Source organism: Eretmochelys imbricata, chromosome 28, assembly GCF_965152235.1.
Source record: "Eretmochelys imbricata isolate rEreImb1 chromosome 28, rEreImb1.hap1, whole genome shotgun sequence".
NCBI lineage: Eukaryota > Metazoa > Chordata > Testudines > Cheloniidae > Eretmochelys > Eretmochelys imbricata.
In genome coordinates this window covers 1,789,851-1,861,256 of record NC_135599.1, presented here as the reverse complement: position 1 = coordinate 1,861,256, position 71,406 = coordinate 1,789,851, and the positions used below count along the sequence as shown (strand labels likewise).

General features: G+C 48.6%; 1 protein-coding gene and 1 non-coding gene across 2 annotated transcripts; one reads left to right on the top strand and one right to left on the bottom strand.

The window, feature by feature from the left end:
• Window positions 1-10,344: 10,344 nt before the first annotated feature.
• On the top strand, window positions 10,345-10,426 carry TRNAL-AAG (transfer RNA leucine (anticodon AAG)). Its single transcript has one exon. It is a non-coding gene; the product is annotated as a tRNA-Leu (tRNA).
• A 20,168-nt stretch (window positions 10,427-30,594) lies between these two features.
• LOC144258312 (uncharacterized) lies at window positions 30,595-58,654 on the bottom strand. The gene is made up of 7 exons (XM_077806797.1): window positions 58,474-58,654; window positions 57,686-57,772; window positions 55,296-55,517; window positions 54,667-54,680; window positions 53,751-53,866; window positions 52,878-52,910; window positions 30,595-32,016 (listed from the first exon to the last, which is right to left on the bottom strand). Exons 1-7 carry the CDS (start codon window positions 58,534-58,536, stop codon window positions 31,265-31,267), a joined length of 1,287 nt encoding a protein of 428 aa, XP_077662923.1. The 5' UTR covers window positions 58,537-58,654; the 3' UTR covers window positions 30,595-31,264.
• Window positions 58,655-71,406: the final 12,752 nt, after the last annotated feature.

Here is a 71,406-nt window from a genome sequence, read left to right as displayed (position 1 = left end):
TGAGGGCCAATCGTGCTCTCCTGGATTAAAACATCTGAAGGGCTGGATGTGGCCCCCAGACTATAGTTTGCCCACCCCTGAAATAGCCCCATGGTGGGACAATATCCTCATGATTAAGAGCAAAGGACTCAGGCTGAGAACCGATTTAACTCCCCTTATCTGGGATTTAACAAATTGTCTTCCATGGAGACACTGGGAACTTGTGACATTGATCCAGACTCGGGGGGTTCAGGCTGCTTTAATCTTGGTAAAAATATGAACTTGATTCCAAGAAGGGAAAGAGGAGAAGCTGACTTTGGTCCCAGGCTGGGGTCTCCTGGATGGTGGGAAACATTCTTTGTTGCTGCCAGGGGACAGCAGGGAACTGGCGACATCCCAGGGCTGGGATGAAAGGGGAATGCTGCATGGACTTTATTATACAGGCCCCAGCCTGCTTCTCAGAGCCCACAGGAGACAGTCTAGGGAAGGATGAGTCATTTCACCCTGCATTCTCAGGAGAAGCCAGTGGCCATCCTTGAACAGACACACAGGAGAGTAACCACGGCAGTTCTGTGGAGAGCTCTGGCTCCCAGGGGATCCAGCTAGAAGAGGGAGTGCTGGGGGCCAGACCAGTGGGGCTGTCACAGGTGGCTTTGCCAGGGGAGAGGCTCTAGGTCACATGTGGGAGGGGAGGGGGGGGCAGTAGGGGCTACAGGATGTGGCGGGGAAAGGTTAAAATGAAACTGTACAAAAAAACCTCCCCCTTTGCTCCAGCTAAAGGCCCTACTTTGGCCTCTCCCCCTTTCATGAAAACCTCCATCTCTACCCTGGCTCTCAGAAATCCCCCTCTCTCCCATGGGTATTTTCACGGTTTCTTCCTTTTTTCATGGTCTTGTACAAATATTTTTGCCATGGAAATGATCAAGTACATTTAAAATGAGAAAAACAATCAAACAGCACATCTGTATCTCCTTCACCAGGCATGGTGTCATGTCTGAATTTTTCTACTGAAAAGTCTCGGCAGGCAGAGTCACCCCTACATTTACTGCAAATCAGGCCCAGGACTTGCACCCAGCAGTTCTTGGGGCTGGGGGACAGAACTGAGCTTCACTGGCATGAATGAGGGAAATGGGTGGGAGTGAGCTATCTGGGGAATATTTTAATCCTCTATGTATATATTTTTTGTGGGATTAAATCAATGCAGCTTCCAATCCTCGCACTCTCCCAAGGAAATAACGTTTCTGTGCAAAGTACCCAAAACTTTTAACAATAAGAAGTGAAAATAAATCGGCCACACGATGGCACCAGAACCTAAGAAATAAGAAGCCATACGTTTCTTCAATGTGCATTGATGCTGAAAAGGGACGTGTTTTTTCTTTAACTCCCAGCCCCCCCTACTCTAACCTACTAGGCCCCACTCTCCTCCCACTGCCAGGAATAAAACCCAGGAGTCCTGAATCCCATCTCCCCTGCTCTAGCCCACGAGACCCACTCCATGTGACAAAGGAGGGGCTCAGAGACTCCTGTGCTGTCCCCTTGTCTCCCTGTCTGCGTTGTACTTGAAACCCAATGGGGTTTCCTTGGGCAGTTTTGAATCTCGCACCCAGGAAGGAGGTGATTTTAGGTGCAGGTTCCAAACAGCGCAATGAACCAGCCGGATGGGGCAGCAGGTATCGTGTCAGAGTCATTTAAATAATCAGCAACGTACTTCAGGGAAACCATTATTGATGAAGTGTCAATGGAAGGTTGGAATCTGGTCGTGTCAGTGTCACATTAGAGGGTGCTGTGATGGCTTTAAATTTGTCATCCAAACCTAGCCGCCCCCTAGCACAGGTTTTAACTTCTTCTTCTCTTACCGTTGCTCAGTATCAGAGAAGGGGAGAGAGAGTGAGCGATAGAAACAGAGACCTAGTGACTGAAGCAAACATTTCTTTGCTCCTTGCTTGGCTCTGTCAGCTGCTTGGGTACAAACTCACCCACCACCCACTGTCTCTCCAGGCTTCAATGGGCAGGAAGAGCTCAGCTGTGAATGGGACTTGGGGAGCTTGGGACGTTACTGTGAGCTGGGACCCCAGACTCACTCCCCATCCAGCTCCATCCTGTCCTGTGCACCCCAAACTCTTCCCCTGTGTGATTCCTGCTTCAGCTCAAATTCCCCAAGACCTCCAGTTCAGTTGAAGACGAGCCGCCAGAGGGGAAGGACATCTCCCATCCGTGACTGGGGCTTGGACCTGACAGCGCCTGAGACCTGGAGGGACTGCCAGAGCTGCCAGTCACACCAAGGAATTGCTGGGGCTGCCCTTGACTGTTTACACTGGCGAGACAAACAACGACCCTGGGATCCACGTAACCCCCTCCCCCCGAACAGGAGAGTAGGAAGTAGCACAGGGGAGCCAAATAAAGCTCAGCTGTGTTGGTGACTGATGGCTGGCCAGCATGTTGTGCCCGGATTTCCCCACTGACCCAGTGGTGGAATACTCCACTATTGTTAAGGCCCAGGGCTGGGACATGGTGTAGTCGGGTGGCCCCGCATCCCCTGCCATCCCACCCCTGGGGTGGCAATCTCCCCAGCATAGGCCAAGAGACCTGTGTTTGTCAGCAGTCCGCCAGAGCCAGGTCCTCCATCTGTTTGCTGCTCTGCCCTGTTTGAGTGTCTGGGCATATAAACTCATTACTGCACTGTCCTGACTACAGACCAGAACCTCCTAACTGCTTGTTGCCCTGCCCTGCGTGAGGGCTGGGGCTTATGGACACTGGTGCCCTACTCTGATTGTAGGCCAGAGCCCTCTAACTGTTTGGTACCCCACCCTGTCAGAGGGCCAGGGTCCCCTACCCTCAGTATTGTGCTACCCCGCAGAGTGGCAGAGACCCCAGCTGTGATGGGTTGGATCACAGAAATCCCCTTGGGAACTGCCACCTTATGTGCTTTGGCTACCTCTGAGCCTGTTTTCCCTCCCAGCTTAGGACTTCAGTGCCCTGCCTGATCTGAGCCAGACCCGCTAGCCTGTTACAAACCCAGACCCATGGGTTTAACCATGTCCCCTAAAAGCCGCACGCTTAACTGAAAACAGTTTAAGCAGTGTTCCTGTCTTTAACACTCAGATGCCCAGCTCCCAATGGGTCCAAACCCCAAATAAATCCATTTTACCCTGTATAAAGCACATACAGGGTAAACTCATAAATTGTTCACCCTCTGTAACACTGATAGAGAGAGATGCACAGCTGTTCCCCCCGTCCCCCAGGTATTAATACATACTCTGGATTAATTAATAAGTAAAAGGTGATTTTATTAACTATGAAAAGTAGAATTTAAGTGGTTCCAAGTAATAACAGACAGAACAAAGTGAATTACCAAGTAAAATAAAATAAAACACACAAGTTTAAACTTAATAAAGTAAGAAAACTTAATACAGATAAAATCTCACCCTCAGAGACATTTCAATAAGCTTCTATCACAGACTGGATGCCTTCCTAGTCTGGGCCCAATCCTTTCCCCTGCTCCAGTCTTTGTTCCAGCTCAGGTGGCAGCTAGGGGATGTCTCATGACTCCAGCCCCTGTTGTTCTCTTCCACCCCCTTATATATCTTTTGCATAAGGCAGGAATCCTTTGTCCCACTCTGGGTTCCCACCCCTCCTTGTAAATGGAGAAGCACCAGGTTAAAGACTGATCCCAGTTCCGGTGACATGATCACATGGCACTGTAAGACCCCAAGCCTTCATTCCTCCCAGCCTGACCCACAGGAAGGCCTGCCTGCAAACAGAGCCATCCACAGTCAATTGTCCTGGTTGATGGGAGCCATCAAGATTCCAAACCACCATTAATGGCCCACACTTTACATAACTACAACAGGACCTCAGAGTTATATTTCATATTTCTAATTTCAGATACAAGAGAGATACATTAATAGAAATAGGATGACCACACTCAGTAGATTACAAGCTTTGTAATGATACCTTACAAGAGACCTTTTGCATGAGGCATATTCCAGTTACATTATATTCACACTCATTAGCATATTTTCATAAAGTCATAGAGTGCAACATCACACCAGTGCTAATTCCCACCTGAACTGTGCCCTTCCAGAGGACTTGTAGCAAGGGGGCATGGCTTCCCTCCCAGACAGATGGAGGGACAGCTGCAAACACCTTACAGCGTACCATGGATTGATATAGAAGCAATCGGATCTTTTCTGTCTTCTTATCTATCCCTCTCCTGATGGGGTCAGCATCCTGTTATCTTCCTAGCAACCTGACCTGTCTTCCCAGGTCCATCTCCCCAGGGTCTTGGAAGCATCACCTTCTCTGCTGCATCTTTGTGAGCAAGAAATTTTTTCTATTATGAGAAACCCCCCTGTGACGATATGACGCAGCAGGGAGGGGGGGAGTGTTGACCTGGGAATGTGCCCTGGGGATGGGAGACCTGAGAGCCTGTCACCTGAGCCGGGAGGGGGAGGGGGAGGTAACACCTCTGCCCAGGAATGTGGACAGAGGCTGCAGGAGAAGCCTGCTGGGTGGCTTTAGTTTCAGTTTGGTGCTGAGTGGAGGAACGCAAGGAACCCCAGGGCTGGGGTCTAAGCTCCCTGCTCCCACAGAAGGACTTGACTGAGGGGTCCTGGTTGTACCCACAAGCTCTGTTTGAGACGGTTTTCCTGTGGTCCAATAAACCTTCCATTTTACTGGCTGACTGAGAGTCTCAGTGAATCCCAGGAAGAGGGGTGCAGGGCCTGGACTCCCCTACACTCCGTGACAACTGGTGGCAGAGGTGGGATGTACTGCACCCCGTGAATGGCGCTTCCTGCAGTAAGTGACTGGAGAGCAGTAAAACGAAGGGGGATTGATGGGGACCAGGCGTGCTGAAGATTCAGAGAGAGAGACGGTTTCAGGGGGCGGTTAACCCCTGGGAGTGTGTGACCAGAAAGAAGGACTTTTGCAGTAACAGGGTCTCCCGGGGGAAGCAATGAGCGGTCCCAGGGGTGGAGGAGTCTGCAGCTTGACCCTGGCAAAGAGGTGGTGACCTCAAGAAGGACCGGCACATTAGGGGGTTTTCCTGGAAACCATGGAAAGCTGCCCGGCCTGCAAGTGGCCAGCAGGGAGATGTACACTAAACGCCTTAAGAGCGAGCTGGTGGAGCTGTGCAGGCAGAGGGCGCTGCGCATTGGGAGGTCCACCAAGGAACAGCTGATTGCCCAGCTGGAGGAGAGGGATTGCTTGGATGACCCGATCCCTGTCCCTGAGGGAAGCCGCCTGGCGGACGCAGCGTGGGCCCAGGGGCCTGACCGGGCTGGGAGAGGTCAGACTGCTGCCGAGGACATCCCGAGACCCTTCCTACCTATGCCTGGGGGAGGGGTTGGGGGAAGCCCAGCGAATACTGAGGGCACCCTGACCCCGGCAGCCAGCAGGGGATCCTCCCAGCGGAGCTCCCCATCCCTGGAGCGGATGCGGCTGGAATGGGAGAGGGAGATGAAAATGAGGGAGCTGGAGGACCATGAAAAACAATGTCAACATGAGGAGAAACAACGTCAACATGAGCAGGAGAAGAAGGAGAGGGAACGTCAGGAGAAGGAGAAACAAAGACAGCATGAACTGGAGCTGGCCAGGCTGAGGAGCAGTGGGGCCCCGGCTGCGGTGAGTGAGGGGGGACCCAAGACTGCAAGGAGCTTTGATAAGTGCTTCCTGGCCCAGCGGAAGGAGGGGGAGGACATAGATAGCTTCCTGACGGCCTTTGAGAATGCCTGCGAGATGCACAGGGTTGACCCTGCAGACAGGCTCCAGTTTCTCACCCCCTTACTGGACCCCAAATCCGTGGAGGTGTACAGCCGAATGACAGGGGCGGAGGAAGGGGACTATGAACTGTTCAAACAGGCCCTGCTCCGTGAGTTTGGGCTGACCCCCGAGGTGTACCGGAGAAGGTTCCGGAGTCAGCGTAAAACGCCTGAGGTCACCTACTTACAACTGGTCAACCAGATGCAGGGATATGCCCGCAAGTGGACAGCTAGGACCCAAGTTAAAGAGGACCTGCTTGACCTAATCGTACTGGAGCAGCTGTATGAACAGTGCCCTTCTGACCTGAGGCTGTGGTTGGTGGACAAAAAGCGAGAGAACCCCCAGCACGCAGGGCAGCTGGCCGACGAGTTTGTCAACAGTCGGTCAGGGGGTAGCAGGGAGGAGTCCCAAAAGAACAGGCCCCCCCGATGCAGAGAGAGAGTCACCATGGGACCTCCCAGCGGGGAAATAGGGAGAACCCCCTCCAAAGGGGAACACCTGGCGTCGGGCCCCTCCGACCCGCTCGAGGGGACCAACATGACCTGAGCTGCTATCACTGTGGCCAGAGAGGCCACGTACAGACCCAGTGCTCCAGGCTCAGGGACAGACTGAGCAGACCCAACCTAGGGTTAACTGGGTAGGGACCCAGCTGGACGAGGGGCAGACGACCCAGGCAAGGGGGGCTGCCAGTTTACCACCTGCTCAGGAGGGAAGAGTACCCCAGGCCAGCTCCGCCAGAGGGCTGGATTCTCTGGACTCAGGGTGCTCGGTTTACAGGGTGGGCGCAGGACTGTCCCTCCAGAGAGAGTGCCTTGTTCCCCTGGAGGTGGATGGGAGGAAGGTCAACGGATACTGGGATACGGGTGCGGAGGTGATGCTGGCCCAGCCCGAGGTGGTGGCCCCAGGTCAGCTGGTGCCCAACACCTACCTGACCCTGACAGGGGTGGGCGGGACCCCATTTAAGGTGCCCGTAGCAAGGGTACACCTGAAATGGGGGGCCAAGGAGGGCCCCAAGGATGTGGGGGTGCACCACCATTTGCCCACCGAGGTTTTGATGGGGGGAGACCTAGAGGACTGGCCAAGCAAGCCCCAGACCGCCCTGGTGGTGACCCGTAGCCAGAGCCGGCGAGGTGCACTGCACCCTGACCTCGGGGAGGGTACCACACTGGAGGCACAGGACCGTACCCTGGTGGGGAGGGAGCGCCGAGGGGCATGGCTCAGAGAGGCTGTGGCCTCAGACCCGGCCAATGAGAGGGAACCGGTCCCCATCCCTTCCCCAGCTGCTGAGTTCCAGGCCGAGTTGCAGAAAGATCCCTCCTTGCGGAAGCTCAGGGACCTGGCCGACCTCAGTGTGGGACGGACCTTGAGAAGAGGTTGCCGGGAGAGGTTCTTGTGGGAGAAGGGGTTCCTGTACCGAGAATGGGCTCCCACAAGGGAAGTAGAGTCCTGTGGGATCAGGAGGCAGCTGGTGGTCCCCCAGAAATATCACCGCAAGCTACTGTACCTGGCCCATGACATCCCCCTCGCAGGGCACCAGGGAATCCGGCGCACCCGGCAGAGGTTGCTACAGAACTTTTACTGGCCCGGGGTCTTTACCACCGTCCGGCAGTATTGCCGATCCTGTAACCCTTGTCAGATGGTGGGGAAGACCCAGGACAAGGGGAAAGTGGCTTTGAGACCTTTGCCCATCATAGAGGAGCCTTTCCAGAAGGTGGCCATGGACATAGTGGGCCCTCTCAGCAAGACAACCCGGTCGGGGAAGAAATACATTCTGGTGGTGGTAGATTTTGCCACCCGCTACCCCGAGGCAGTGCCCTTAGCTTCCATTGAAGCAGACACCATGGCAGATGTGCTCCTGACCATTTTCAGCCGAGTGGGGTTCCCCAAGGAAGTCTTGACAGACCAAGGGTCCAACTTCATGTCGGCCCTGCTCCGGTGCTTGTGGGAGAATTGTGAGGTCTGGCACAACTGGGCCTCAGCTTATCACTCCCCAGTCCAATGGACTGGTGGAGAGGTTCAATGGGACACTAAAGATGAGCTGAAAACCGTTATGAACCAGCACCCGCAGGATTGGGACAAGTACTTACCTCACCTGCTGTTCGCGTACAGCGAGGTGCCCCAGGAGTCTACCGGATTTTTGCCTTTCGAACTGTTATATGGCAGGAGGGTGAGGGGCCCCCTGGACCTGATGAGAGACGAGTGGGAGGGGAAGGCCACTCCCAATGGAGAGTCAGTGGTGGAGTATGTCCTGATCTTCCGAGAGAGACTTGCTGAACTCATGGGCCTGGCCAGGGAGAATCTGGCCAGAGCCCAGAAGAAGCAGAAGGTCTGGTACGACCGCACGGCGCAGGCCCGTGCCTATGCCACCGGGGATCAGGTGATGGTTCTCATCCCAGTGAGAGAGAACAAACTACAGGCCGCCTGGGAGGGCCCTTTCAAGCTCGTCAAGCAGCTCAATGAGTTAAACTATGTGGTGGAGCTGTCGAACCGGGCGCACCACCGCCGGGTGTACCATGTGAATATGATGAAGCCATATTATGCCAGGGGGAATGTGGGTTGGCCGTGTGTGGACATTGGGAGGAGCAGGGAGATGACCCTTTAGTAGATCTATTCCCTGGGACAAGAGCTGGTTCCCCCCGGAAACAATTCCCCTCTCGGATCAGCTAACCCCTGCCCAGCAAGCTGAGGTCGGGGGGAGTGCTGTATCCGTACCGACAGCTGTTTTCCAACCAGCCTGGACTCACTAATCTGACTGTCCACCGGGTGCAGACAGGATCGCACCCGCTGATAAGATGCTCCCCCTTCCGAGTCACAGGGAAAACTGCTCAGGACCTGGAAAGAGAGGTCAGGGACATGCTGGCTTTGGGGGTGATCCAGCCATCTGCCAGCCCTTGGGCCTCGCCGGTGGTGCTGGTCCCCAAAAAGGACGGGTCGATCCGGTTCTGTGTGGACTATCGGAAGCTCAATGCCATCACTGTATCTGATGCCTACCCCATGCCCAGGTCTGACGAGCTCCTAGACAAACTGGGAGGAGCTCGGTATCTTACCACCATGGATCTTACAAAGGTCTACTGGCAAGTGCCGCTGGATGCAGAAGCCCAGCTGAAATTGGCCTTTATCACCCCTCTGGGGCTTTATGAGTTCCTGACCCTGCCTTTCGGCCTCAAGGGAGCGCCGGCCACCTTCCAGCACCTGGTGGACCAGCTACTGAGGGGGATGGAGAGTTTTGCCATGGCATATATTGATGATATCTGTGTCTTTAGCCAGACCTGGGAGGACCATGTGTCCCAGGTTAGACAAGTGCTGGACCGACTCCAGTGGGCTGAGCTGACTGTAAAAGCGGAGAAGTGCAAGGTGGGGATGGCTGAAGTATCTTACCTGGGCCATCGGGTGGGGAGTGGCTGCCTAAAGCCGGAACCAGCTAAGGTGGGGGTGATCAGAGACTGGCTCGCTCCCCACACCAAAAAGCAGGTCCAAGCCTTTATTGGGATGGCAGGATACTACCGAAGATTTGTGCCCCACTTTAGCGCCATAGCTACGCCCATCACTGAGCTATGCAAGAAGGGGAAGCCAGACAAGGTGGTCTGGACCGAGCAGTGCCAGGAGGCTTTCTGGGCGCTGAAGGAGGCTCTGGTCAGTGGCCCACTTCTGGCAAACCCAGACTTTGACAAGCCCTTTGTGGTGTTCACCGACGCCTCAGACACAGGACTGGGGGCGGTGTTAATGCAGGAGGATGAAAAGGGGGAGAGACACCCCATCGTGTATCTGAGCAAGAAGTTGCTACCCCGGGAGCAACACTTCGCGGCCATCGAGAAGGAGTGCCTGGCCATGGTGTGGGCCCTCAAGAAACTAGAGCCCTATCTCTTCGGGCGACACTTCACCGTGTACACCGACCACTCTCCCCTGACCTGGCTGCACCAGATGAAAGGAGCCAACACCAAGCTCCTGAGATGGAGCCTGCCCCTGCAGGATTATGACATGGACGTGGTCCATGTGAAGGGAAGTGCCAACCTGATAGCGGATGCACTGTCCTGGAGAGGGGGCCCTGAACTTCCCCAGGTCACTGGTCACAGTGACCCCGCTCAGTTCAGTCTCGAAGGGGGGAGAGATGTGAGGATGTGACGCAGCAGGGAGGGGGGAGTGTTGACCTGGGAATGTTCCCTGGGGATGGGAGACCTGAAAGCCTGTCACCTGAGCCGGGAGGGGGAGGGGGAGGTAACACCTCTGCCCAGGAATGTGGACAGAGGCTGCAGGAGAGAGCCTGCTGGGTGGCTTTAGTTTCAGTTTGGTGCTGGGTAGAGGAATGCAGGGAACCCCAGGGCTGGGGTCTAAGCTCCCTGCTCCCCCAGAAGGACTTGACTGAGGGGTCCTGGTTATACCCACAAGCTCTGTTTGAGACGGTTTTCCTGTGGTCCAATAAACCTTCCATTTTACTGGCTGGCTGAGAGTCTCAGTGAATCCCAGGAAGAGGGGTGCAGGGCCTGGACTCCCCCACACTCCGTGACACCCCCTGAGCTGCTGGGGGGTCCCTCCTCCACTCTACTGTAGTGACCTAAGTAGACAAGCCCTCACAGAGGACAAAACAGTCATCTTTTTAGAGATGGTAGTGTAGCCAAGCGGTCTAAGGCACTGGATTAAGGTTCCAGTGTCTTTGGACGCGTGAGTTCAAATCTCACCACTGCCATCTCTTTAGCCACTCTGAACCTGCCATGAATGCAGAATGGAGCTTCAGTCCTGATTTTGGGGGCTTCCTTGATCTTTTGAACTGAGACCTTCTTCACCAATTCTCTTGTCCTCTCCTCCACCTCCCATCTGTGCTTCCATCTAGTTTAAAACTGAAAGCCAGTAGCACCCTAGTACTGGGAGCGCCTTTCACATCACCAGCAAAGTCCAGCACTGGAGTTCGTGGAGACTGTCTGGCCCCACAATAACTGGGCTGGAAAGGGAGTTAGATTTTTGGGGGGAGGGGGAAACAGGAAGGAAATAGAGAGTGAGATGGGGAGAAAAGGTCATTTCAGTTACTGACACTGTTAGGATATAGATATTCAGGCCTGTCTGTAAAGGCCTATACTCTAAGAATGTAGGTATATGTTTGTCATTTAGCTAGTAATACAGGTATACAAGAAAGAATCTGTGTAAGGGCCTTCTCTCACTGTGACAGTCTGAGGCCCTGTTCTTAGGCCAAGGCCTTTGGCTAAGCAGCAGAGGCAGCCATAAACTGGGAAGCGACCGGTCATCTCCTCCGATTCCAAACTAGTCAATCTGGGGCTGTGAGCAAGGTGATCCGATCTATCACCTCCAGAGAAAGGGAAGAGCCTAGGAGATGTAAAAGGAAATTTAGGTTGATAGTTTTCTGTCTGGTAAGAACTCACTTATCAATAGACCCAGCTGGGAAACCCTTAAGTCTTTAAAGATGTAGTTGTGAAATCCTCACTTCTGTATTGTTTTGTCATTATAGTTCCCACTTTGCTATTGTTTATTTGCATGGTCTATGTCTGGTTCTGTGATTGTTTCTGTCGGCTGTATAATTAATTTTGCTGGGTGTAAACTAATTAAGGTGGTGGGATATAATTGGTTAGCTAATCATGTTACAATATGTTAGGATTGTTTAGTTAAATTTCAGTAGAATGATTGGTTAAGGTATAGCTAAGAATATTACTATATAAATTAGGGGCAAACAGGAAGTAAGGTGGGATTCGAAAATAAGGAAAAAGGAACTTGGATTTAAGCTTGCTGGAAGTTCACCCCAATAAACATCCAATTATTTGCACCTTCGGACTTCGGGTATTGTTGCTCTCTGTTCATGCGAGAAGGACCAGGGAAGTGGAGAGTGAAGGAATAAGCTCTCTAACAGACACTACAGTCGTTCACCCTCACTGCTAATCTGTGCTCCTTGCTGTGTGAGACTTATTATGCAAAATGGACCAGTATGTGTCCAGTTGGGTTTAAGTGAGTTCAGCCTATTCCCGCTTCAGCACTGACCTCAGCTCTTCCATTTCAGGCACCCGCGTGGTTCCATTTCTCTTCATTCCTGTGTTTTCCCAAGACATTTCTCCACTGGGCATTTATTTTCACTGAAAAGGCCCTGCTTGCTGGTGCCATGGGGCATTTAGGCCTGGGTGTGTCGTCCCCCCTCCCCCCCGCTTCTCTCAGGTCCGTTTAAAAACTTTGGTGCCGTTTAGATGTTTAAGAAACGCAGGCGTGAGTGGCACTCCCAGCTGCCAAGATTTTGCACGCGCACAAATCTGCTTTGCCATGCATAAAACTGGCATTGGAGACACACACACACACACGTGCGCGCATTACTGAGCGTTTTCAGTATCCCTTGACCGAAGGCTTTATAGGAATCTTTAGGGGATAAACCATCGGAAAATAAAATTAATAGAATTCCCTTCCCAAAACAGTCTTGGGGAGATTGATATCCTGGGTGTCTGAAAACAGATGTCCCAGTACCTGGTAGCTGATTGTGGTATAAACACCTTAGATTTCACTGTCGAGATAAGATCTCAGCTTTATAACATCACAGAATCGTAGGACTGGATGGGATTTCAAGAGGTCACCTAGTCCAGTCCCCTGCACTCATGGCAGGACTAAATACTAACAAGACCATCCCTGACAGGTGTTTGTCCAACCTGCTCTTAAATATCTCCGGTGATGGAGATTCCACAGCCTCACTAGGCAATTTATTCCAGTGCTTCACCACCCTGACCGTTGGGATGTTTTTCCTAATGTCCAACCTAAACCACCCTTGCAGCAATTTAAACCCATTGTCAATGCCAGGAAGCCCTGATCTGCCCCAAGACATTTACAGTCTGAGGATATGTCTACATCTCTGCCTTGGCCCATTGGAAATGAATTAACAGGCTGTCACGGCGTGTGGGGGAGTCCGGGCCCTGCACCCCGCTTCCTGGGAATCACTGTGACTCTCAGCCAGCCAGTAAAGCGGAAGATTTATTGGACCATAGGAACAAAGTCTAAAACAGAGCTTGTGGGTACAACCAGGACCCCTCAGTCAAGTCCTTCTGGGGGGCAGGGAACTTAGACCCCAGCCCTGGGGTTCCCTGGGTTCCACCACCCAGCCCAAAACTGAAACCAAAACCACCCCAGCAGGCTCCCTCCTGCAGCCTCTGTTCACATTCCTGGGCAGAGGTGTTACCTCCCCCTCCCCGTCCTGGCTCAGGTTACAGGCTCTCAGGTCTCCCATCCCCAGTGAAACTCCCCTGCCACATTCCCAGGTCAACACTCCCCGCTCCCTACTGCGTCGCATCTCTCCCCCCTTCGAGACTGAGCTGAGCGGGGTCACTCTGACCAGTGACCTGGGGAAGTTCAGGGCCCCCCCTCAGGACAGCGCTTCCGCTATCAGGTTGGCACTTCCCTTCACGTGGACCACGTCCATGTCGTAATCCTGCAGGAGCAGGCTCCATCTCAGGAGTTTGGCGTTGGCTTCTTTCATCTCGTGCAGCCAGGTCAGGGGAGAGTGGTCAGTGTACACGGTGAAGTGTCGCCTGAAGAGATAGGGCTCTAGTTTCTTGAGGGCCCACACCATGGCCAGGAACTCCTTCTCGATGGCCGCGTAGTGTTGCTCCCGGGGTAGCAACTTCTTGCTCAGGTACATGATGGGGTGTCTCTCCCCCTTTTCATCCTCCTGCATTAACACCGCTCCCTGTCCCATGTCTGAGGCGTCGATGAACACCACAAAGGGCTTGTCAAAGTCTGGGTTTGCCAGAAGTGGGCCACTGACCAGAGCCTCCTTCAGCGCCCAGAAAGCCTCCTGGCACTGCTCGGTCCAGACCACCTTGTCTGGCTTCCCCTTCTTGCATAGCTCGGTGATGGGGGAAGCTATGGTGCTAAAGCAAGGCACAAACCTTCGATAGTCTCCTGCCACCCCAGTAAAGGCTTGGACCTGCTTTTTGGTGTGGGGAGCGAGCCAGTCTCTAATCACCCCCACCTTAGCTGGTTCCGGCTTTAGGCGGCCACTCCCCACCCGATGGCCCAGGTAAGATACTTCAGCCATCTCCACCTTGCACTTCTCAGCTTTTATGGTCAGCCCAGCCCCTGGAGTCGGTCCAGCACTTGTCTAACCCGGGACACATGGTCCTCCCAGGTCTGGCTAAAGACACAGATGTCATCAATATACTTCACGGCAAAACTCTCCATCCCCCTCAGTAGCTAATCCACCAGGTGCTGGAAGGTGGCCGGCACTCCCTTGAGGCCAAAAGGCAGGGTCAGGAACTCATAAAGCCCCAGAGGGGTGATAAAAGCCGATTTCAGCCGGGCAGCTGCATCCAGCGGCACTTGCCAGTAGACCTTTGTAAGATCCATGGTGGTAAGGTATCGAGCTCCTCCCAGTTTGTCTAGGAGCTCATCAGGCCTAGGCATGGGGTAGGCATCAGATATAGTGATGGCATTGAGCTTCCGATAGTCCACACAGAACCGGATCGACCCGTCCTTTTTGGGGACCAGCACCACCGGCGAGGCCCAAAGGGCTGGCAGATGGCTGGATCACCCCCAAAGCCAGCATGTCCCTGACCTCTTTTTCCAGGTCCTGAGCAGTTTTCCCCGTGACTCGGAAGGGGGAACATCTTATCAGCGGGTGCGACCCTGTCTGCACCCGGTGGACAGTCAGATTAGTGAGTCCAGGCTGGTTGGAAAACAGCTGTCGGTACGGATACAGCACTCCCCCCGACCTCAGCTTGCTGGGCAGGGGTTAGCTGATCCGAGAGGGGAATTGTTTCCAGGGGGAACCAGCTCTTGTCCCAGGGAATAGATCTACTAAAGGGTCATGTCCTTGCTCCTCCCAATGTCCACACACGGCCAACACCACATTCCCCCTGGCATAATATGGCTTCATCATATTCACATGGTACACCCGGCGGTGGTGTGCCCGGTTCGACAGCTCCACCACATAGTTTACGTCATTGAGCTGCTTGACAACCTTGAAAGGGCCCTCCCAGGCGGCCTGTAGTTTGTTCCTTCTCATGGGGATGAGAACCATCACCTGATCCCCGGTGGCGTAGGCATGGCCCACACCGTGCGGTCGTACCAGACCAGCTTCCTCCGGGCTCTGGCCAGATTCTCCCTGGCCAGGCCCATGAGTTCAGCAAGTCTCTCTCGGAAGATCAGGACATACTCCACCACTGACTCTCCATTGGGAGTGGCCTTCCCCTCCCACTCGTCTCTCATCAGGTCCAGGGGGCCCCTCACCCTCCTGCCATATAACAGTTCGAAAGACAAAAATCCGGTAGACTCCTGGGGCACCTCCCTGTACGCGAACAGCAGGTGAGGTAAGTACTTGTTCCAGTCCTGTGGGTGCTGGTTCATAAAGGTTTTCATCTTTATGTGTCAATCTTTAGTGTCCCATTGAACCTCTCCACCAGCCCATTGGACTGGGGAGTGATAAGCTGAGGCCCAGTTGTGCCAGACCCCACAATTCTCCCACAAGCACCGGAGCAGGGCCGACATGAAGTTGGACCCTTGGTCTGTCAAGACTTCCTTGGGGAACCCCACTCGGCTGAAAATGGTCAGGAGCACATCTGCCATGGTGTCTGCTTCAATGGAAGCTAAGGGCACTGCCTCGGGGTAGCGGGTGGCAAAATCTACCACCACCAGAATGTATTTCTTCCCTGACAGGGTCGTCTTGCTGAGAGGCCCCACGATGTCCATGGCCACCTTCTGGAAAGGCTCCTCTATGATGGGCAAAGGTTTCAAAGCCGCTTTCCCCTTGTCCTGGGCCTTCCCCACCCTCTGACAGGGGTCACAGGATCGGCAATACTGCCGGACGGTGGTAAAGACCCCGGGCCAGTAAAAGTTCTGTAGCAACCTCTGCTGGGTGCGCCGGATTCTCTGGTGCCCTGCAAGGGGGATGTCATGGGCCAGATACAGGAGCTTGCGACGATACTTCTGGGGGACCACCAGCTGCCTCCTGATCCCACAGGACTCTACTTCCCTTGTGGGAGCCCATTCTCGGTACAGGAACCCCTTCTCCCACAAGAACCTCTCCTGGCAACCTCTCCTCATGGTCTGTCCCACACTGAGGTCGGCCAGGTCCCTGAGCTTCCACAAGGAGGGATCTTTCTGCAACTCGGCCTGGAACTCAGCAGCTAGGGAAGGGATGGGGACCGGTTCCCTCTCATTGGCCGGGTCTGAGGCCACAGCCTCTCTGAGCCATGCCCCTCGGCGCTCCCTCCCCACCAGGGTACGGTCCTGCGCCTCCAGTGTGGTACCCTCCCCGAGGTCAGGGTGCAGTGCACCTCGCCGGCTCTGGCTACGGGTCACCACCAGGGCGGTCTGGGGCTTGCTTGGCCAGTCCTCTAGGTCTCCCCCCATCAAAACCTCGGTGGGCAAATGGTGGTGCACCCCCACATCCTTGGGGCCCTCCTTGGCCCCCCATTTCAGGTGTACCCTTTTGTGGTCTTGCCCACCCCTGTCAGGGTCAGGTTGGTGTTGGTACCACCCGATCTGGGGCCACCACCATGGGCCAGGCCAGCGTTACCTTCGCACCCGTACCCCAGTATCCATTGACCTTCCACTCATCCACCTCCAGGGTAACAAGGCACTCTCTCCGGAGGGACAGCCAGCTGCCAGTCACCTGCCCAACCCTGCTGCTACTGCCGCCCTGCTGCAAAGTAAACTTGGGGCTTCCTCACCCCTCCTTTCCCAGGGCTCCCTGCTGCCCATGTGAATGGCAGGGCAGCAGGGAAACCATCCCTTTCTCTCTATTTACTGATCATTCCTATACACTCTCCTCAGACTTTTTGACTTTTCCCTCTTATTGGCTAATCCTACACAATCCCCACAGCTATTGTGGATTGCTGTCAGATATTTAGTGTGGCCCCTTTTCTTCCCAATTCTCACAGACTGATGTAAAGTACCCTAAAAATTCACTCCATTGTTCTCTTTTGTTATCTATTGCTGTTTTAATATCCCCTGTGATTTCCGCATCCCTCTGACTATCCGGCATCAACAAAATCAACTCAGATTTCAATCTTCTGGCAGAGCTCCCCATCCCTGGAGAGGAGGCAGCTGGAATGGGAGAGGGAGATGAAAATGATGGAGCTGGAGGATCATGAAAAGCAACGTCAGCATGAGCAGGAGGAGAAGGAGAGGCAACGTGAGTATGAGCTGGAGCTGGCCAAGCTGAGGAGCAGTGGGGCCCCGGCGGCAAATTCCAATAATGATAGAAAATTCTGGCCAATTTTGTCCCTCTCTAATGCTCGAATACTGCTATGAACTCCACTCTGAGTTGATCACTTTACCTATCAACTACTGATATAAATTCCTTCCGATATTTCCACTTTCCTCTCTTTCAAACTGCAGGAAGTTCAGGTTTTGGGGTGGAGAACAGTTCTGTATCGGTGGGAAGTGGTTTCATTAGCTGCCATCACCAGAGGGCTTTGATTATTTTCAAGGGAATGGAGACTTCTCAATCTCTCTGCCTCTGTCTAGGTGTTTGAGTTTCCAATGTCATGCTGATAAATTGCATCGCTGATGCTTGACCACGCTTTCGTTCAGTATGAAATATATGCAAGAGACCCAATAGCCAATGTCAGTCATGTGGATTAATATGGTACAGGAGGTTCTGTATGATACCAGTGTCTGAAGAGCCATCCCGTACAGTGATGTTACACACAGCGGCGCGTGAACTGCCTGTTCAGGGAGGCTAGCCCCCAGCCCCGCCCCTTCTGCCCCATTCCCCTTTCCTGCCGAAGCTCAGAGCAACCCCAGCATCCCCAGCCCCAGAGCACCAGGAAGTGCAAGCACTGGCCCCAGCCACCCTGAGACCCAAGCCACAGGCCAGCCTGCCCCAGTCCGGGCCATGGGGGAAGAGTGGGATGCAGGAGGGGGCCTGGGGGTGGAGCGTTGGCAGGGCCACGCATGGCTATTTAGGGAGGCTCAACCTCCCCTGGCCTGTGATACCCACCGCCCATATTGTTACATTCACCTTATGCCAAAGTTACATCCTTAAAGCTATCTTTTTATACCCTACTGGTTTACCAGTAAAAGGTCCCATATAAGTCATTTCAGACTAGATTATGTTTTATCTTAATTATCTGGTACCATGGTGTACCCTTTCTCTTTTTTCTGAACCCACCATTCATCCCAGGTCATGGTGCACCCTTATCTTAGCTCTGGGCACATACATTCCAGTAACTAAGGGGTACGAAGACACTCCTGGGCTGTCCCTGTACCTGTATAAATAGGTTTGTGAGGGTAACTGCTTTCCTGTTGCTATAAGGCGGGGTGGCCAAAGTGTGGTTCTTTTACAGTTAAAATCTGGCTTGCGGATCCCCCCCCCCATGTCCTCCCCCCATCCTCTGCCTACCAGTCTTGGGGGTGCAGGGGGGAGGCTCAGGGCTTCTGCCCTGCAGTGGGGTGGTGGGGCTAGAGGCTTTTCTCAGAGATGACTGGTGCATGTTGAGAGTGTGGGGGCACAATTTAAAGATTCAGCCCCCCAACAGCTTGAATCACCCGCAGCCCAGGCACACCCCTCTCTTATCCTCAGTGGCTCTCCCTGCAGCCCTCAGCTGTTTGTCGCTGCCTTTCCCCAGGGCTGCAGCTCCCAGCTTGCAGGCTCCAGCACCAGACATGCAAAGAGGGGGCCTGGCAGTACCATGAGACCAAGCGGGGCCAGTAAACCGTGGCAAAAATATGGGGGAGGAGCACTTGAGCCCTCTTGCCCCCTTCCGCCTGTCATTTCTGTCTTCTGCCCGGGGAAGGGGCGCTTGGGACTTGAGCCCCATGGGGAGGTCCTGCTGGGGCTCAGGGCTTCTGCAGGAGCAGGGCTGAAGCCCCAAGCCCTGGCAGGCACACCCTGGCTCTCGAACTTCTGAAGATTGTCATCTGTGGCTTGGATGGTCACCCCTGGTATAAGGAAACAATTATATATCCTGATACTAACAGTTTTCCCAGCTACTTAAGCCAAAGTTTACCTCAGCTCATGCCAGATGTTACAGGATGAATGAACAGGATTATAACAAAGGTACTGGCTAGTCTGGTCTATATAACTGCTCTATTAATGCTTAATGTGTGTACTTAATGCCTAATATATCTGTAGGCTAGCCAGCATATATTAGTCAACAGTCAGATGCTGCTTCCATTGAGATGTGGGATCCGGGACTGAACAGCTGCTGTTCCCCCAGTGGGAATGCTACGAGAGACCTTCATTAAAGCTCCCTCTGTGCCCAGCCAGGGTGGGGGCTTTCACCTGCAAGGACTAGCCCCTAGCGCAACTGACATCAGCTCCTGAGCCGGAGACTCCAGGTGATTGCGGGAGACCTTGGGGAAAGTGCTGGACACAGGTCATTCTCTGCCCCTCAGGTGTCTTCAGCTCCCAGAGCTGCTGCCGTCACTGATGCACACAGGGTCTTGCTCCCGTTAGAACTTGCGTCAGCTAACCCAGTTGCAGATCGAATGCCCCTGGAAATGGCAAGTCTCCCAGCCAGAGTGGAGAGAGGGAAAGAGGAGAGAGACACTGAAAGAGGCAGCAGGAGAAATAAGTGGGGAGAGAGATGCCCAGCTCTCAAACGAGCCTAGACACACACATTGCAACATCATGTTCTTGTGAACAAGGTGAGGGGTAGATGGAGGAAAAGCCAGTTCCTGCCTCGGCCCCATCCCCACGCCACTGCGGGAGAGTGCTATCCCAAGGACTTATGTCTGAGGGAGCCCCTCAAAGCAGCTCCTTTGGTTCTGCTCCTTTCTAGTGTTTGGTTCAGACTCTCTTCCTGGGAGGGTTTAAAAAAGTCTCCATGGGTTTAGCCCATGTGCAAAGGGTTGGGTCTGTGTTGCAAAAAAGCAACTGTGTGTTTGCCCAGCAAGGTGGAGTCTAGAAAGTCCGTCTGCCAGGAAAGAGACTGGGGGGAAATCAGGTGTCAAAAGCTCCTGCTGAAACCTCTTCAGTTGCCACTCTGTCCTTGAGGGGCTGCAGAACACCACCCACATTTTGGGTCAGATTGTCCCATCCTCTCCATCACCAGGGACGAGAATCCCTGCCTGAAGTAGGTCCACTGTTATCAGGAAGTTTTTGGGGGGGTTGCTGCTGGGGGGGGGGGGGTAAATAGATAGGAGGTGGACGCTGGTGGGGAGGGGGCAGAAAATACACTGGCTAGAGAAAGGGAGGGAGATAAAGTATAACAAACATGCTGAGACTTGTTTAACCTGGCGCCTAAATTCTAGGAAAAGACTCAGGGGGGTGAGAAGTGGAAGTTCCTCTCTTTTTATGGAACAGGAAACAACCCACCTAGGTGGGGTAGGAACACGGACCAGGTTCCCAGTGCTGGAGCCTGACCCAACTAACCAACAGCTGCTGTGAGATATGAAGAAGGCGACCATTACTCAGGCTTAGGGTACACATGCCCCTTGCCTTATATCCAGCTCCTCACAATGAGGAGGGTGTTGGGCTTCCTACCAGGGAGCTCTCCCTGGACCGTGCTAGGGGCTCCATCTCCTCTATCAGTCTGTGGCTAGTAGGTATGTGATGAATATGAAGACCCTGCCCCCTCTATCTGTTGGGAGAGACAAGGAGCTCTCTCCTTATCCCCTCACCCTGATGCCTCCTTGGATGCTCTGAGCAGGGTGGAGGTGGGACTCTGTTGACTGCAAGTCTCCCAGAGCTTCCTTTGATTGTCCCTGCTCCCCCATGAATGGTGGGGCTGTGAGTGGGGCAGCAGACACTGAGTGTGGGGCTCTTGCTCTTTCAGGGGCCGGTGACCTTCGAGGAGGTGGCTGTGTATTTCACCAGGGAAGAGGGGGCTCTGCTGGACCCCGCTCAGAGAGCCCTCTGCAGAGACGTCATGCGGGAGAACTCTGAGAATGTGACCTCGCTGGGTAAGGCGTCCCGTCCCCTCCGTTCTTAGAAGTGGAAATGCAGAGTTAAGGATCACACCCCCCCACGATGCCACCTCTCCTCTGCCCTGTTTCAGCATCACCCCGACATGCCAATGACACACCCACTAGCTCTCTCCCCTCCCCTGCTGCAGAACGCTCTGGGAACGGAGCAGTTCAGCACAAAGTCTAATGTCTTCTCTTGGCTAAGGCAAAACTTGTATTTAGGTCCAGCATAACGAACAGAAGCTGCCTACCCTGGGCTGACACTCAAACACTGAGCCACATAAACCACCTGAGACTTGTAAAATGTTACCACTCCTGTACTCTTGTGCTGAATTTTCCTTCTGAGTCATTGCCTTCACTTGCCCCTCACTAAGCCCGGCAGACCACTTGCATGTAGGCCACCAGACTGCTGACAATCCTCATGGCAAGAGCATAACCTTTTGCACCATTACTGAGAACACTCAGCGCTGAAACGAGGCATAGTTGCTCTTTCAGATTTCACATGCACCTGACTTCATATCACAACCACAGCTCTGCCAAACTATTTCAACTAATCCCTCCCCCATTCAGTGACAGCTACACCTGACCCAGTGCACACAGCTGGAGGGCATGCAGACAAATGCTGGCATTCCGATCTGTGAACACAACATAATGGCATATTCTTAGACCTTCCTCATATCTATTATGGATTTTTTGTTTGTTTGTTTTGGGGGGGGGGGTGAAAGGCCAGGAGAGACTATTAAATCATCTAGTCTGACCTCTTGTATAACAGAGGCCACAGAATTTCATCCAATTACTGCTGTACCGAGCTGAATACCTTGTGTTTGACTAAATCCTCCTCCAGAAAGGCATCCAGTCTTGACCTGAAAACTTCAAGAGATGGAGAATCCTCCACTTCCTTTGGTAGTTTTAAACCTTTGCTCCACCCGGACTGACACATTCCCAGTGGCTCCTGCCAGCTCCAGGATTAGGGAGTGGGGCAAAGTTAAAGTTGCATTGAAGAGGTGTTGTGTACCTTCACTCTTCATTTCCTAGCTTTCAGAGATTTAAGCTAAGCCACCATCCATGTGGTGTAAGACTGTGGTTCTCAGCCAGGGGTACGTGTACACCTGGGGGTACACAGAGGTCTTCTGGGGGTGCATCAACTCATCTAGAGATTCCCTAGTTTTACAACCAGATACATAAAAAGCACTTGTGAAGTCAGTACAATCTAAAATGTCACACGACTTGTTTAGACTGCTCTATATACAGTAGACTGCTCTAACTATACACTGAAATGTAAGTACAAGATTTATATCCCACTTGATTTATTTTATAATGATATGGTGAAAATGAGAAAGTCAGACATTTTTTCAGTACTAGTGTGCTATGACACTTTTGTATTTTTATGTCTGATTTTGTAAGCAAGTAGTTTAAGAGAGGTGAAATTTGAGGCTACGCAAGAGAAATCAGACTCCTGAAAGGGGGACAGTAGTCTGGAAAGATTTAGAGCCACTGTTCTAGACCTCGAATAATTTTTGTTGCTCTTCTCTGGACTTTCTCCAATTTGTCTACCTCTTTCCTGAAATGTGGTGCCCAGAACTGGACACAACACCCCAGTTGAGGCCTAATCAGCGCGGAGTAGAGCGGAAGAATTACTTCTCACGTCTTGCTTACGACACTCCTGCTAATACAGCCCAGAATGATGTTTGCTTTTTTTGAAGCAGTGTTACGCTGTTGACTCATATTTAGCTAATCCACTGTGACCCCCCAGATCCCTGTCTGCAGCGCTCCTTCCTACGCAGTCATTTTTTTTCCCAAATATTATTTTCACTTTTTTATCTCACCACTGCTCAATTCCTACTCCTCCCACCTCATGTTCCCTTCCCACTGGGACCTGAGCTACTATCTCTGAGCCCTTTATGTTCCTCCCAACCACAAGATGATCCCTCCTAGTCATGACAATAATTCTGCTGCTACTTCTGATTTCCTTTCCATCTTCCCTGTGATTTCATTGTCCTGAGATTTCAAGGTCCTGGGCTGGAACTCAGAGAGGGTGGGCCTGGGTGTCCCCTACCACTTCCCTGGACCACGAGGGGGAAGAGTGGGTGACAAAGATAAAAGAAGCTACATACAAGATAGAGTCAGGGGACAGGCTTGGAAGCTGTTAGAAAAGTCCTAAAAAAAAGGAAGTCTATCAACCCAAGAAGGGGAATGAACTGAACAGGGACCTGGCTGCACAGCTAGGCCACACAGAAGACCAGGTGGTTGTAGCCCCAAGAATGGTAAAATGTACCACTAGCCAGGTACAATCTTTGCAGTGCTGAATCTGGACACAAAGAGGTGCTCTGGAGAGGAGAGACTTGACGACAAGTGTACTAACAGGAGCATCCTATGTAAGACGTGGTCGTTAATTGTTGCGCTCTACTTTGGCACAGGTGAGACCTCAGATCATAGAATCATAGAATATCAGGGTTGGAAGGGACCTCAGGAGGTCATCTAGTCCAACCCCCTGCTCAAAGCAGGACCAATCCTCAATTAAATCATCCCAGCCAGGGCTTTGTCAAGCCTGACCTTAAAAACTTCTAAGGAAGGAGATTCCACCACCTCCCTAGGTAACGCATTCCAGTGTTTCACCACCCTCCTAGTGAAAAAGTTTTTCCTAATATCCAACCTAAATCTCCCCCACTGCCACTTGAGACCATTACTCCTTGTTCTGTCATCTGCTACCACTGAGAAGTCTAGATCCATCCTCTTTGGAACCCCCTTTCAGGTAGTTGAAAGCAGCTACCAAATCCCCCTTCATTCTTCTCTTCCACAGACTAAACAATCCCAGTTCCCTCAGCCTCTCCTCGTAAGTCATGTGTTCCAATCCCCTAATCATTTTTGTTGCCCTCTGCTGGACTCTTTCCAATTTTTCCACATCCTTCTTGTAGTGTGGGGCCCAAAACTGGAGACAGTACTCCAGATGAGGCCTCACCAATGTCAAATAGAGGGGAACGATCACATCCCTCAATCTGCTGGCAATGCCTCTACCTATACATCCCAAAATGCCATTGGCCTTCTTGGCAACAAGGGCCCACTGTTGACTCATATCCAGCTTCTCGTGCACTGTAACCCCTAGGTCCTTTTCTGCAGAACTGCTGCCGAGCCATTCGGTCCCTAGTCTGTAGCGGTGCATGGGATTCTTCCATCCTAAGTGCAGGACTCTGCACTTGTCCTTGTTGAACCTCACCAGATTTCTTTTGGCCCAATCCTCTAATTTCTCTAAGTCCCTCTGTATCCTATCCCTACCCTCCAGTGTATCTACCTCTCCTCCCAGTTCAGTGTCATCTGCAAACTTGCTGAGGGTGCAATCCACACCATCCTCCAGATCATTTATGAAGATATTGAACAAAACTGGCCCAAGGACCAACCCTTGGGGCACTCCACTTGATACCGGCTGCCAACTAGACATGAAGCCATTGATCACTACCTGTTGAGCCCGACAATCTAGCCAACTTTCTATCCACCTTATAGTCCATTCATCCAGCCCATACTTCTTTAACTTGCTGACAAGAATACTGTGGGAGACCATGTCAAAAGCTTTGCTAAAGTCAAGGAACAACATGTCCACTGCTTCCCCTCATCCACAGAGCCAGTTATCTCGTCATAGAAGGCAATTAGATTAGTCAGGCATGACTTGCCCTTGGTGAATCCATGCTGACTGTTCCTGATCACTTTCCTCTCCTCTAAGTGCTTCAGAATTGATTTCTTGAGGACCTGCTCCATGATTTTTCCAGGGACTAAGGTGAGGTGAGGGTGGAGTATTGCATCCAATTCTGCGCACCGCATGTTAAAAAAAAGAAGAGGTGGAAATTGGAGAGAGTCCAGAAGAGAGCAACAAAGACAATGGAAGGGTTAAAAAAACCTGACTGATGAGGACGGGTTAAAAAAATGGGGCATTTAGTCTGGAGAAAAGAAGACTGGCGGGTGGGAGAAAAATGGTAAGTCTTCAAATCTAGTAAGGGCTGCTATAAGGATATGGATCACTGGTTCTCACTGGCCACAGAGGACAGGCCAAGAAGTAATGGGCTTCATCTGCTGCACGGCACATTGAGGTTAGATGTTAGGAAAAGCACTTTCATTCTAAGGGTGGGTAAGCTCTGGAATAGGCTCCCAGTGGAGGTCATGGATGCCCCATCCTTGTAGGTTTTTCAGAACAGCTTAGACAAACACCAGTTGGGAATGGTCTAGGTTTCCTTGGTCCTGAGTCGGTGCATGGGGCTAGATAAGTGACCTCTTGAAGTCCCTTCCAGCACTACCTTTCTAGGATTCTGCCATTCTATAACCTCCACATGTTGGGGGATTTTCCTTGCCTTTTCCATTATCCCCAGAGACAACCCTGCCTGCTGATTGGGGTTAGAGACGGAGCTGGCCTGGGGGCAGAGAGGGAAAGAGGACAGAACTATGCTGGGGACTGGAGGCACAGGCAGAAGCAGAGCCTTAGCTGGGGCTGGAGCTGCAGCTTGGGGGTGGGGGCACGCTGAAGGCAGGGCCAGAGTGGAGCTGGGGGCAGAGTGGCACCCCCCAAAAACCTAGGGGGGCACACCCCAGTTTGGGGACCACTGCTCTATCTTCTCAGCTCATTGTGCTTGGAAGAGGGGTGATGCCCTGCCCTGCTGATTATTAATTTCCTGATTATTAATGAAGCTAGCTAATGGACATGACCTTGACAACAGATTTTTTTTAAAAAATGGTTCAAAGCTGCTAACATGGTCTGGATGAATGGGTGGTCTTTTATTTTTGGTTAGCTCCATTTGTTTTGAACCCAACCGTTGCTAGGAATAGCTGTATCTGGGCTGGGCTCTAGTCTTCTTTGAGTTTTACTCAGTGCTTGGATGGACAATTGTTAATCCAGTTGATCACATCTTTTAATTGTGATGCATCATCATAATCAGTCAAATCAGGGAAATCTACTCCATCCCACTTTGGAGGCTTATGCAGAATTTTAGAACACACCCCATGTCTTTTATGTTTCCATCTGAATTTTAATAGCACATACTTCCATGTTTTCAAGGTCATGGCAGGGATACCAACAAGGGTGCACTGAAACAAAAACAACAACTTTGGAAAGACAATTCCTCTGTACCGAGGCTACCTTACCTAGCCAAGAAAATTCCTGTTTGTTCCATTGTCCTGGGTCTTCTTATTTTATTCCACATTGGAGGGTAATTTGCCTTAGAATGATTTGTATGTTTCTCCACCATATTTATTCATAAACAATTTAAATATTTCTTTACCCATTTAAATTTATGCAGCTGATGACGGTTTGGTTTTTACATTTGGGGAATATTAATTCCTAATATTTTGGATTCATCATAGTTCATTTTGAAGCCTGATAGCTATCTAAATCCCAAAATCCATTGTTCTATATATATATGAGGCTTCTGGCTCCTCTCACTATAAACAAGACATCATCAGTGTTCAATGCTATTTTGACTTCTAGGCCAGAAGGCATTTTGATGCCCTTTACCAACTGGCTCATTCTCATCTTTTACTGCAGATGGTTCCATTTCCAAAGCAAAGGGGGTGGGGGAAAAGGGGAAAACTGTAAAAACCAGGGCACAAACTGCAAACTGGTTGTGAGTCCTAAACTTATTGCAACAAGTGCAAAGTCCTCAGGCCTATGAACTGCCTCACAGAAAATCCCCTTGGGTATTCCAGTCTGTCTTGCCACCCTGGTGAGCATCCCTCTGCGATAAACAGCCCCAGAAATGACCCGCGCCTGCTAATAGTGGGTGGTCAGAATTAGGGCAGCTGGCTTCAGCAGTGCTACTGAGCATGCTCAGTCTGTGTGAGCATCCTCAGTACAAGCCAAGCAGCAAATCTGGGGGGCGGGCACATGACCCCACATGTTCACCTCGCCCCCCTGCATTTCCTCTGGGTGGCCCCTTACACCAAGAATCACAGCAATATTCAGATTAGCCCTGATCCTAAAGGACCAGTCTCTTATCCCAGGTCAATTACACTTTAGGTCTTATACCAAAGTCAACTCTTGTAGCCATTCCTATAGTAAACTATATGAAGGTTTATTAACTAGGAAAAAGAAGTCAGAGAGATACCTACAAGGTTGAAGCAAGCAAACACAGATGCACAAATGAGTTACACAGTCTTCGGTTTCTGCCATATTTCTCCTTTAGGACTAACCCAGACTAAGCAACTGGGGATCTCTTACTTATGTCTAGAAACACCTTTCCTCCCTGCCCCCCCAAGAATCCAAGCATCATTGAGATCCATAGTTCCTTTTGTTTGGGGTATTTATCTCCCTCCTGCCATGTGTTCTGAGCTTTAAAGTCAGTTGATGGAATGAGTCCATGCGCAGAACTCATCTTCCTGGGGATGAGAATGGAACAAGTCTTTCGTCCTTTCGTTGATGTAGTTTCCAGTTGTAAGATCCAACCATAGCCCGTCTGGCAATAGGGGGGCTGGGGAAGGGGGAACAATTTCTGTAGAAGAGCAGCCATTCGCACTAATTAATATCCCCTCCTGTATGGCGATACGTACAGTCACAGAGGCTCACACGACACACATTCAACATATTACAACATGGAATTATATTATAACATGGAACATAGATAGAACAACTAAGATTAATGCATGGCATTCAACAGAGTCTAAACATTAAAGACTTTCTTAGCAGTCTAATACCTATTTTATCAAAAGTATCCCACAAGACAGATTCCAGTATCTGTTAGTGTCCAGTTCAGACATGGGGGACTTGCCACAAGTTGGCCCCTGGCCTGCCATGCTCACACCTGCCTCATATCCCTATACAAATTCCAAGGAGGGAATTGATGACTATTAACAAAAGCCGACACTCAAGGAGGAATATATAGGGTGGATGAACAACAAATAAAACCAAGAACTCTTAGTACTAATGCTAAATTATATATTACTATAAAAATACTAAACTGTATTAAACAATACAGTGAAGATCAAATCACAGAAATCAAAGCACTAATGCCACTGCATTGGACTCAAGTCATCAATGGAGCCAAATCATCAGATTAATACAGCAGATAATCAACTCTTATAAATGCTAAAACTCGAATCCAAGGAGCTAGCTGAAAATCAGGGGTGAAATATGCTGTGGCTACAGACAACATGGCCTGACCCAGTTGGAATGAGACAACTTTGGGTTAATGTCAGCTAGGAAAAGTCTCCCTTAACAAAGCAGTTTTCTTATAATATCTATTGTTACAAACCAAATTTTGTGGGAATGTGTGAACCCCAAAGGTATCAAATGTGAAAGGAAAACAAGTTTTGAGGACGTTTCCATAGTCAGGCCTCAGGGTTAATATTCTAAGAGCTGGCCTCAAAAGGAAAAGGGGGTTCAGCACCTGTAAAAATAACTAGTTGCAAAGGTTTTAGCAGAAAAAGTACCCACTGCATCACTACTCTTACAAATAAATGCGGACATCTCATGACAGATGTCACATCCTTTGCAAATAAGAGAAGAGGGGCACTCAGTGACTTTTGCAGTCTAACTGGATAAAAGGTTACATAAGAGAAAAAAATACTTAAAGACAAGTTAACAGAAATTCACTTTGATGTGTATCAAAATAAATTCCATTCAAACTAGAAACAATTGACATCTATACTGGGTCTGTAGTCTCATATACAGTATTTCTCTTACATATCCACCATCCCAATACTTGGAGTGAGTTTTTACTTCAGAACTCTTTAGTCTGAAAGGGGTAAATTACATTGCATAAACTTTTCAGGATTATCCATCATTTCCTTTATTACTAACAAAACAAAAATATATATACAACTCTCAGTTTTCCAATGATCACATAATTAGTCTCTTACTCTTTAACCACCATCTTTGTGTTTAATTTCATTTTCGCTGGTTATAACAACATATTCAAAGCTTACAAAATCTTATCATACATCAGTTTTCTTTTAATTCCCATTTCCACCAAGTGAACTTTTATGTCAAGTTGATGTTTACCCCAACATAGGTTCTTCCACATCTACAGGTTCATTTAACTTTGGGTCTTCTGTCATAAGTTTTGGAGAGAAGACCCTCACACTATGTAGCGAGATTTGCATCACAAGCAAACATCTGTATGCTATTTCCACACTTTCTAATCTTTCAAAGTAGCAGGAGGTGGAAGAGAAGTGATACAAATGCTTGAGACACAAGAGCAAAACTATGAGACAAAAGAATACCGTCAGGACTCAACATTTATGTATGTTGAAGTCTCAACTTGGAATCTGACAAATTCATTCCCTCACTGTAGCCATCACTTGCACAAAAGGGAAGTCGTTGTTGTCCAACCAGGCAGCCAGATTGTGATCCTTGAGGAAAGAATGTTCTCTGAAGACATCAGCTGTTTCTCTTGTTACCTCATGAAACATTGGATCCAAATGGAAAAGGACAATTGTCCACGGATCTAAGCATGGCATCCTTTGGGACTGTAATCAGTGACACTGAACTAGGAAATGGTGTTCTAAAACAATTTGACTTGTGCACCGTTCACCAGAGCTTTTTGACTTTGTGATGTAAGCTAACAACTGGCTGCATGCTATTTCTACCTGAACTCTTGCCAAATCTTTGGCCTTGGTCAAGGTTAATTTACACCCCAAATCTCAAGAGTGTTAGTGAGGAATGGTCTCTCCCAAGCATGCTCAATTTCTTTCTTTAATCTGGTGGCACAGGTCTAAATTAGGGACTGGACACAAACCTGGATCCCGAATTTCTTTAAGCTAGTAGAGGTAGGATTTCTATTTGAAAACAGGTTTTTTTCCTGCAGCTACGTAACATTCAACACTTACTTCATTTTATACACATTTACAGCACGTACAAGGGGTGAGTTCAACAAAAACACCACGTCTATTTCTCTACATCTGCATAGTTAGGGACAGTATTTCCCAAATCACAGGAGTAACCTCCTGTCGGGTCTGGGTCACACGTGCTTTGGGGGGGAAAAAATACATGGGCATTTTTGCCCAGTTGAAAGCCACATACTATGACACTGTCTCCCTGGATCATCTGAGATAATATTGACCTAAAGAACTAAATGGCATTGTGATTGCAGGCAATTACTTCAGTTAGTTGCACAGTCTGGGGTCTGCTATTGCTCACCAATTCAGACTGGAGACTTAAAAACACTACTATTGCTTTGCTAGCATGCCAAATAGCTTGGAGTATTCAATCCTGTTGACTGAACTGCACTTGAATTTCCTGTGTGTCATAATGGAGAGGTGGGAGGAAAGCAAAAATATACTAAGAAATGACTATTTTAGCAAATGGTCATTTGTCTCAAAGTCCCCAGTAAATCTGAGCTACGTCCTGTCAAACTAAATTAATATCTGGTTGTGTGACCAAAGGGCCTCCAGGCATGAGAGAAAAACCCACCTCACAGAGAGGTCATGAGACACATTTAGGGTCATGTAACGTGAAATTCCACAGCAGGTTACATCCGATAACTCAGAAGCAGGACCACTGATTCTCCCATCATCTTCTCTGAGTCGTTCAAACCTCCTTCACTCACCACTGTCTCATTAGTGAGTTGTGTTATTTACAAAAGCTTTAGCATCATCAGAATGGGAGGGGGGGAGGGGGGAAGGAGTGCAAAACCAGCCAACTTTCCCATCTGCGAACAATCCCAACTCAGTAGGAAAGAGACCAAAGTGGCTTTGCCAATAGATGAAAACTGGGATTTAAACTCAGTATGATCACACTGTGTTTGGGATCCATTGGAATTCCCCTTCCAGGTCTGTGACACTCATCTCCAGCCCTAATGAGTCTGATTTAGGATCAAAGAAATCAAAGCACCATTCCAAAGCACAGAAACCTGAGGCTGCCGCATCACATGACTCTCTAGGATGTGGACGGGTAGAATGTGAAGACAAGACCTTCTATTTTAGCCGTGCGGAGATTAACGCTGCTGGGCTGAGGGGAAGGAGGGGATCCCTCTGACTCTCCCCACCTTCTTCGGGTGTCACAGTGGTGGAAAAGACACTTTTTTCCCACCCATGCTCCTGCTTTTTATTATATTTAAATACATTTTAAATGAGAAAAATGGTAAAAAAAAGTATATAACTGCTCATCAGCACACCCTAGGGCAATGTGAGAACAGCAGGGAATGAGACAATTTATCCTCAAAGCAGAACTTGATGACTCTCACAACCGCTTTGCAATGGGAGGAACAATACAAATGTGCTGCTCTGGGCTTTTTTAGACTATGAAAAGCCATAAAAGGTGAGGTCAGCTCATGAGAAAATAGCCTAGCTAACCACACCCATTCCCGCAAGAGTAGCTGTCTTCTTCATTGGGATAGTGAACATGAGCTAGCTAACTGCATGGGAAAAACCTAGCGGAGGTGAGGCCCACGTAGACTGTGCTTCAATGTAGCTAATGAAGGTCATCCTTATCTCCCTCGCCTTGGCTGATGGACATTCCCGGCAAGAGAGACTAGCTCTCCCATGACTCATAGGAGTTGATAGAGAGGACCACGGTATTCATCCCAAGGAAGGGCGAGCAGCAAAACACAAAAGTGGACAACTCACGTGGGGAGGTGAGAGACCACAGTAAAGATAATTCTGCCAATATCCTTAAAGATCATTAGGTGGGAATTAACAAAAGCATTAATGCAAAACAAACAAACAAAAAAACCCAACAACTTTTGTCAGGCTTTGAAAAGGTTATTAAAAGGTGTTTCTCTCATGTGTAGTAAGGTGTGAGCTCAGTGTGAAGGTTTTCCCATACAAAGCATTCATAGGGTCTTGCATCTTTGTGGGTTCTCTGATGTGCATTAAGGTTTGATCTCCGCGTGAAGGTCTTCCTGCACTCACAGCACTCGTAGGGTCTCTCTCCGGTGTGGATCCTCTGATGTTTAATAAGGTTTGAGCTCTGGCTGAAGTTTTTCCCGCACTCACAGCACTCATAGGGTCTCTCCCCCGTGTGGATTCTCTGATGCGTGATAAGGTCTGAGCGGTACCGAAAGGTTTTCCCACACTCACAGCATTCGTAGGGTCTCTCTCCGGTGTGCATTCTCTGATGTCTAGTTAGGTGTGAGCTGTGAGTGAAGGTTTTCCCGCACTCTCCGCATTCATAGGGGCGCTCTCCTGTATGGATCCTCTGATGTTTAATAAGGTTTGAACTCAAACTGAAGGTCTTCCCACACTCAGCGCATTTATAGGGTCTCTCTCCCGTTGGGATTCTCTGCTGGGCTGTGCTTTCCTTGAAGTTGTTGTGAGTTTCCTGACAATTAGGGGATTTACCCACTTTCTCCCCTGGTTGACTTTCCGGCTGTCTCTCTGGCCTGTGCTGACTCTCACAGGCTTTTCCCTGCACATGATGCCTGGACACATTCCCTTGATATCTTTGCAATAATCCCCCATGTGCTTCCACTTGCTCAGCATGTTCCTGGTGAGGATTCTGCTCCACATTCTCACTCAGCATCCCACCGCCTGCTGGGATAGAGAAAGAAACCTCAGGACGAGTCTACGCTACAAAATTAAGTCAGCCTAAGTTCAGTCGACGTACACCCTCCACAGTAATTAAATTGCTTTTGCACGTCCATGCTAGGCTCTTTACGTCGGCAGTGCATGTCCTCACCAGGAGCGCTTGCACCAACTTAACAGGCAGCGTGGGGCATTGTGGGACAGCTTCCGAAAGGCAGTAACAGTCCATGCAAGCAACACAGTGTCTACACTGGCACTGCGTCAACATAATTACATCGACTTAAGCACCACACCTCTCACGAAGGGGGAATTATTAGAATGTAAGAATGGCCATACTGGGTCAGACAAATGGTCCATCTAGCCCAGTATCCTGCCTTCCGACAGTGGCCAATGCCAGGTGCCCCAGAGGGAATGAACAAAACAGGGAATCATCAAGTGATTCATCCCCCGTTGCCCATTCCCAGCTTCTGGCAAATAGAGGCTAGGGACCCCAACCCTGCCCATCCTGGCTAATAGCCATTGATGGACCTATCCTCCCTGAGTTTACCTAGTTCTTTTTTGAACCCTGTTATAGCCTTGGCCTCCACAACATGCTCTGGCAAGGAGTTTCCCAGGTTGACTCTGCGTTGTGTGAAGAAATACTTCCTTTTGTTTGTTTTAAACCTGCTGCCAATTAATTTCATTAGGTGACCCCTAGTACGTGTGTTATGAGAAGGGGCAAATAACACTTCCTTCTTTACTTTCTCCACACCCGTCATGATTTTACAGACCTCTCTCATATCCCCCCTTAGTTGTCTCTTTTCCAAGCTGAAAAGTCCCAGTCTTTTTAATCTCTCATCATACGAAAGCCGGTCCATACCCCTCATAATTTTTGTTGCCCTTTTCTGCTCCTTTCCCAATTCCAATATATCTTTTTTGTGATGGGACGACCACATCTGCTCACAGTATTCAAGATGCAGGTGTACCATGGATTTATATAGAGGCAACATGATATTTTCTGTCTTATTATCTATCCCTTTCTTAATGATTCCCAGCATTCTGTTCACTTTTTTGACGCCACTGCACATTGAGTGGATGTTTTCAGAGAACTATCCACAGTGACTCCAAGATCTCTTTCTTGAGTGGTCACAGCTAATTTAGACTCCATCATTTTATACGTATAGTTGGGATTATTTAAGTCATTTAAGTCAGCGCAGTGGGGTGAGAGCTGCATTTTAGCATAGACACGTTCAAAGTTAGTCGACAAGAGGCAGCTTACACCAACCTAACTCAGGGATGGAAAAGGGGAGAGCTAACCAAAATAACTGGAAAGACAGAAAAAAAAAATCAGGAACTGAATTTCCCCAAACTCTTCCCTGTAGGAGAAAGAGAAGGAGGTGAATCTGCCTCCATCCTATCGAAACATTCAGGGGAGGGGAGACCAGTGAGGGAGCTCCTGCCAGGTGTGAGTCAGGATGGGTAGGAAGCCATGAGCGATAGCTGCCCTGAGGATCTGACACCCGCTGGGGACAATCCTGAACTCACAAGGCTTTTGTAGGGAATCCTAGCTCTTTCCTTCAGGCACTAACACCTTTTGAGTGGATTTAATTATTCCTCACCAGAACAGGTGGCCATCAGAATCTCTCTTTCCTCCAAGCCCGGGAGAACCGGGGGCCCTGGCTCTTCCATTTGTTTCACCTGGGAGATCACATCGGATTTGAACACAGGAAACCCTGCTCAGGGGAAGAAAAAGAAGCAAGATCAGGTGAATTAATTTAATTTGTTCAGAAAAAAAAAAGTTCTATTATTTTAACAGCCCATTGTAATGCAGCTCCCCAAACGCTCAAAGGTGCGGGACACTGTGCTTAGGAGGGGTTTACTATTGCCATCTCTGATGGGAACACACAGCCAGACACTCGTCATGAAAGGATCTCAAAAACACAGAAAAGGTAACTCCATGTCCCAGAAAGGGAGGACTCAGAGGGGAGCTCACTGACAGAGATCCAGAGACATAGAGAGAGTCATAGGGAAGACAGGATGGGTGAGCAAGCTGTGACACGGAGGCCCAGTTATGGCTCACTCCTCCATGTCCGGAACACCTATAAGGTCTGACAAACTCACTCTGGTTTAATAGAATTTATTCAAAAAGTTTCTTGTAAGGCATCAGATGAAAGCCGGTGAAGAGCAACAAAAATGATTAAAGGTCTAGAAAACATGACTGATGAGGGAAGATTGAAAAAATTGGGTTTGTTTAGTCTGGAAAAGAGAAGAGTGAGAGGGGACATGATCACAGTTTCCAGGTACATAAAAGGTTGTTACAAGGAGGAGGGAGAAAAATTGTTCTTAACCGCTGAGGATAGGACAAGAAGCAATGGGCTTAAATTGCAGCAAGGGAGGTTTAGGTTGGACATTAGGAAAAACTTCCTACCTGTTAAGCACTGGAATAAACTGCCTAGGGAGGTTGTGGAATCTCCATCATTGGAGATTTTTAAGAGCAGGTGAGACAAACACCTGTCAGGGATGGGTTAGATAATACTTGGTCCTGCCATGAGTGCAGGGGACTGGACTAGATGACCTCTCGAGGTCCCTTCCAGTCTTATGATTCAGAGAATTGTGAAATGTGTGCACTGATGCTATATGAGGAATAATGTATACCTAGTGATATTATGCTTTAAAACAGTGGTCCCCAAACTTTGAGGGTCACCCCTCCCCCTTTCCCCTGTCCACCCCTGCACCCTGGGCCAGGAGCAGGTGGGTGGGGACGTGGACAGGGGGCCAAGGCTGGGGGTGGGTCTGAGGCCAAGGCTGGAGCCGCGGCCAGGGACCGAGGCTGAGGATGGGAGCAGAGCCGTGGTGGGGGCTGGCAGCTGGGTTCATGGCCGGGTGCGACTCTGCTCCTCTCCCACTCCCAGCCTTGGCCTCAGGCCAGGAATGGAGCCACAGACAGGGGCCCAGGTGCAGGGCCAGGGGCGGGGCTGGGTGGCACTCCCTCCCTGCCCCCCATGGGGACTGGCCTGGGCCACCGCCCCCCACCCCCGAACGTTCCTCTGAGCCCCACAGTTTGGGGACCTCTGCCTTAATGTCTAACCAAACAAAGGGAGAAACAGGTTTCTTCCAGACAGGAGGGAAGGTCTCTCTTTCCTACATAAGGTCATGTCTACGCTAGCACTTATGTCAGCAAAACTTTGGTCGCTCGGGGGTGTGAAAAAAACCACACACCCCGAGCGACGTACGTTTTGTTGGCATAAGCGCTCGTGTGCACAGCAGGAGATGCCTCCCACCGACACAGCCACTGCTGCTCATTGAGCTGGTTTTATTACGTCGATGGGAACGCGCTCTCCGGCCGGCATAACGCAGCTACACAAGCATTCTCACCGGGGCACAGCACACCGGAGAAGAAGCAATGGGGGAGAGGTGTCTTAGCTGATAGTCCTCCTCAAAAGGATACATTTCAGAGGTTTACTGGACTATAAAAGGCAGGAAAAAGAATCCCCTTTGTTATCCATTTCACCAAAGAACACCCTTAGCGGAAGTGGATCGTTTGTTAACGTTCTGGATCCTGGTTTGACCGGAAACCAGCAAGCTCTGCAGAAAGGCTTTGAAGACAAGATAAAGCAGTGGACGAGGACTGTATCTTGATAAGTTTAAGTCTTGGTCTCTAAGACTTAAACTTATCAAGATACAGTCCTCGTAAAGCACAGTACAGTAGAACCTCCGAGTTTCGAACCCCTCTGGAATGGAGATTGTTCGTAACTCTGAAACGTTCGTAAATCTGAACAAAACAGTCTGGTTGTCCTTTCAAAAGTTTACAATGCAACATTGACTGAATACAGCTTTGAAACTTTACTATGCAGAAGAAAAATGCTGCTTTTAACCGTCTTAATTGAAATGAAACAAGCACAGAAACAGTTTCCTGACCTTGTCAGATCTTTTTTTAAACTTTCCTTTTATTTTTTCAGTAATTTTACGTTTAACACAGCACAGTACTGTATTTGCATTTTGTTTTGTTTTTGTCTCTGCTGCTGCCTGATTGCATACATCCAGTTCCAAATGAGGTGTGTACTTGACCGGTTTTTTCTTAATTCTGGTGTTCGTAACTCTGAGGTTTTACTGCATACTTTTGTTTTATTTGTAACTAATTCAGTTCTTATTACCCTTGCTCACTGCCCATTTGAATCTCTGAGTCTCTGTTTTTTGTCAATAAACTTATATCTGTTTTCCCCATGAAGGGATTACAGTGCTGCGTTGTTATAAAGGACCCGCTCCAGAGTTGTAACCTTCCAAGACGCTGGTACGCTGCCCCTTTGGGGGCACCAGACCTGGTAATTTCTGTGAGTGTCCAGTGACAGGGGCTGGACACTACAGGGGGTGCTTCAGGGGAGTTGGAGGAAAGGTGTACACCAAGGTGTACATGATCGTTCCCCTCTATTCGACATTGGTGAGGCCTCATCTGGAGTACTGTGTCCAGTTTTGGGCCCCACACTACAAGAAGGATGTGGATAAATTGGAGAGAGTCCAGCGAAGGGCAACAAAAATGATTAGGGGACTGGAACACATGACTTATGAGGAGAGGCTGAGGGAGCTGGGATTGTTTAGTCTGCAGAAGAGAAGAATGAGGGGGGATTTGATAGCTGCTTTCAACTACCTGAAAGGGGGTTCCAAAGAGGATGGCTCTAGACTGTTCTCAATGGTAGCAGATGACAGAACGAGGAGTAATGGTCTCAAGTTGCAGTGGGGGAGGTTTAGATTGGATATTAGGAAAAACTTTTTCACTAAGAGGGTGGTGAAACACTGGAATGCGTTACCTAGGGAGGTGGTAGAATCTCCTTCCTTAGAGGTTTTTAAGGTCAGGCTTGACAAAGCCCTGGCTGGGATGATTTAACTGGGAATTGGTCCTGCTTCGAGCAGGGGGTTGGACTAGATGACCTTCAGGGGTCCCTTCCAACCCTGATATTCTATGATTCTATGATTCAAGGGTTAACCTGCAAGGCAAAGTGAGAGCTGGCAGAACCTTGAGGAGTTTCTTTGTGGGGCGCTAAAGACTGGGAGTGGACATAAAGATTAACTCCAGCACCTCTCTCCCTGAGGCAGGAGGAGAAGACAATGACCTACAGTTCTGGACGCCCCAAGAAGGTGTCACACAGGGGCTGGTGGGGTTCAGAGTAGTTAGGAGTAGGAGGGACCAGGGATGTCACTGAATGCAGGATCTCAGGGTTATTAGATGTTAGGAAAGCGCATAGAAACATAGAACTGGAAGAGCCCTTGAGAGGTCATCTAATCCAGTCCCTTGCACTCATGGCAGAACTAAGTATTATCTAGACCAGGGGTTCTCAAACTGGGGGTTGGGACCCCTCAGGGGTTTGCAAAGTTATTACATGGGGGGTTGTGAGCTGTCAGCCTCTGCCCCAAGCCCCTCTTTGCCTCCAGCATTTATAATAGTGTTAAATATATAAACTAATGTTTTTAATTTATAGGGGGTGGGGTGCACACTCAAAGGCTTGCTGTCACGGAGTCCCCGGGCGATGCTTTGGAACTGCTCCCTACGAAGCCAGGCAGGACTCTGGGGAAGACCCCTTTCTCTGAGCAGACTGTCTGCAGGACACACAGCTCACATGGCTTCCACCTTCCTGGGTCTGACCTCGGAGCATTCAGCATCCTCTGCCTCTCTGTGCACTTCCCACAGTGAGTCCGCCCAGGCGGGGTCTTGGGGAAGCCAGAGGGTCCTGCCCCCCCAACTCCATAGTCAGACGTGACTCTCAGCCAGCTAGTAACACAGAAGGTTTATTAGATGACAGGAACATGGTCTAAACCAGCTTGTAGGTACAGAGAACAGGACCCCTCAGCCGGGTCCATTTTGGGGGGCAGTGAGCCAGAGAACCACGTCTGCACTTCACTCCATGTCCCCAGCCAGCTCCAAACTGACTCCCCTCCAGCCCCTCCTCCTCTCGGCTTTGACCCTTTCCTGGGCCAGGTCGTCACCTGATTCCTTTGTTCTCCAAGCTCTCACCTTGCAGGGGGGAAGGGCCCAGGCCATCAGGTGCCAGGAAACAGTGTGTCGGCCATTCTCTGTGTCCAGACCCCTGCACACACCTGTCCTCTAGGGCTCTGCAATGATCATATACCCTTATCCCACCACCTAGAACTGCATAGGGGAAACTGAGGCTCCCCCACAATATTCAGAGGAAACATTAAGAACAGTCCCGCTTTGTCACACTTGCTGTGTGAAAGGGATCACCAGTACAAAAGTTTGAGAACCACTGATCTAGACCATCCCTGACAGGTGTGTGTCTAACCTGTTCTTAAAAATCTCCAGTGATGGAGATTCCAGAATCTCCCAAGGCAATTTATTCCAGTGCTTAACCACCCTGACAGTTATGAAATGAAGTAGGGAATGAATTAATAAATTTGCACTGCTTGTCTTGAGCAGTGCAGGACGGTATATTCCTGAGGTACAGGGCTGGGAGCTGGGAGGATTTGGTGCCTTTCTCTGTGTGATTCATGAGTGGCTCTGGGAGCATTCATGAAATCTAGCTGGGTGTGGGGCTCCACATGCTGTTGTGCTGAGTGTTCACAGGGCCTGGAGGGGTTTGCTGCTTGTCACTAGCAAAGCATTGCGAGAGACGGCCCAGGTTGGAGAGTTAAGGGGCAACAGCGGTCCCATGGTCCCAGGCTGCACCCTGGGGATCCCATCACAGGCAGGATAGCCAGTTCAGGTAATTGTTTGCAGGAAAGAGACAAAGAAATGACCCTGATGGGATGTCTGAAGAAGTTAGACCTGCTGAGGTGTCCATCAGGGGATGGTCAGCCAGGCAGGCATGAAGACCATTTTCAAATCTTTTTTTCCTACTGCAGAATAAACACTCCTTTGGTCTGAAGGAGACTCTTTTGTCACTGATCTCAGACTCCCGAAGGGAAGTAGTAAAGGTGTCCGCACTCAGCCTGACCTGCTGGGTAAGCACAGAGGGTAGCACCGCCCAGGGCCTGGTTTAGGAGAAGAAGAATTGCTGAATTCCACTCCAGGAGACAGAAAAGCGTGAGACCTGACCCCAGGGTAAGGAACTCTGAGAGAGGAGGAAGGGGACAGAAATGCAGCTAGCCCATCACTCACGGTGGCACTGTGACAATCCCAGGGGGAAAACAGTGGGGTCTGAACCCCAGAACAAGGGAAGCATCTGATTGTATGCAATATTACTGTGCTATAAAAGTGCTCAATAGAGCAAGGTCTTGTCTGAAAGCCTGCAATATGCTGGTCATTACTATCTGAACACCACATGAGGAATTATGGATCCTCGCCTCTACTATGCTTTCGAGTTTGTGACCCGACAAATGGAGAAAAAAGTTGTCTAGCTTCCGGTCTGCAACAGCATCCACGTCACACTCCCTGCCAGTACCTGGCCTGAGCCGGGAAAGCTAATGACCCAACCAGCAGAACAAATTCCGTGATGACTGCTAGGAGTGTTAGTGCTGATAATGTAGTATTCAGGCCTGTATATCTGCCTGAGATAGAAGTTTGGGTCTTGTTTGGCTCATTTGACTTCTGATATTTTTATATTCTTATTAATGTGTGTGAACAAAGAACAAAGACACCGTATGTTACATCTGCCCACAAGCAGATGGGGTGAAAAGAGAAAGTGTCGCTGGGCAGAGTGGGAGAGGACACTTGAAGGACAGCCCTGCCTCAACTTCTCTCCCAAGATAAGGTCAAGCAACCGGTTGGGAAGGGCAAGGGGAGATTTTTTTTTTTTTTTTTGGGGGGGGGGGGGGCGGTGGAAGGTATAAAAAACACTGAAAGCCAAAGAAATGCCTGTCCCTGACCAAAGCACAACCTCACTCCTTACCCTTCCCATGGGATACAAAAGAGGTGACACTGAGCCCCCAGACTCACGACCCTCCAAAACAGAACATGACCATAATTGTAAGGAGTGGGATCACGGGTGTGCCCTGCAGGTATAACTATGCCTTCTAGGGAAGCGGAAACTGGGACACTGGGGAAAAGTCTCTGCTGGCGTGTAGAGCTATGGATATGCTTGATTAATGCCAATAACCATGGCATTGCCTGCACTTTGCCTGCTCATCTTCTGCTTTCTGTCTGCAAGAAGCAAGGGAGGGCGAAGAGAAAGCCGGCCCCTAACAATGATGTAAATTAACCAGGGGGGAATCAAAACAATGGAAAAGCCATTTACATGCAAACGAGTAGGGGATGGGAAGCGCACAGAAAGGGAAGAACAGGAGGAAGCAATACTGGCTCTTGAAACAGAGACATTTCGTGGGGAGATAAGGTGGATAAAAAACAATTGAGCAGGAGACACAGGAACCAAGTGCTCTGGGTTTTGCTGTGTTGTATCCTGGCTAAGGAAGGAGGAGCATGGGGAGCAAACGACTTGGAACAAAAAACCTAGTTAGTTAAGTTAGGTTTTAGTCTCAGAAGCATATTTTAACTTGGGTTTGTTTGTAACTATTTCTATCCCAATTCCCTCTCCTTGGTGTGAACAAAGAACGATTATTTAGGTAACAAACTTACTCGTTTTACTGCACAAGCATCCCAGTGCAGAGCTGCACCCTGAGGAGTGAAATCATCCAAACTAAGGCCAGGTCTACACGAGAGAGCTTACAGTGAGGCAGCTGCATGTAGCCGCTCTGCATAACTAAACCACCCCCAACGAGGAGCAGCGGTAGCTATGTGGGCGGGAGAAGCCCTGCCACTTTCACAGCATGATGCACACTGGCGCTTATGCCGGTAAAGGGGTGATCTCACTTTGCTAGTCTGAGCTGGCTTGTGTGGAGTAGGCTGAGTGTTGGAGTGGAGGCCAGTGGCAGGCAGCTTCTCTTCACTCTGCTGGAATTAAACCCCAGTTTTGCCTTCGCAAAGAGAAGTTGTTAGACTTTGTGCAATACCGCGTCTGCTCCTGTTCCCAGAGCGTTCTGTAGCGGGGGAGGGCAGAGGGTGTCACTGTGTGTGTCACTGGCATGCTGGGGTGATGCTGAAACAGGGCAGAGTAGAGGTGGCATTGTGGGGTGTCGTGAACCTTAACTCTTCATTTCCCCTTCTAAGAACCAAGGGGACAGGAATCCTTACCCAGCGAAGTCACATTCTCATAGTTCTCCTGCATGACGTCTCCGCAGAGGGCTCTCTGAGCGGGGTCCAGCAGAGCCCACTCTTCCCTGGTGAAATACACAGCCACCTCCTCGAAGGTCACCGGCCCCTGAAAGAGCAAGAGTCCCACACTCAGGACCTGCTGCCCCACTCACAGCCCCACCATTCATGGGGGAGAGGGACCTACCAGATGGAAGCTCTGGGAGGCTCACAATCAGCAGGTTCCTCCTCCACCCTGCTCAGAGCAGCCAGAAGGCCTCAGAGTGAGGTGAGAAAGAGAACTTCTCGTGCTTCCCAGCAGATAGAGGGGGCAGGGTCTTCACATTCATCACACACCTACTAGCCAGAGCCTGATACAGGAGATGGGGCCCCTAGCAGGCTCCAGGCCCCCTGGTAGGAATCCCAACCCCCTCCCCATTGCCATTAGCTGGATGTCAGGAGATGGGGCATCTCCCCTAAGACCCTCTAGTGGGTGTCCCCTTCATGTTGCTCAGAAACCTTAGGTTGGTAGGTTGAGACTCCAGCACTAGTAATCTGGTAAGTTTTCCCAGCCCAGGCCAAGGGGTTTGTTTCCTGTTCCACTAATACGTGGATCTGAACCCCCAACCCCCATAGGTCTGTTCCTAGAATCCGGGCCCTAGGTTGAACAAGTCCCAGCAGGTTCGCCACACCCTGTCCCCCTCCCTTTCTCCACCCTGTGGATTTCCTGCGGGCCCCCCCCCCCCACCTCTTGATCAAACTCCCAAGCAATCCTGACCTCCTCTGTATTTTCTGCCCCCCTCTCTGCAGCACGAACCCACCAGCAACTCCCTCAGAAACCTTACCTGGACTGGCTCCACCGCAGCCATTGTCCTTTCTCGTCCCCGGGGAGGATGGGAGCATCGGGAGCCAAAGGCAGGTGTTACTCTACAGCCTGTCAGGGCAAGAAGCGGGACTGGGGAGATTTCAGAAGCAGCTTTAATGCATTTCACATCACGATTGCCCCTGGCTCTTTCCCTACCGACAGATTTTTCTTAAGAGCAGGTTAGACAAACACCTGTCAGGGATGGTCTAGATAATACTTAGTCCTGCCTTGAGTGCAGGGGACTGGACTAGATGACCTCTTGAGGGCTCTTCCAGTCCTATGATTCTGTGGAATTGAATCAGCCCCACTGGTTGACCTGATGCCCAGAATTCTTTCGGGCTGCATTCACCTCTCCAGTTTTATTCTGGTCTGCAGTGATTCTGGTCTATGTCTCATGTTCCTAAAGCTCAGGCTTCCAGCTGGCCAATGGCAGGGGTCAGGAAGGGATCTCTCCCCACCTTCCCCCTTCCAAATATATTCTGGGAGATTTTTTGTTTTTATCTCCTTCCTCTGAAGTATCAGGCATGGCGACAGCTGGAGATGGGAGACTGGGCGGGGGTAATTGTTTCCCTGTCAGGGGCCTCAAGCATCTCACTCCCCATCTCCCATTCTCTGCCTCTGGCGTAAAACAGTCTAGTCTGCTGTGGGCCGTGATACTTGGATCTCACTCCAACTGTTGGGTTTAGTAGGCGGGTGGCGGCTGGGGTTGGTGGCCTGTGACACAGGAGGTCAGATAAGATGATGTAGTGGACCCGTCTGGCCTGAAACTCTCTGCCTCTATAACTGGACCAGTTTGGGACCCTGTCACCGCTCTCCCCACTTACTTCTCCTTCAGTTTCTCTATCTTCTTCCCCGTCTCCCCTCCCTCCAGCTGGGAGACTTGGCCCACACCTACGTCTGGGTTCCCTCCCACTCCTACAATCACTAATGGCAGCGAATACCATTTGGGATCCAAACTTGCTGCCCCACCCCCATCTCTGCTAATCACCAGAGGGGGTTACTGTGATAGAGACCCAGCAGGGAAAGGGTTACTGTGCACAGCTCCAAGGTCCCTATTTCCACAGCTGGGATTGTGAAGGAAGGGAAGAGATTTTGAAATGTGGGTTTTATCAGAATGACGAGTCCCCAGGGTTGGTCCATGTATGCTATAGCACCAGCAGCTCATTCATCTTTATATCCCCTGGGAGAATAACACGAGGGGGAAAGGAGTCCAGGAGAGCTGGCTGTATTTTAAAGAATCCTTATTGTGGTTACAGGGACAAACCATCCCGATGTGTAGAAAGAATAGTAAATATGGCAGGTGACCAGCTTGGCTTAACAGTGAAATCCTTGCTGATCTTAAATACAAAAAAGAAGCTTACAAGAAGTGGAAGATTGGACAAATGGCCAGGGAAGAATATTAAAATATTGCTCGGCCATGCAGGAGTGAAATCAGGAGGGCCAAATCACACCTGGAGTTGCAGCTAGCAAGAGATGTTACGAGTACCAAGACGGGTTTCTTCAGGGATGTTAGCAACAAGAAGAAAGTCAAGGAAAGTGTGGGCCCCTTACTGAATGAGGGAGGCAACCTAGCGACAGAGGATGTGGAAAAAGCTAATGTACTCAATGCTTTTTTTGCCTCTGTCTTCACGAACAAGGTCAGCTCCCAGACTACTGCACTGGGCAGCACAGCATGCGGAGGAGGTGACCAGCCCTCTGTGGAGAAAGAAGTGGTTCGGGACTATTTAGAAAAGCTGGACGAGCACAAGTCCCTGGGGCCGGATGTGCTGCATCCGAGAGTGCTAAAGGAGTTGGCTCTGTGATTGCAGAGCTACTGGCCATTATCTTTGAAAACTCATGGCGATCGGGGGAGGTCCCAGATGACTGGAAAAAGGCTAATGTAGTGCCCATCTTTTAAAAAGGGAAGGAGGAGGATTAGGGGAACTACAGGCCAGTCAGCCTCACCTCAGTCCCTGGAAATATCATGGAGCAGGTCCTCAAGGAATCAATTCTGAAGCACTTAGAGGAGAGGAAAGTGATCAGGAACAGTCAGCATGGATTCACCAAGGGCAAGTCATGCCTGACTAATCTAATTGCCTTCTATGATGAGATAACTGGCTCTGTGGATGAGGGGAAAGCAGTGGACATGTTATTCCTTGACTTTAGCAAAGCTTTTGACATGGTCTCCCACAGTATTGTTGCCAGCAAGTTAAAGAAGTATGGGCTGGATGAATGGACTATAAGGTGGATAGAAAGCTGGCTAGATCGTCGGGCTCAACAGGTAGTGATCAATGGCTCCATGTCTAGTTGGCAACTGATATGAAGCGGAGTGCCCAAAGGGTTGGTCCTGGGGCCAGTTTTGTTCAATATCTTCATTAATTATCTGGAGGATGGTGTGGATTGCACCCTCAGCAAGTTTGCAGATGACACTAAACTGGGAGGAGAGGTTGATACGCTGGAGGGTAGGGATAGGATACAGAGGGCCCTAGACGAATTAGAGGATTTGGCCAAAAGAAATCTGATGAGGTTCAACAAGGACAAGTGCAGAGTCATAGAATCATAGAATATCAGGGTTGGAAGGGACCTCAGGAGGTATCTAGTCCAACCCCCTGCACTTAGGACGGAAGAATCCCATGCACCGCTACAGACTAGGGACCGAATGGCTAGGCAGCAGTTCTGTAGAAAAGCACCTAGGGGTTACAGTGGACGAGAAGCTGGATATGAGTCAACAGTGTGCCCTTGTTGCCAAGAAGGCACTGGAACGCGTTACCTAGGGAGGTGGTGGAATCTCCTTCCTTAGAGGTTTTTAAGGTCAGGCTTGACAAAGCCCTGGCTGGGATGATTTAATTGGGGATTGGTCCTGCTTTGAGCAGGGGGTTGGACTAGATGACCTCCTGAGGTCCCTTCCAACCCTGATATTCTATGATTCTATGATATCATGTTCTTTTCCCATTCATAATTAATGGTGACACAAAATAATGATCTAGCCTGGTGTTTCAACTGCCTGTAGGCTCAGGAAAGGCAATGCAGTGTTGAGGAGTAGGGGCTGTAAGATTTTGAAAGTTTTATTACGCTCTAAAGCAAAGAAAATCTCATTCCCCCACATCCAGTACCCCCTTATCCGTTACGATCAAGTATTCTCCGTCAATTGCTTGAAACACACACATACAATTTATATACAGGCTCAGCATGGATACGTGTTTTATTCTTACTTTTACAGTTAGTATAAGAGGGGATGTCAAAAAAAACTGAGTTCAAATAAGCATTCTGTTGTAATAACTGGGCCTAACATTTGTAATCTTCACTGTAAAAAGTATATGAAAGTTCTTAAGAGGTTACAATAACCTATAATAAAAGTAGGTCAAGTTCTTTTCAAGAACGAATGCTATGCATGGGTGCAAGAAGACCAGACGGAGACAATTAAATTAGTCCAAACAAAAGGGAGCTACTGATACAGTTCAAGGATAATACTATGGATATGCCTAGTAAACAAGAAAATATGGGAATGAGGCTACCTAAGTCAAGTCTGTCCTGGTAGAAATAGATTTAGTTAGGAAACAAAATAAATTATGCCTCTCCCTTTTACTACTTTTGGAGGTTCTTAAAAAGAGACTTGGGGGAAAAAGTCATCTCCCACGCACCCTGACTTGCCATCATTGCATCTCATCTTGAATCATCTCACTTTCCTCAACCCCAAGTCGGAAGAAACAAAGCGAACTGAAAGACTGTCGTCCTGAGAGGCCTTGTTTTGATTATGTTTTAACCTATATTCCCTCTTTCCCTTCTTCTCCTGTGATGAGTGATTATAATTTGCATTTTTTATTTTTGGCTGTAGACATATCCTGTTTATTTTTCTTAAAGTCTCTAAGTGGTTGTAAGTTATGTTATTTTCTAAAAAGACCCCATAAAAAGCAAGGCTAGTAATGAAATTTATCCTGTTACCCCAGAACCACGCACTCTGTGCCTTTACCCTCCAGTGCAACTCCTTTAAATAATTCTAGCAGTTTTAGCTCTGCTGAAACGGTTTCCCATAAATTAACGATCATAATGGATGAACAGGAACGTACTGGAAAAAACTTTAAGATTCTATCTTAAATGTATAAAATCATTCCAAGAAATATAAATGCTTTTCAGGTATAATTTAAGCATAAAAAATAAGTTTTGAGTAAAAAATGTAATTAAAAAAAACTGTATCTATTTTTAAAAGAACAATGTAAAAACAGAAACACATCTGAATTTGTGTTTTAACAAAATTAGCTACTAATAATGGTTTTATCAATTTAAAGGGTAAAAAATCAGCTAGTCTGTGTAGCAAGAGTTAAATAGTGTGCTAAGACCAGTCCATTTGAAATGTACATACATTACAAACAAATTTTAAAAATTCACAAATAAATAACTTCTCCATTTAAAAAAAAATGGAAAACCCCTCTAAATACATTAACTTAAACTCTCAAATAAGTGTTAAAAAAGCTCAGCCTTTATTCTTTTTAAAAAATTAATATCAGCCATTCACAAATGTTACCAGCTGTTACAAAATTTCGCAGCCTTAAAAAAAGAAGCACCAAAATTAGACTATATAAACTTAATAAAAAGAAAAACAATGATTGGCGTTACTACAATTAAAAGTGCAAAATAGTTACTGAAATTAGTTCAATGTAATCATGAAAATAAAATGTAATAATTTCAAAAAGCAAAAAAAAAATTGGCACTATAAAATTACATATCATTTAAATCTTCAAGTGACATTGAGAGAAGAGTTAAAAAACTTAAGAGAAAAGTTCATTTAAAAAATTCAGTGGTGCAAGGACAATGTAACATTGTAAAAAGTCAGCAAAAAAGCAAACTTCTGTCACCTTTGCGTCCTCTGAAAACTGTTAAAAAGCTTTAAAATAATTAGCAAAAAAAGAAAAGAAAAAAATAAAGCAAGCACGTGGTAATAACAATACAAACAGTAAACAAAAGCAACTCCAAAGTAGTTAGTAAAAATATTCCATATTTAAACCAAACAATAAAAAATATTAATCCATATAATCCAAAATGCTAATATTTACATGTGCTTAACTGTTGTGAAAGAAAGAAAGAAAGAAAGAAAGAAAGAAAGAAAGAAAGACCCACAAAACACACATCTGGCAAAAAAAACAGTTAGTTTTCACAGACTTAAATAAAATAGTTATTAAAACAAATGTCTACTAAAAAGGTTACAAAATAAATCTTTATCAACAAAGCATCAGCAGAGCTTTACATGAATGTGGCTTGGTTTAAGGAGAGAATATGGCATATTTAAGAACTCCCTCACAGCCTGGCAAATAGCTTATAATATTAAAACAAAAAAGACAAGTATTTCTAAGTCTTATAAAAAGTTAAGGCAAACCTACTTTGGGGATCAAAAACATCCCCAATGTAAAGACCATAGTTTTAAGGAACTTTTAATCAGGAAATTAAATTCTCAAATACAAAGCTACCTACCATGCCCAGCTTACCTAGGAACAAATTCACTGGTATAAATGGTGACAGTTTTAGATTTTGAATACAAAGTTTTACCTATTGAAAGGACAACCCTAAAACCCACCAAAGGCCTGTTAAAATCTGGTGAAACAATTCCAGAAGTAGCACATGTAGTTGCAGAAAAATTTCCCTGTAAACACACTAATTCAGAAAGGACAAGCATGGAGTTATCCTATAGCTAATTACATTCCACTCCATGTTTCCAGGAAACTAGCCTAATATTAGCACAGCCCCCCACCCCGCCCACCTCATCTCTTAAATTTTAAGGAGGGTAATGCCTTTATTTTAGTGAATAATCCATTGTCTAAAATGATTAAAATTCCTCTCCACCATTTAATTTAGGTATTGTGTCATCTTCCACACAGAAAGGCAGAAAGTTCGTCCTATCAGTCACCATGATTGGTAAAGTTAAAAACTAACCCCCCAAAATGTTATGTATGTGTTATTCTGTATCTTCCTTTCAATTTAGGATTTATTTTAAAAAATTTTCCCTACACCTAGCTAATTAATGGGCAAAAATGAGTTACATTTAAAAAATAAAAATCAATCAATGAAGTCCTGTTTAATGTTTAACAATCTAAAATACTAGGTAAAGTTTTAAAAAAGCAGCACATAATTTCCAGAGCAAGTGAATAAATTAACAAAACTGGCAATAGTTTAACCTAAAAAGAAAATAAAGAATTAAAAAAATAATTCCAAAATGTCTGCCTGAATCGTTAAAAAGAAAAAAAAAACCACAAACATCTCCACAAAGTAAAATTTAAAACCTCTTCAAAATCAAATCTAGTGTATATAAAACAATATTGTATTCTTAGCTTCTGAAAAATCCATGCAAATTATTTTATTCTTAATACATACACCCTTGTGGCCAGTTTTTTTTTTATCTAATCAGATTTTAACAATTCATTATAAACAACAAATGCTCCTAAACTGGTAGCAACGGCCGTTTATAAATCAAAACTAAGCTAAGTAAAAAAAAAAAAAAAGTATTTTACCACATCTTAAATGTAGTGAACACTTTTTAAACCCTAAAAGTAGTTCCAAAACACCAACATCAGCTACTTTTTGCTTTAAAAAAAGTCAATGTATCTGGCGAAAAAAATGTCTCAGGGATAAAAATGTCCCCAAATTTAATTGTTTCATTCACAAAGGTTTACCTAAAGTAAATAAACTAAAATAATAATAAATAATAATAATGTTTTAATTTTTAGTACAACTAAAAATAATGTAAAAACCCAACGAATATATGCTAAAACAACTTAAAAATGCTTGTCAAAACTGTCTTTAGTAAAAAGTCAATAAAAAAAGAGTAAATTATTTGGGCTTTAAAATTTCCTCAAATGGTCTACAACCCCCAAGTTCATAAAGTGCAAATTCTAATGAATTAAAAAATATATCAAAAGTACATAGTTTTTTGTAACCCTGCAATTACTGCAATTCATCCCAGAATATGCTAGAGTACACTTTAGTAAATTTACAAATACATAAGGATTGGGACTGGGAACCTGCACAAAATCAGACTAAAAAAAAATAATTATAAACAAAATTAATTCAAGACCCTAGCTTAATTTACCCTCAAAAAAGCAAAAAGTATTACTTAAAGATTGCATGTATAGAAGTCAGTATAAGTGCCAAGCTATTAATTATGCAATCAAAAAACTGCTGTAAAAAAATACTCAAACTATAAAAAAGAAATAATAAAAAAGTCACTATTAACATTAACCACCAGTCTTTAAAATAACTAAAATCCAATAACATTTTTAAAGTAAAGTGTCAAGTGCCAAACTAATCTCCTAAATTCGGGGGGGAAAGGGGGGGAAGAGAGTAAAAATGAAGTATTTTAAAAATAGTTTGCAAAAGCACAAAATTAACCCAACTACATCAACATCAGGACAAAAAGAACACGGACAATTTATTTGGGCATAAGCTTTCGTGAGCTGTAGCTCACTTCATCGGATGCATGCAGTGAAAAATACAGTAGGAATATTTTTTTTTTTTACCGTCACCTACTACAGGACAGGCCCAACAAAGGAAGTTACAGAACACCACTAGCCGTCACCTTCAGCCCCCAACTAAAACCTCTCCAAAGCATCATCAAGGATCTACAACCTATCCTGAAGAACGACCCATCACTCTCACAGATCTTGGGAGACAGGCCAGTCCTCGCTTACAGACAACAAATACTCACCAGCAACCTCACACCACACAACAAAAACACTAACCCAGGAACCTATCCTTGCAACAAAGCCCGTTGCCAACTCTGTCCACATATCTATTCAAGGGACTCCATCATAGGACCTAATCACATCAGCCACACCATCAAGGGCTCATTCACCTGCACAACTACCAATGTAATATATACCATCATGTGCCAGCAATGCCCCTCTGCCATGTGCATTGGCCAAACCGGACAGTCTCTATGCAAAAGAATAAATGGACACAAATCAGACATCAAGAATTATAACATTCAAAAACCAGTTGGAGAACACTTCAACCTCCCTGGACACTCAGTTACAGACCTAAAAGTCACAATTCTTCAACAAAATAACTTCAAAAACAGACTCCAAAGAGAAACTGCAGAACTGGAATTAATTTTCAAACTGGACACCATTAAATTAGGCTTGAATAAAGACTGGGAGTGGATAAGTCATTACACAAACTAAGAACTATTTCCCCATGCTAATTTTTCCCCTACTGTTACTTACACCTTCTTGTCAACTATTTGCAATGGGCCATCCCGATGATCACTACAAAAGTTTTTTTTCTCCTGCTGATAATAGCCCACCTTAATTGATTAGTCTTGTTACAGTTGGTAAGGCAACATCCATTTTTTCATGTTCTTTGTATGTGTATATATATATATACATATATATATATCTTTGTACTGTATTTTCCACTGCATACATCTGATGAAGTGGGTTTTAGCCCACAAAAGCTTAAGCCCAAATAAATTTGTTAGTCTCTAAGGTGCCATAAGTACTCATTCTTTTTGCGTTTACAGACTAACACGGCTACCACTCTGAAACCTGTCAACATCAGGACAGTAATCTTAAGACAATACTTAAAGAAAAAGTAACTTATTTGTCCACAAAGTTTACAGTATCCATCTTATAAAGAAAATAATTTGTGCCAATTTACCCATTGCACACTTATGTAGTTATTAATTTAATCAAAAGAGGGTCCAGCATGCTAGCACAAAAATACATGATCAAACCCCCCAAAAAATCTTACAACACTTTAAACTAATTCCTGTCACAAGTCATTATGCTGACTTTGCTGCTGTATTAGCCTTAAAGTCAACTCTAAAAACTAATGTATAGACTTTCATTTTAGGTACAAATGAAAACTACGTGACGAGTATCCTCCTGTTATGTCTTTGTACCTGGCCTACCTACACATTCCAAAATGCTAAAAGAAAACAAAGCAAATGCTGTAAACTACTTGCACTAACAAATCAATTAATTCAAACCCATAAATTAACCATTCATTAAAACACAGTGGAAAATGATTCACATGCAAATAAACAAAATCATCTAAACAAGTGGTTCTAGGCAGGGGTACATGTACCCTGGGGGTACGCAAAGATCATCCGGGGGCTACATCAACTCATCTAGAGATTTGCCTAGTTTTACAACAGGCTACATAGAAAGCACGAGCGAAGTCAGTACAAACTAAAATTTCATACAGACAGTGACTTGTTTAGACTGCTGTATAGACTATACATTGAAAGGGAAGTCCAATATTTATATTCCAATTGATGTGTATTATAATTGTATGATAAAAATGAAAAGGTAAGCAATTTTTCAGTAATAGTGCACTGTCACACTTTTGTATTTTTATGTCCGATTTCGTAAGCAAGTACTTTTTAAGAGATGTGAAATTTGGGGGTACGCAAGACAAATCAGACTCCTGAAAGGGGTACAGTAGTCTGGAAAGGCTGAGAGCCACTAAACAATAATAAAACTATCACACTTGCCAAAAAAAAGTGCACTAAATGGAACGCCATGGGAATTTACATCACCTGACAAAACCCCAGGTGAAAACACTAACTCTGGCTTAATCAATAAGCTGTTGACTTAACTGCTTTTAAGTGTTTATCAAAAAAAAAGGGGGGGGGGGGAGCCAATGTGAAAAGAGTGAGAGACACAGATTATACACACAGATACTTTGCAACTCCCTCCTACATTCAAAATCAGCCTATATTCAATGTAGCACTCTCCTCCCATTCATAGTCACTGTACACAATATAGCAGCTTGATTTCCCATTCAGGGTCAGTCAATACAGGATACAGCTGGGCTCCAGCCCCTGCTCCTGAATCTTCGCTGCCCCCACCCCTCCAATACCATTTTTGGTCACTCCATACAGCTGTCAGACTGTTTTATTCTTGTCTCATCCTATTTTACACCATTCAGGGTGTTGTTCCTATTCCCAAAGGGAAACACACCCCTGAGATCTGGATTCACTCTGAACCCATATCAGATGTCACAACAACAGTGAATTAGTCCAGGTGCTCATCCTGCTTTGCATTGCTCCACAGCTTCCAGGTGCACATCAGGGGCTGAAAGCCATGATGCCCTGTCGCTAATTTGGTTATTGGTCTGAAATCTCCCCATGGCCCGTCAGAGACAGAAACTGTCATAAAAATAAAGGGAAGGGTAACCACCTTTCTGTATACAGTGCTATAAATCCATCCTGGCCAGAGGCAAAACCCCTTCACCTGTAAAGAGTTAAGGAGCTAAGATAACCTTGCTGGCACCTGACCAAAATGACCAGTTAGGAGACAAGATACTTTCAAAGCTGGAGTGGGGGACAAAGGGTCTGTCTGTCTGTGTGATGCTTTTGCCAGGAACAGATCAGGAATGCAGCTCAGAACTCCTGTAAAAAGTTAGTAAGTAATCTAGCTAGAAATGCGTTAGATTTCCTTTTGTTTAATGGCTGGTCAAATAAGGCTGTGCTGAATGGACTGTATATTCCTGTTTTTGTGTCTTTTTGTAACTTAAGGTTTTGCCTAGAAACATTCTCTATGTTTTGAATCGGATTACTCTGTAAGGTATTTACCATCCTGATTTTACAGAGGTGATTCTTTTACCTTTTCTTTGATTAAAATTCTTCTTTTAAGAACTGATTGATTTTTCATTGTTCTTAAGATCGAAGCATTTGGGTCTGTGTTCACCTGTACCAATTGGTGAGGATTCTTATCAAGCCTTACCCAGGAAAGGGGGTGTAGGGCTTGGGGGGATATTTTGGGGGAATATCCAAGTGGATATTTCAAGTGGGCTCTTTCCCTGTTCTTTGTTTAACACGCTTGGTGGTGGCAGCATACTGTTCAAGAACAAGGCAAAGTTTGTATCTTGGGGAAGTTTTTAACCAAAGCTGGTAAGAATAAACTTGGGGGAGGTCTTTCATGCAGGTCCCCACATCTGTACCCCAGAGTTCAGAGTGGGGAAGGATCCTTGACAGAAACATACCTGTGTCACTCCCCAGCTCCAGTCGCAGCATCTCTAGGGGAAGAAGAGGATGGGAGAGGTCAGAATTGAAGCCCTCACATTCAGTGGGAGGTTCCAATAGTTATTAACAGGGCCCTAACAAATTTGTGGCTGTGAAAAATGTGTCATGGACCATTAAATCTGGTCTCCCCTGTGAAATCTGGTCTTTCGTGTACTTTTACTCTCTACTATAAAAGTATCCTAAACTATAGGGTAAAAGTATACAAAAGTACACAGCGTCTCTCAAACTGGGAGTCACAAGGCTATTGGGGGGGGGGGGTGGAAATCGCAGTATTGCCACCCTTACTTCTATGCTGCTGGCGGCAGGGCTGCCTTGAGAGCTGGGCACCCGGCCAGCAGCCGCTGCTTTCCAGCCACCCAGGTCTGAAGACAGCACAGAAGTAAGGGTGACAATACCTTGAATCCTCCGCAATAGCCATGAGTCAGTTTGAGAAACACTGAGTCTTAAGGCCTTTATATGTTTTGCCATTTTTAAATACATACTCATGTTTTATTACAACACCATGAGATTTAAATATCTGAAACTGTGATATTCAAGATTTTTTAAATGTTATAATCGTGAAATTTACAAAAATGGACCATGAATTTGGTAGGGCCCTAGTTATTAATGTAACTGCTGTTAACTATGAGATGGTGACACAGACTGAGGCCGATAACACAGCCGCTGCAGACAGAGCCAGCCCCACAGGGCTACTCCCACAGGGAAGGGCGACCCGCTGAACTGGGGCTGCGAGATGGAGCCCAGGGTCAGTGACATCACTAGAGACCCCGACTCCTCCCCAGGACCAGGGTCGCTCTAACCAGAGGAGACGCCACCCCCAGACTCCAACTCACCTTTGAATCTCAGCAGCACCTCCTGCAGGTGGGCGCTTTTCAGAGAGAAATCGCTGAGTCTTTTCTCCAGCTCTGCAAACCCCAGCTCCAGCTTCCGAAACGTCCCGTCCTCCCTGCTGAGGAAAGGAGAAGGGGTGAGAACTGGGACCGATCCCCACGCCAACCATTTGTTACTGTTCTTTATTAAGTCCTTTATTTTCACGATCAGTATCACTCAGTAGGGAAACAGCCCCCTCTCACACACATTCAGGGCCCCTGCTATTTCTACTGTTTGTTTCCTTTCCTTTCCTTTCCCACCCTCCTGTCTCCATTTCTCTCTCTCCTCACTGTCTTTGTGTCTCTCCTCTGTTCTTCCCTCTCTACATCAGCTCCCTATTCCCACCCCTCAAAGGCTTCTCTCCCACCCACTCCCCTTCCACCTGCTCAATTGATTGGCCATGGAATACTGAATGTTGATGTTAAAGTGTCGTCATTTCAGTTGACACTGCAATGAGATTAAGAGAGGACAAGGGCATTCACGCCTCTCTGAATTGGTGTTTCAGGCTGTCTGCAGACTCAGGAAGGCAACATTGTCTCCGTGTCCATTTGGGAGAGTTTCTTTGTAACCAGGAGAGCTAGAAACTTACTTTTAAAAAAATGGAAAGCTGAGATTCTCCACACTCTGAATACATGATGTTACCACATAAATAGGTCAGACAAGCCAGGTCTGGCCTCTATGTCTGACAGCCCTGGTGGGACCTCATTAGCTGTAAGAGTAACAGGCTCTGGCCCTTGCTGAGGAAGCCGCTAGGGGAGACAGAATCCCAGGCTCTAAGCCAGCATGTCACACTCCAAGGGCAGGGAGAAGCTCTGTATCCAGTGCAGTTTCCAAGCGTAATGGAACATGAGGGGGAGAGAAATGGAACCAGGGACTCACCTGCTCCCAGCACCCTGCAGAAGGAGAGAAGAAAGAGGCCATCAGAGGACTTGTCGCAGCCTGGGGAGCTCTCCTGCTCTGCAGGGGAATTACCATTGGAGTCTAATTTCAGACACTCGGGTTCATGTTTCCAGAGCAGCTGCCATCCCCTCAAGCAGGGACTTCTGCTCTCAGCAGCCCCACAAATCCTTGCTGAGAAATTGCCACAGGGGGAAGTTTCTCCCCAGGCATTTTACAGGAAGAAAATATTTGCTGCATTGAAAGTGAAATTCACTCTGACACCACTAAACCCATTAATCTGGTAGCAGTGGGGTCTTAGGCCTGGCTCAGGACCATGGCATGGGGGGAGGGGGATTTCACTCTCCAAGTGCAAATGCAGGCAGACATTTACAGGGCAGGAGAGAAGGTCTTGGGGTTGCAGCATCCAGGACTCCCAGGATCCATCCCTGGCGCCGCTGCCAGACTTGCTGTGTGACCTTGGGCAGAGCTCTGCCCCTCCCTCGCCTCACTTCCCCCATCTCTCCCATAGGGATAATGCCCCTGACCCCACTTTGTAAAGTGCTTTGGGGTCTAAGGCTGAGACGCTCCTATAGGAACGCTGCGTATGATCATTGCGATGACAGTCTGACCTGCAGGGGTTGGCTCAGCGGCTGCTGCCCCTTCTCTCCTCCCCGCTCACTGTGCAGGGAAATCTCCCAGGATAGTCTGCAAATGCCCTCATCCCTTCTCTGGACAATGGCTCTCTCTAGCTCTTCCAGCTGGTACAGCAGCCGCTGCTCCTGCTCCACCAGAAACCCTCGCAGCTCCTGCCACTCCCAGACGATCTTCTGCCTCTCAGCTTCTGTCTGTATCTGCAATCACAGAGAGAGGGCGGCTTGGTAACAGGGGAACACAGAACATAAGAATGGCCACACTGGGTCTGACCAAAGGTCCATCTAGCCCAGTGTCCTGTCTTCCGACAGTGGCCAATGCCAGGTGCCCCAGAGGGAATTAACAGAACCGTGATCATCAAGTGATCCATCCCCTGTCGCCTATTCCCAGCTTCTGGCAAACAGAGGCTAGGGACACCATCCTTGCCCATCCTGGCTAATAGCCACTGATGGACCTGTCCTCCATGAACTTCTCCAGTTCTTTTTTGAACCCTGTTATAGTCTTGGCCTTCACAACATCCTCTGGCAAAGAGTTCCACAGGTTGACTGCGCGTTGTGTGAAGAAATACTTCCCTTTGTCTGTTTTAAACCTGCTGCCTATTGATTTCATTGGGTGACCCCTAGTTCTTGTGTTAGGAGAAGGAGTAAATAACACTTCCTTATTTACTTTCTCCACACTAGTCATTTTATAGACCTCAATCATATCCCCCCTTAGCCATCTCTTTTCCAAGCTGAAAAGTCCCAGTCTTATTAATCTCTCCTCATACGGAAGCTGTTCCATACCCCTAATCATTTTTGTTGCCCTTTTCTGCATCTTTTCCAATTCCAATAGATCTTTTTTGAGATGGGGCGACCACATCTGCATGCTGTATTCAAGATGTGGACGTACCATGGACTTATACAGAGGCAACATGATATTTTCTGTCTTATTCTCTATCCCTTTCCTAATGATTGCCAACATTCTGTTTGCTTTTTTGACTGCTGCTGCACATTGAGTGGATGTTTTCAGAGAACTATCCACAGTGACTCCAAGATCTCATTCTTCAATGGTAATAGCTAATTGAGACCCCATCATTTTATACGTATAGTTGGGATTATGTTTTCCAAAGTGCATTACATTGCATTTATCAACACTGAATTTCATCTGCCATTTCATTGCCCTGTCACCCAGTTTTGTGAGATTCCTTTGTAGCTCTTCGCAGTCTGCTCTGGGCTTAACTTTCTGGAGTAGTTTTGTACCATCTGCAAATTTTGCCACCTCACTGTTTATCCCTTTTCCCAGATCATTTATGAATATGTTGAATAGGACTGGTCCCAGTACAGACCTCTGGGGGACACCACTATTTACCTCTCTCCATTCTGAAAACTGACCATTTATTCCTACCCTTTGTTGCCTTTTAATCAGTTACTGATCTATGAGAGGACCTTCCCTCTTATCCCATGACTGCTTATTTTGCTTAAGAGCCTTTGATTAACCATAAATGTGCCTCCAGTTTTATTGACCAGAACATAGGAGCTCTTGCAGTGGGTGATGCATTTAGGCCAGGAAGGGTGGAGGGATCGGGGTGGGGTGAGCTGTATATCACCAACAAGAAGGACTGTTTTTCCCAGAATCTCATCAACTTGAACTGAGCCAAACTCTCCATCCCACATTTCATCTCTTTGCCCCCCTTCTCCCCTAGGTGCTAAAAAGGATCCCCGGTCACTGAGACATGCAGACAGCCCATGGGCAAGGGCTCTGGGCTAACATAGACTGACCCTCTCCTGCCCAGCAGCCTCCTGCACCCTAAGGGCATCATGTTACCCACGTATCTGAGCATGCCTCTCCCTGGGCTCCAGTGGGGACGATTTCAGGGCTAAGGCTGGAAGGACAGGCCCTGCATTCACCACATCACCCAGGGCAGTGGTTCTCAGCCAGCGGTACCCGTATTCCTGGGTGTACCCAGAGGTCTTCAAGGGGGCCCATCAACTCATCTCGAGATTTGCCTAGTTTTACAACAGGCTACATAAAAAGCACGAGCGAAGTCAGTACAAACTAAAATTTCATACAATGACTTGTTTAGACTGCTGAATAGACTAAACACTTGAAATGGAAGTACAAGGTTTATATTCAAATGGATTTATTTTATAATTACATGGTAAAAATGAGAACGTCGGCCATTTTTTCGGTACTAGCGGCTGTGACACTTTTGCATTTGTGTGTCCGATTTTGTAAGCAGGTTGTTTCTAAGAGAGGTGAAACTTGGGGCTACACAAGACAAATCAGCCGGCTGAAAGGGGGACAGTCGTCTGGAACGGTTGAGAGCCGCTGATTCAGGGCACCAGGATCCCAGGCAAATCTGCAGGGCAGGGGCTCCCAGGGAACCTACCAGCAGCGCCTCGCTTTGCTGCTGCTCCTCGACTTTGGCTGCTTCTCGCTCTTTTCCCAGAGGGGCCCGATGCTCTCGTGGGGGCTCCTGGAAGAAGTGGGGGAGGGGCTTAGAAACTGCCGCAAATGGCCTCCCAGCTGCCAGATTTCAGGGCCCGTCCTGCCCTGCCCTACCGAGGGTCGTGCAGAGTCTCTGAGACTCAGACTTTTATCCCAGGTCTTGTTTGGCCTCAGCGAGGCAGCTCTGAGGGGGGCTGGTGAAAGGGGCACCAGGTTTTCCAGAGAAAACTCAGGACCCCTTGGAGAAGTGACAGGGGTGCAGCCCCCCCAACCCGAACATCCCCAGGCCCTGCCCACACCTCAAGCAGCCAACGTCAGATATTGCCCCCAACTTCCCCAGCTCCAACCCCCAATGCTCCCGCAGGGCCAGATCTGAACATGGACACCCCCCCCCCGCAACCAAATATCCCCCAAACCCCCGTTCTGCCCTCCCGCCCCAAACCCCAGCTCTAAACACCCCCCAAACTCCAGCAGCCCCACGATCCCCAACACCAGCCACTGCCCCCCTCCCCAGATGCCCCTGCTCTGACTCCCACCAGATCCCACCAGATCCCCCCCAGCTGCCACCATCCCCTCGCTCTCGGGGCTCAGCCTGGGCTCCGAGCTCTGCAGCCGAGCCGGGCTCTGGGCCCTCCCGGCAGGAGCGTGTCCGCCCCACGCGTGTCTCGGGCCCACGCTTCCCCTCCGCCCACCCGGGCCCTGCCCGCTCCGCGCGGCCCCCAGTCCTACCGCGCTGCCCCGCGGGCTGCAGGGGTGGAGCAGCCTCCGCGCTGCGCTCCCGGCCCCGGCCATGGCTCCGCTGCAAACACAAAGGGCTCCTGGGTTGGGGGGAGGCAGGAAGGGGCGGCTCCTACCCGGGCCGGGCCCTGCCCCCGCCCCTGCCCCGGGCGGTCCCCTCGCAGGGCCGAGAAAAACCTGAACCCGGGCAGCCGGCGGGGGGGCCATGCACCCATGGGAGGGAGGGGAAACGTTGTTGACATTGAAAGAGCAGTGAAAGCCAATGGGACATGGTTAAACCTACCAACATTAATCTACTTCTTTGAGAGAAATCCAGGAGAGGGTACCACAAACCATCTAAAATATGAGCCCTGCCCCAAAGAGAAAAAATATTTGCAAATCATTCATTAAATGCCTGAACTAAACGGTATTCATGAATAAGTGGAGATTTCTGTTTACTATTTGGGTCATCAAGCAAGCAGCCTTTGCTTAAATGACATTGATTTTTGTGGAGAATGTGGAAGACAACTTCCATATGAGGAGAGATTAATAAGACTGGGACTTTTCAGCTTGGAAACCAGATGACTAAGGGGGATATTTACTCCTTCTCATAACACAAGAACTAGGGGTCAGCCAATAAAATTAATAGGCAGCAGGTTTAAAACAAACAAATGCAAGTATTTCTTCATACAACGAATAGTCAACCTGTGGAACTCCTTGCCAGAGGATGTTGTGAAGGTCAAGATTATAACAGGATTCAAATAAAAACTAGAGAAGTTCATGGAGGGTAGATCCATCAACGGCTATTAGCCAGGCTGGGCAGGGATGGTGTCCCTAGCCTGTTTGCCAGAAGCTGAGAATGAGCGACAGAGGATGGATCACGTGATGATTGCCTGTTCTGTTCATTCCCTCTGGGGCACCTGGCGTTGGCCACTGTCGGCAGACAGGACACTGGGCTAGATGGACCTTTGGTCTGACCCAGTGTGGCCGTTCTTATGTTCTGTGTTGCCTCTACTGCAACCTTGTCAGCTATGGAAAGGAAAACAAGGATCGCAGGATGGGAAAAAACACAAAAGCATGTCCAAAACACACATCATATCTTTGAGCAGACGAGTAAAGTGAATCTGGTTGTTCGTCTTACAAGAACAAAAGTTATCCTCTAGCAAAGAGTTCCACCTGCAAGTTTTGTTTTTATTCCTTGTCACAATGGTGAAATTATCCAAATTAGAAAAATGCCTCTTTTTCTTTGTGTCCAGATTTAAAACAGAGACATCATTATGGTAGCAAATGGTGACGGGAGAGGGCCCAATAGGTCCTGAATGCATGGAGATCATCCTCAAGAGAACCCTTCCATTTGTGGGGTGGGGGGAGAAGCAATCCGTTTTACAAAGGAGTACCTAGATCAGTGGCTATCAACCCGTGGCCTACATGCCGCCCAATTAGCACACGGCTGTGGTCCAGCTGTGTGCTAAAAATCATTCAAAATTTGCTGCTCTGGTCTGGCAGGGGGTGGGGCTGGCTGAGGGGGAGACAGCATCTTGCAGTCTGCACCAGTGTTCCTGCCAGCAGGGTGAGTGGGTCTGTGGGTAGGTTGAAGGGAACTAGGGGTTTGTCCCAGGTTTTAGGTGGGGTCCTTTCCTGGCCCCCCTTCTCGGGTCCTGGCTGCTGGCCTTGCTGGGCACTCTGGTCCTGGATGGTGTCCAGGTCCAGGGCCTGGGTCCCAGCAGGGCGAGCGCTAGGTTTTTTGCCGCCCCAAGCTCCGAAAGCGCAACTGCCCAAGCCAAAAAAAAAAAAAAGTGGCCAGAAAGCCACCCCTGGGATTGTGCCACTCCAAGCATGTGCTTGCTTTGCTGGTGCCTAGAGCCGGTCTGGGTCCCAGCTCTTGCCCGGCCTCGCGTGGTGGGGTCTGGGTCTGAGTCCTGGCTCCTGTCCAGGCTTGTGCAGCACGACCTGCACAGCAGGGTTTGGGTCCCAGATCCTGGCTGCGCTCACATGGCAGGGTCTGGGTCTGGGGTCTGGCTCCTGTGTGCAGCAGAGTCTGGGTCCAGATCTGGGGTTGGGGTCCTGGTCTGGGTCTAGGTCTAGGTCCCAGCTCCTGCCTGGCCCCGTGTGGTGGGGTCCTGATCTGGGGTCCAGCTCATCCCTGGCCCCGTGCGGCGAGGTCTGGGTCTAGGGTCTGGCTCCTGCATGCAATGGGGTCTGGGTCTGGGGTCCAGCTGCCTGGCCTGTGCCCAGGGCTCCACTACTGGCCCCGCTCTGGGCAGGGGCACTGGGCATAGGGGACTGTGGGCAGTTTTAGGGCAGGGGAGTGCTGTGGTTCTCAACTTAACACAGCCTCTCCCCCAAAGCTGGCTGGGGCTGGCAGGCTGGGGCTTGCGCTGCACTTAACACATTGGTAGGTAAAACAGGTTGAGAACCACTGACCTAGATATAAAGTTGAACCAGGGGCTAGATCCTCAAACACATACATCACAAGTTATTGTCATCCAATACTTCCGCATACGTCAATGAAGGGGCCATTCTGAAGGCAGTTCTTGCTGGGTTTGTTGAAACACTGGAGATGAAACTAGAAGCTCAGATTGGGGGGTGCATGAGCCCACAGTTTGGGAAGGTTAGCTCCCAGTCCCACTCCTTCTGCCATAGGCCGGGGGAGAGGGGACGACGACATGGGGAAAGAGCAGGACACGGAGAGGGGTCTCACGGTGGAGCATGGAAGGGGCCACGCCTGGCTATCTGGGGAGGCTTAGCCTCCCCCTGGCCTATGATCTCATCTTCATGGGCGGTAGGTAAGATTCTGAAAAGAAACCCCTCTGGGTAATTCAGAACTGCCCCCACTGTCTTGCTCCTGAGCATCATTTACCCTCTCTGATTTTTCCCCTCAAATTTCTTTAGGGCACTGTAGTCCTACGCATTTGGGGGGGGGCTGGGGGTTTCTGTGCCATAGGGGACACCAGGGCCAGGGGCTTCAGTCTCGTGGGGTGCACCAGAGCTCCTGCAGGTTTGAAAATATTTACTGGAGCAACACTTCAGATGGCTCCAGCTGAAGTTAAGCCCTGCTCTCATGATTTCAAAGCCAGTCTCAGGGGTTTTGGTCACCTGGGGTTGGCAGGGCTGCCCCTTGGTACAGCCAGGAGCAGATAGTAACCCCAAGGAAAGGCAGGGTCAGGCCAGTGTCTTCAGCAGACGTTGCTAAACATCTTTATCATAGAATGATAGACAATTAGGATTGGAAGAGACCTCAGGAAGTATCTAGTCCAACCCCCTGCTCAAAGCAGGACCAATCCCCAACTAAATCATCCCAGCCAGGGTTTTATCAAGCAGGGTGTTAAAAACCTCTAAGGATGGAGATTCCACCACCTCCCTAGGGAACCCATTCCAGGGCTTCACCACCCTCCTAGTGAAATAGTGTTTCCTAATATCCAAACTAGACCTCCCCCACTGCAACGTGAGACCATTGCTCCTTGTTCTGTCATCTGCCACCACTGAGAACAGCCGAGCTCCCTCCTCTTTAGAACCCGCTTCAGAGCTGAGCGAATTCTGACTGGGGCAGCAGCTTTTAGCCTTGCAGTGTGTGTGTGAGAGCCAGTCCATCCCCTCTGAGGCGTGCTGGGGGCGGGGGGTTCCCAGCAGAGGAAACCCTTGTCCCAGTGAGCAGCTGCAGCCGGGTTGCTATCCAGAGACACAGGAAGGGGCTGGAGCAGGAGAGATCAGGAGGCAGGAAGAAAACAAAGTACACAGATAATACCGGGGCGCTCACTGCAAAATGCAAGACGCTGCCTCCTCCATTGTGACCTGGGAGCTGAGTGGCTGCTGCTTCCCCATGGGGATCTGTGCTGGGGAGAGACCTTCCTTCATGCTCCTTATGTACCCGGCCAAGTGCGGGGGACCTTCTCCAGCTGGATCTAGCCCCCTAGGGCAGCCCTGGGCTCTACCAACATCAACTCCTGAGCCGGAGACTTCAGGTGACTGAGAGTCCCAGGGGAAAGTGCTGGGGACCGGCAGGAAAGTGACTCTCTGGCTGCCCAAGGGATCCTCAGATGTTGCAACCCTAGGCAATGAAGCCTCCGTCCTCTCTCTGACTCTAGCTCAGGTCAGAAGCTGCCCCAGAGGGCAAAACTGGCGGGGGGGAGGGAATTGGGGCCCCAGTGGGGATTAGAATCATAGAATATCAGGGTTGGAAGGGGCCTCAGGAGGTAACTAGTCCAACCCCCTGCTCAAAGCAAGAGTTGGGGAAGGGGGGGTATCAGGAAGCAAAAGGGATGAAAAATAAGCCAGAGTTGCAGGGAGGGGAAGACAGACTATGAACTCTGTACAGGCAAGAGATTGCAGGGGAGAAGAAAAGCAGCTGATCTGGGAAGGGCGGGGACATCTCTGATTTTGCCACTTCTCTCAACTCTTGACAAAATTCTCTCCCCATCTCTCCCTAATTGTCACATAGGGATTGTCATAAATATAAATATAAATATATAAATATAAAGGGAAGGGTAATCACCTTTAAAATCCCTCCTGGCTAGCGGAAAAATCCTTTCACCTGTGAAGGGTTAAGAAGCTAAAGGTAACCTCGCTGACACCTGACCAAAATGACCAATGAGGAGACAAGATACTTTCAAAAACTGGGAGGAGGGAGAAAAACAAAGGGTCTGTGTCTGTCTGTGTGATGCTTTTGCCAGGGATGGAACAGGAATGGAGTCTTAGAATTTAGTAAGTAATCTAGCTAGGTATGTTTTAGATTATGATTTCTCTAAATGGCTGAGAAAATAGCTGTGCTGAATAGAATGAATATTCCTGTCTGGGTGTCTTTTTTGTAACTAAAGGTTTTGCCTAGAGGGATTCTCTATGTTTTGAATCTAATTATCCTGTAAGGTATTTACCATCCTGATTTTACAGAGGTGATTTTTTTTTCTTCTATTAAAAGTCTTCTTGTAAGGAAACTGAATGTTTTTTCATTGTTCTCCAAGGGTTTGGGTCTGTGGTCACCTATGCAAATTGGTGAGGATTTTTTATCAAACGTTCCCCAGGAAGTGGGGTGCAAGGGTTGGGAGGAATTTTGGGGGGAAAGATGTTTCCAAACGATGCTTTCCTAATAAAAATAAACCCAGATAAATGTTTGGTGGTGGCAGTGGAAGGCAAAGGGTAAAATAGTTTGTACCTTGGGGAAGTTTTAACCTAAGCTGGTAAAAGTAAGCTTAGGAGGTTTTCATGCAGGTCCCCACATCTGTACCCTAGAGTTCAGAGTGGGGAAGGAACCTTGACCAGGATATAAAATCTGCATTGATTCTCCCCCCCTTTTATCTCAGATTATCGACTCTTTATCTAGCCTCAGATTTTGCTCCCATTTTTCTCTCTCCAATGTAAAATCTCCTCAGATTTTTGGGGGGTGGGTGGGTTTCCTCCCATTTGACCCTCTGAAAGCTGCTTCCCAAAGGGCTGCCCACTTCCCATGTGAACGGTGGCAGAGGAGGAGAAGGATTGCTGTCTGCTGAACATTCATATATAATCCTTTCAAACTTTTCCCACTTAATATAATATCGACATAAAATCCCTTCAGATTTTGACAATTTTCTCTCCTAGTATCAAATATTTCCATTTTCTCCCCAATTTTTCAAAGATCGACATCAAATTTCCTAAAATTTTGTCCTACTTTCTCTCTAGTTTTCTGTTACTAAGGCTATGTCTTTTGTCGGTAAAACTTTTGTCATGAAAAAAAACACACACCCCTTGACTGACACAAATTACACTGACAGAAGCGCCAGGGTGCACAGCGCTACATCAGTGGGAGACACTTTCCTGTCCACATGGCTACCGCCGCTCGTTAGGGGTGGTTTAAGTATGCCGGCGGGAGAGCTCTCTGGTCAGCATAGAGTGGCTACACTAAAGATCTTACAGCGGCGCAGCTGCAGTGGAAGATTACTAGTGTCCACCACCATCTTTATTCTGCTGCTCGCTTTCCTTCCTTTCCTTACATTGTGAAATCTATCATATATTGGTGACATTTATGCAAATGGCCTTCCACAGTCACATTCATAATCAATTCCTCCCTCGTAGTCAGAATCAATTCTAAAACAGCTGCCCCCCTCTTTACTTCTGCCATCTTCTGAAACAAAACCCCAAAAGAGTCCAGGAACTTGCTGGATGTTTTGTGTTTGGCTGTATTACTTTTCCAACAGATGTCTGAGCAGTTCAACTCTGCCCCATTATCAGGGCCGGATTAAGGCAGGGGCTTTAGGGGCTGCAGCCCAGGGCCCCAGCTCAAGGGGGACCACGCAAAAATAAATCACAGGCACATAGGCACCGACTTGTGCTGGTGGGTGCTTGACCCCCCATTTACCCCAGGCCCCACCCCCATTCAGCCCCTTCCCCAAAGTCCCTGCCCCATCCCTGCCCCTATTCGACTCCTCCCCCCTACCCCCGGAGCTTGTTACACCACAAAACAGCTGTTTTGCAGCAGCAAGCACTGGGAGGTAGGTGGAGGAGCAGGGACGCAGCACGCTCGGAGGAGGAGGCGGCTGAGGTGAGGTGAGGTGGGGCGGGGGGGCAGGGAGAGGAGCTTGGCTGCCAGTGGGTGCAGTGCACCCACTAATTTTTCCCCATGGGTGCTCCAGCCCTGGAGCACCCACGGAGTCGGCGCCTATGCACAGGCAGCGATCTCCAAAGCCGGGCCGCTAAAAGTCCTGTGGCCGCTAAAAGTCCTGTGGCCTCTAAAAGTCCCCCGTCCCTGGGGGTGGCACTTGTGGGCATGGGCAGCACATGGAGACATGCTGTCCCACTCCCCCTCCCTCTCCCCCTAGGGGTCACAGAGACGTGCTAGCAGCCAGCTGCTTCTGGGAGCAGCGTGGGGTCACGGCATGCAGGCAGCCTGCCTGAGCCCTACTGCGCCGCCGGCCGGGAGCCACCTGTGGTAAAGTGCCTCCTGGCCAGAGCCTGCACCCCACACTCCACCCCCCTGCCCCATGTCAGAACCCTCTCCTGCACCCAAACTCCCTCCCAGGAAAAAGACTTGTATACAGGGGCCCCACAAAATCTAATAGCCCCTGGCCCACAGGAGAGTTAATCTGTCCCTGCCCATTATTACTTGTGTATTGGCTCTTTCTGTTTGCATGGTAGCATCTGGAATGTCCTGCAGCGAAAGAGCATGGGAGAAATTGTAATGTGAAATTTCTAAATCCTGTTCTGAAAAAACAAGCCTCGATTGCCTTTCTTTCCCTCGCAGGCTGCAGAATGACGTCCATGTTTCACTCCAGCTCATCCCATCCTCCCATGGACAGGGAAGAGAAATGGCCGCATTAGAGCCAGTTCAGGTAGGGACTATCGGGGAATTGCTGGTGGGGTCCTGCTGGAGGGAGAGTGGAAGTAAATACTGAGGAGGTGGGAACTTTGAGGGTGGGTGATCTGGAGAGGGAAGGGGGCAGGAAATATACAGGGTGGACTTACACAAACCTGCGGGGACTTGTTTAACCTGGGGCCTGGATCGTAGGAACAGAATAGGAGCTGGGGCTGGAAATTCCCTAATTTATGGAAAAGGAAAGAGCTCCTCTGGACTGGGCTGGGAAAGCTTCCCAGAATCCAAGTACTGGAGCCTGAGCGCTATGAGCCAGCGGCTGCTGTGAGATATAACGGGGGCACCCGCCAGTCAGGCTTAAGGGAGCTGTCCCTCTGCTCATAACCAGCTCCTCACAATGCGGAGGGTGTTGGGCTTCCTACCAGGCAGCTCTCCCTGGACCCTGCTAGGGGCTTCATCTTCTGTATCAGTGTCTAGCTAGCAGGAGTGTGATGGATCTGCTGGGAGAGACAACGGGCTCTCTTCATCGTCTCACCCGGGTGTTTCCTTTATGCTCTGAGTGGTGTGCGGGTAGGACTCTGACTGTGATCCTCCCGGAGCTCCCATTTGATTGGCTCCTCTCCCCCGTGAATAGTGGGGCTGTGAGTGGAGCAACAGGAACTGAGTGTTGGACTTTTGCTCTTTCAGGGGCTGGTGACCTTCAAGGAGGTGGCTGTGTATTCCCCCAGGAAAGAGGGGGGCTCTGCTGGGCCCAGCTCAGAGAGCCCTCTACGGAGATCTCATGCAGGAGAACTATGAGAATGTGACCTCGCTGGGTAAGGATTCCTGTCCCCTCGGTTATTATGCTTTTTTTTGCCTCTGTCTTCACGAACAAGGTCAGCTCCCAGACTACTGCACTGGGCAGCACAGCATGGGGAGGAGGTGACCAGCTCTCTGTGGAGAAAGAAGTGGTTCAGGACTATTTAGAAAAGCTGGACGAGCACAAATCCATGGGGCCGGAAGCGCTGCATCCGAGAGTGCTAAAGGAGTTGGCGGATGTGATTACAGAGCCATTGGCCGTTATCTTTGAAACGATGGCGATCGGGGGAAGTCCCGGATGACTAGAAAAAGGCTAATGTAGTGCCCATCTTTAAAAAAGGGAAGAAGGAGGATCCTGGGAACTACAGGCTCCATGTCTAGTTGGCAACTGTATCAAGTGGAGTGCCCCAAGGGTCAGTCCTGGGGTCGGTTTTGTTCAATATCTTCATAAATGATCTGGAGGATGGTGTGGATTGCACCCTCAGCAAGTTTGCAGAGGACACTAAACTGGGAGGAGAGGTAGATACGCTGGAGGGTAGGGATAGGATACAGAGGGCCCTAGACAAATTGGAGGATTGGGCTAAAAGAAATCTGATGAGGTTCAACAAGGACAAGTGCAGAGTCCTGCACTTAGGACGGAAGAATCCCATGGACTGCTACAGACTAGGGACCGAATGGCTAGGCAGCAGTTCTGCAGGGGGGATTTGGTAGCTGCTTTCAACTACCTGAAAGGGGGTTCCAAAGAGAATGGTCTAGACTAGTCTCAGTGGTGACAGATGACAGAACAAGGAGTAATGGTCTCAAGTTGCAGTGGGAGAGGTTTAGGTTGGATATTCAGAAAAACGTTTTCACTAGGAGGGTGGTGAAACACTGGAATGGGTTACCTAAGGAGGTGGTGGAATCTCCTTCCTTTGAGGTTTTTAAGGTCAGGCTTGACAAAGCCCTGCCTGGGATGATTTAGTTGGGGATTGGTCCTGTTTTGAGCAGAGGGTTGGACTAAATGACCTCCTGAGGTCCCTTCCAACCCTGATATTCTATGATTAGAAGGGGAAATGAAGAGTTAAGGTTCATGCCACCCCTACAAAGCACCCTCCTCTCTTTTGCAGCATCACCCCAACATGCCAGTGACACACACGCAGCCAGGGACCCTCCCCTGCTACAGAGCACTTTGGGAACAGAGCAGAGGGGCAGTTCACCACAAGGTCTAACGTCTTCTCTTTGCTAAGGCAAAACTTGGGGTTAGGTCCAGCATAACGAACAGAAGTTTCCAACCCCTGGCTGGCACTCAAACACTGAGCCTACTCCATGCACACCAGCTCAGACTAGCAAAATGATACCACTCCCTTACCCTCACCTTGAGGATTCCTTCCGAGTCATTGCCTTTACTTGGCTGTCATTGAGCCCTGGAGATTACTAGCATGTATCCCACTGGACTGCTGACAACCCTGGTGTCAAGAACATACCTTTATGCACCTTTACTGAAACAAACTAACAATACTCAGCAGCACTGAAATGGGGCAGACTAGGTCCCTCAACTTTCACATGTACCTCTCTTTATACCACAGTCACAGCTCTCCAAAGCTGCTCCAACTAATTCTTTCAGTTACAGCTACACCTGATACAGTGCACACAGGTGGAGGGTATGCAGATAAATGCTGGCATTCCAATCTGTAGACTATAACACAAATAATGGCAAGTTCTGTTCTGGATTCATAGATTTTATGCCCAAAAAGGACTACTAGGTCATCTAGTCCGACCTCCTATATAGCACAGGCCAGAGAATTTCACCTAGTTACTGCTGAATTGAGCTGAAGAGCTTGTTTCACTAAATTGTCTTCCTGAAAGGTATGCAGTCTTGACTTAAAGACTTCCTGAGATGGAGAAACCTCCACGTCCCTTGTTAGTTTGTTAATCTTTGTACCAGCCTTACTGAACCACTCTCAGTGACTAGTGCCAGGTCCAGGGTTAAGGGGTGGAGGGCAGAGTTAAGGTGACTTTTCAGGGGTGGCATATATTTTAAATCTTCCTTCACAGAATATAAACTTAAATCTCTGAAAACTAGGAAATGGACGCTGGAACACTGAATTCTGAATTAAGGTAGTTTATGGACATTTTTTGTCATTAGAACTGTATCTACTCTACAAATTTTGCTGGCATAGCTATGTCGGTTAGGGATGTGATTTTTCACACCCCTAACCAGACATAGCCACGTTGGCAGATCTTTTAAGCAGATACCAAACTAGAGTCTGCCTTTGGACTTGAGAGCACTTTAAAATGTTGCTCTTAACCCAGAAATTTTGGGGCAAATTATCAGGGCAAAACTGCCCAAGGAAACTCCTGCAGAAAGCAGAAGAAATATACAACATGCGTTGGTTGAAAGCTACCCATGGTAGAGCTCAAACTCAAATGCACAGGCGTAGTTCAGGTTCAATGACCACAGCATGTCCCCTGGAGCCAACCAGTGCTTCATTTATAATGAAAGATGATATTAAACTAGGAGGAGTGGTAGATACGCTGGAGGGCAGGGATAGGATACAGAGGGACCTAGACAAATTGGAGGATTGGGCCAAAAGAAATCTGATGAGGTTCAATAAGGATAAGTGCAGGGTCCTGCACTTAGGACGGGAGAACCCAATGCACAGCTACAGACTAGGGACCGAATGACTAGGCAGCAGTTCTGCGGAAAAGGACCTAGGGGTGACAGTGGACAAGAAGCTGGATATGAGTCAGCAGTGTGCCCTTGTTGCCAAGAAGGCCAATGGCATTTTGGGATGTATAAGTAGGGGCATAGCGAGCAGATCGAGGGAAGTGATCATTCCCCTCTATTCGACATTGGTGAGGCCTCATCTGGAGGACAGTGTCCAGTTTTGGGCCCCACACTACAAGAAGGATGTGGATAAGTTGGAGAGAGTCCAGCGAAGGGCAACAAAAATGATTAGGGGTCTGGAACACATGACTTATGAGGAGAGGCTGAGGGAACTGGAATTGTTTAGTCTGCAGAAGAGAAGAATGAGGGGGGATTTGATAGCTGCTTTCAACTACCTGAGAGGTGGTTCCAGAGAGGATGGTTCTAGACAATTCTCAGTGGTAGAAGAGGACAGGACAAGGAGTAATGGTCTCAAGTTGCAGTGGGGGAGGTTTAGGTTGGATATTAGGAAAAACTTTTTCACTAGGAGGGTGGTGAAACACTGGAATGCGTTACCTAGGGAGGTGGTAGAATCTCCTTCCTTAGAAGTTTTTAAGGTCAGGCTTGACAAAGCCCTGGCTGGGATGATTTAATTGGGGATTGGTCCTGCTTTGAGCAGGGGGTTGGACTAGATGACCTCCTGAGGTCCCTTCCAACCCTGATATTCTATGAAAGAGGTGCCAGGGCTCAAGTAATTAGGTGCCGGGGCTCAGTCCTGGCATGAATTAAGCCCTGGAGCCAACCAATCTCTGTGACAGCTGAGTCCCGGAAATCTACTGGCTCCTAACAGGGTCTCGGTTTGTTAGCACGTGCATTTCAATGTCTTTGACTTGTCTGTTCAGCTTGTGCTGAATTGGAATTCCAGACTCTACAGTTATTAACTTTTCTTCAATATTGCTTCCACAAAGGGGCCGTGGGTGCCATGTAGATGAGAAATAAGTGACTGAGATCAGTCAGAGGACAATTAAAACCATAGTTTGAGCCCAAGGTGATTCTTGTATAAAGCTGCTTTTTAGGGGGGCAGGTCTGTATCTCATGACCAAATCACCCCAAATTGGGTCCTCTGATCCTGCCCTGCACCCCCATAAAGAAGAGCAAACTCCAATACAATTTGAGTAAACCTGTGGATTTTAGAGCAGTTACAATAGTCAATCTTTAAAGAGAAATTAATGCCAAACCTTAACTGTACCAGAGCTGGCGTTCCACTCTAGAATAATTTCCCAAAGGCCGGGAGGGTGTGACAGTCAGATGGGTCCATGTGTTGATAGAAGACAGTTTGAGGTTCCTCCTATTCATAAGTCCACAGGAGAAGGGAGAGCGGGGAGCAGTGGGAGGGGAGCAGATGAGCTGGTGATTCTGGGGTGCCACAAGGCAAGGGGGGCTGAGACGAGGGGAGAGGTCTGTGAAGGATTAGGATTAGAGGGAATCAGAGAGGGCTGGCTACAGTGGAAGGGAAAGGTGTGAGAGAGGTCAGGGACAGGAGCTTCTGAGAACTGGTAGCGTATTGGGGTGGGCTGGGGGAATGGGGAAAAGGGGGTGCTGTGGTGGGGGAGGATTGGGTGGGAGATTTAGGTAACATGGGAGTGGGGAACACTGGGAATAGTGGGAGGGGGAGGGAAGGGGTCGCTTTAAGAAGCGGGGCAGGTCTAGAGGGAGGGGGAAGGGAAGGTTTCAGAGAGGCAGAGATTTGGGGCAAAAACAGTCTCAGTGGAGTGCCAAGGTCTCTGATGCCCTCTCCCTAGGCAAAGTTCACCAACACTGCTCCACCTAGGGATGTAAACAGCGGGTAAAAAAGTAACCATTTAACCTATTGAAATTCAATCGGTTAAATGGTTAACGGGGAACTAGAGGTGTGGGGACACTGCAGCCCCCCCTCCCCGCCACGTGCTCAGGGTCCCCGCTGCTCCCTGGCCCCATGCCTGGGGCTCTGCTGCTGCCAGCATCTGGGGCTCGCAGCCGGGACCCCGGGCGCACGGGGGGGGGGAGCAGCCAGGACCCTGGGCGCGTGGGGGGAGAAGCCAGGATGCCGGGTGCAGGGGAGCAGTGGAGTTTAATCGTTAACTGGAACCAATAAGCATCAAGCTTCTCAGTTAACCGGTTAAACGTTTACATCCCTAACTCCATCCTCATCCTCCTTGACCTGGTCAGCTGCCTTTGACACCGCTGACCCTGCTCTTCTTCT

Excerpts from the sequence above, each read along its gene's own strand:
- LOC144258312 (XM_077806797.1), bottom strand. The coding sequence starts at position 58,536 with ATGGCCGGGGCCGGGAGCGCAGCGCGGAGGCTGCTCCACCCCTGCAGC. Across the intron at positions 55,518-57,685 it reads AGCAAAGCGAGGCGCTGCTG|ATACAGACAGAAGCTGAGAG; the intron begins GTAGGTTCCCTG and ends CTGTGATTGCAG. Across the intron at positions 32,017-52,877 it reads GGAGCTGGGGAGTGACACAG|CAGGCGGTGGGATGCTGAGT; the intron begins GTATGTTTCTGT and ends TCTCTATCCCAG.